Below are 58,593 nucleotides of genomic sequence, written 5' to 3'. Positions count from 1 at the left end.
ATGAGACAACTATCCACAAAAGACCAAAATGACACAGACATTAACAACTATAGGTCACTGTACGGCCTTCAACAATGAGCAAAGCCCATACCGCATAGTCAGCTATAAAAGGTTCCGATAAGACAATGTAAAACAATTCAAACGAAAAAATTAACGGCCTTATTTATGTAAAAAAAATGAATGAAAAACAAATATGTAACACATAAACAAACAACAACCACTGAATTACAGGCTCCTGACTGGGATCAAATCACTGACTTTCACCACATTTACAGTGATTTGATCCTTTCAATCTGGTATAATATGTAATCACACTAGATTTAAAGATCGTATAGAGTTCTGATTTAAAGACATGTCATGAATACAATGATACTTTTTATGACTTGCAGAACGGTTAAAACCGTTTTAATCATCTACTACCAATTTCTTATGCTATGTAATTTGCCCTTAAGATTAAAATAAAATGTTTGTGCAGTAGAATAAAAAGTGTCTAGTTAAAATATGGAAATAAAAATAACCACCCCATATCCATTCCTCTTTGCTGTGATATATATTTCATCAGAAATCAATAAACAATTTTAATATGAGATAACAAATAGTATATCAATTTTTTAATTAGAAATTAAAATACCCCAACAACTTACATTTTGAGATTAATTTTGGGAGACATTCATGCTCATTTTATCTACTGCAAAAAATATCTCTTAACCAAATGCAAAAGTGTTATATTAAGATTTTAAGCTTACCAGACCCAATGGTTGCAGTAAGTATACTCATCAGTTGACGTCTGTAGTTGTTCTACAAAATCTTCCCCTCTGAAACAACTGAGCAAATTGGAATCAAACTTAGCCACACTAAACTTTTGGGTTATCTGGGTTATTGATGATGCAGTAGCAACAAACCGTCTCGCCCAAGAAAAAAGACTCTGTCTCTATATATATGGGAAAAAATAAACAGGAACAATACCAGAAAGTTAATTACTGGGAGTTGATAATGGTACATCCATAAAACAACTCAAAATGTCAAATCAACAATCATTCCTTGGGGCAACTTTGCTCTTGATCTATTAAACTAGATTATCCAACGCACCATTCCTAGCTAATCAGACATTCTACTTCACAAAGAACGTCTTAACATTATTAAAGGACATTCACCTGTGTTGAACACTTTATCCTACAACCATACCAATCATAGTTAACACAGTAGAGACTATATAGCGAATGCAGCCCCACGATGTAGTCCAATGCAGAACGTGCAATATCTCTGAAATGTAGTAAGAAAGTTTACCTATCTTAGAACTAAATGGCAGCATCAGACAAAAACAACCAAAAGAACTTGTTTATTCGCATTAAAAGTATGAAATATTGAAACACAGGCATTGCTGCACGTTGAAAATAAGGAAAACTAACGGACACTACATCCGAAAAAGCTGATATTCTTAGAGTTAGTTTCAGAAAGCCTGCTCTGAAGAAACAACAACCGAATAAAGAGAAAAACATTCAATAAAAATTAAAACCATCGCAGTACGTAGATATTTGTTTTAAAGTAACTGAATAAGATTCTTCATAAAAAAGCCAACTTGTCCAGATCAAATCTGTGGTAAAGTACAGAGAGAGCTTAGTGGTAAGTGACACTCCAACTGCGATGAAATACATATTTTAGAAATCACAAGACACAGGAAAAATCTCAGGCGATTGAAAACATGAGAATGTTTGATCTGTTTTTTTTTATAATGGTGACAAACACAATGCAATGAACTAAAGACATATACAGCCAACCTTAATAATATGTAAAGATCATAGAACATATAGCCAGAAATGTGACGGAGCACTCAGAAAATACATACGTTTATACGACACAATAAAGTCGACATCTTGTGTTCGACAACGAATAGTTTCGTAACTATTCTGTTCCTTTTGTAGGTAAATGACATGTTGGAATACACCAAACACGGCACAATAACGGCATAATGTATTATGTTATTGAATACAACACCTTTAAATTTTTTTTTATGGTGTACAATCAAACACAATAAAGGCGACATCTTGTGTTCCACAACGAATAGTTTTGGTACTATTATGTTCCTTTTGTAGGTTTATGACCGAAAGGAATATCCCTAAGATGCAGATGACATACTTGATAAAACGATTTGAAACAAAGAAGCAAAATGATAGCAGGAGAGCCACATGTTGTTGCAGCCAAACAACACGAACAATGCTCAGTCCTTCAGATAAAAACTAAGAAAACCTCATTTACAAATGAGAGGGTTAGCTAGCTATAAAACCAGGTTCAATACACCATTTTCTACATAAGAAAATGCCTTTACAAAGTCAGGTATATCTGACGAAACGCGCGTCTGGCGTACTAAATTATAATCCTGGTACCTTTGATAACTATTTACATCACCATGCCACTGATGGTGGACGTTTCGTCCCCGAGGGTATCACCAGCACTTCGGTGTTGAGATGAATATCAATTTTAAGGTCATTTTTATGAATTTCTTGTTACCAATTTTTTAATTTTTCGAAAAACTAAGGATTTTCTTATCTCAGGAATATATTACCTTAGCCGTATTTGGCACAACTTTTTTGGAATTTTTGGTCCTCAATGCTCTTCAACTTTGTACTTGTTTGGCCTTATAACTATTTTGATCTGAGCGTCACTGATGAGTCTTATGTAGACGAAAGGCGCGTCTGGTGTACTAAATTATAATCCTGGTAAACTACTAATAAGACAGATTTTGATTATGCCATTTGATTAGGAAATTTCCGTTTCGAATTTTCATCGGAGTTCAGTATTTTTGTGAATTTACTTTTGACGTTTGACTACATTCTCCACCAAAATGTACTGCAAAAAGAAAAGAGATATATTGGCGTAACAATACAAACAGACTTAAAATGGAGCAAACATGGCAATACTTTTACAGCTTTTGACATGCACACTCTAAACTTCATTAATAAAAAAACTAATGGTAAATTCACAAACAATAAAAGAAAAGCTTATACATCACTTGTAAGACCATGTATACAGCAGCTGCGTATGTGACCCACGTATCAAGTCACAAACATTAAATTTACATGGTTCAGCGCATGGTAGCTAGGTACACTGGCAAAAGATACGATAGCACCAAACCAGTAACTAAAATGCTACACACAATCAACCGAGCAACTTTTGAGAACAGGCGGATAAGAGAACGCATCATCATCTACAAAATCATACACCATCTTGTAGCTATATATCCAACAAGAACAATTATTCTTAATATTTAGTAGTGTTGTTTCCTTGACAATTGAGCATCTCAATTGACATTACGATATACAGAGGTATAGTGTTCCAGTCATTAACGGTGTGTCATATAAAATATGACCAACTGTAGTTTGTGTTAAAACAGTAAAAACTGTAAAACCTATACCTGAAAATTTCAGATACAAATTCCTAATTTTAGGTCATAAAAAATCTTACTTTGTAAAGAACCACATGGTCTCCAACAAATCGACACTATATTTGTTGAGGTGATTGTATCAGAAATGTATTGTCTGACGCAAATACAAAATTTTAATCCTGCTATCTATGACGAGTTAGTTATACATCTTTTGGTTAATTGATACATCAGTAAATATTCGATATTACAATTGGTACTAATTGTGCACTACATAACCTTCAGAACCTTCTCAAAGACAAAAAGAAACACCATCTGTCAAACTGCTTTAACTCCCCTTTCAATTTATATATTGAATGATAATATGATGTGTTTGCACCAAAAAACAAAAATTATTAGAATGATCGCTATCATTTTATAGATTAAAATAAACTTGATATTAATGATATTATTTTAAAAAGACGGTCTGCTCCATATCTTTTATGTTTTACTTGTTTTTGATACGTATTGACGAATTAAAACTATGACTAATTTGATGATATTTGAAATTGTCAACTTCCCATTTTTCAAAACAAAAATACCGAACCCCAAAGCCAATTCAAAAAAAGTAAATCCATATAAACTGACAAAATCAGACGATATCAAACAGAACTGATGAAAATCTTCTGCCATATTTCTGACTTGGAACAGCAATTCCCGATGAAAATGGTAGATTCAACCTGGTTTTATAGCTAGCATGCATAACATACGTCTAGCGTTTATATATTTCAATTAATCCTTTACGCTTGTGTTCACAAAATATGGACTTTAATAACAGCGGTAAACTTCTTACACTGTTACTGCTCAAAAAGCGTGACATGTGTGAGACAGAACTACTGACATCGGAACAACATGAAGTTTACCGTCACCATCACGAATTAGTGTGTCTAACTTAATGTCTCAATTAACTCATAATGAATACAAGGATTAATCTCAACTGATATTTTTTACAAAGACAACTTCTCAAGATACTTTTATATATTATCGTTCAACTTAGACAGGATATGAAATGCTCTTGACATCTTGAAAAGTATAAAATCTTCATTTGATCTTGATTTGATGGAAATGGTTTCGAATTTAAAACCGACAAGAAATACAAACTTCGTGTACAATATATACTAGAAGCACGAGTTTGTTTTAGCTTATTTCGGCAAAATTGATTCATACTGGCATTAGCTGTCAAATTCATGTTCACCGATTTTAATCAAATTCTGTGTGTGTTACATTGTAATGTTGTGTCGTTGTTCTCCTCTTATATTTAATGCGTTTCCCTCAGTTTTAGTTTGTTACCCCGATTTTGTTTGTTGTCCATGGATTTATGAGTTTGAACAGCGGTATACTACTGTTGCCTTTATTTATATTGATTTATAACAATGTAAAACATTTATCCAAACTATTAAAAGTTTAAAATAAACAATTAACAGGACACGGGCATGAAAATACGTAACTTTGTTTCGTGTTCATTTTAGTGTAAACGCCATCTAATTAACTACTGATTTGACCTCTAAAGTCATCCGATGACCATATAAGCGATGTAGACATAAATATAGATATAAATTGATTAAGCAAACTCGTGCTGTTGGATTTGTCTAGGTCTATTTAATTTCACATTATAGATGAAAAATAAATGTTTATCATCGTTTTTACCTGTATAAGAACGATTGTTTGTGGATCGAATCAGTCAATCAAACAATCTACCTTTGTTTCACTTTCAATGTTGACATTCTTTATCTTTAAATAACTTAACACATACAATTCACGTGTTATCCATCTTAAGCTAGGGGGTTAAATTGAAGTTCACATGAATACGCATACTTGCAAGTGAATAATTCATAATCAATGTTTTGTTTTAGCTTATTTTAACAAAATTGAACCACACTGACTGCTAAAAGTGAATTATTATTTCACTATTTGCATTTCATTAATGATTGAGCAAAAAAATTAATATATAGATTTCTCGTAGCTTATGCCCCTTTAAAGCGAGTTTTTATTTCACTATTTCCCTTTCTTTATGATTGAACAAAAATCGAAAATCATCAGTTTTATATAACTTGTAGCTAGTGCCTCTTTAAGATAATTACTCAATGTTGACTGCTGTATCCCTATTTTTAACATTTACACGTATTGTGTCTGTTTGTTTTGTTCACACATCGTTATCAATATAATGTAATAGTATGCGACTATCATACAGATGAGAGGTTTAGCTAGCTTGAAAATCCGGCTTAGTCCACCATTTCTACATGAGAAAATGCCTGAAGTCAGGAATATTACTATAAAAAATATGAGAAATCGGTACATTCTCTTTTTAAAGTAATACATTCAGAGTCTTTCCGTTTAGAATTTTCCTCAAGTTTCACTATTTTAGTAATTTTACTTTTCACTGAAAAATATAACCCATAAATTACCGGATTTTAAGTCTAACTACTTAACTTGTTTAAACTTCCCGTTTCCTCAATTTTTACCCATCTTCAGACGTATATTATTTAATTCAAATTTTAGCAAGATAATAAAATTGAGAATGGAAAGGGGGAATGTGTCAAAGAGACAATAACCCGACCATATTACAGACAACAGCAGAAGGCCACCAATAGGTCTTCAATGCAGCGAGAAATTCTCGAACACGGAGTCGTCCTTCAGCTGGCCCCTACATAAATATATATACTAGTTCAGTGACAATGAACGCCATACTAAACTTTAAATTATACATAAGAAACTAAAGTTAAAAATAATACAAGACTAACAAAGACCACAGGCTCCTGACTAGGGACAGGCGCAAATATGCGGCGGGGTTAAACATGTTTATGAGATCTCAACCCTCGCCCGATACCCCTAGCCAATGTAGAAAAGTAAACGCATAACAATACACACATTAAAATTCAGCATAAGTCCGAGTCTGATGTCAGAAGATGTAACAAAAGAAACTAAACAAAATGACAATAATACATAAATAACAACAGACTACTAGCAGTTAACTGACATGCCAGCTCCAGACTTCAATTACACTGATGGAAAGATTATGTCTTCATCATATGCATATCAGGTTTAATCCCTCCCGTTAGGGGTTAAGTATAATACCATCATAACATATATGAGAAGAACACAACCCGTGTCATGCCAACAACTAGTTTTTAAATAAATTTGTTTAGTGTCGATGCATAGACCTTTTAAGTGAATCAATATTAAAGCCAAGATATGCAATATTTAATGACCTGACAACAGTATCGTAACTATATCCCTTCTGTATAAGTCTATTTAAAGATTTTGTTAGCTTCTGAGGTAAATACTGACATTTTTGTGCTGTATAAAGAATATTACCATAAAAGATTGCATAATAGCATGTTATGTTATAAGATTGCATAATAACATGTTATAACATAATAGCATGTTATTAAAAACAAAATAGAAATACGCATAAAACTGTGATTTTAAAAAGAAAACTTTTTATTTATAACGTTGGTTTGAAATAAATTCGGAAAAAAGTAAAATCACAAAAATACTGAACTCCGAGGAAAATTTAACATGAAAGTCCCATATCAAATTGCAAAATCCATAGCTGAAACAAATCAAACGAATGGTTAACAAACAACTGTAATATTCCTCAGTGACTTGGTATAGGCATTTTTTTTCTTATGTGGACAATGGTGGATTAAATCGGGTTATTTAGCTAGCTAAACCTCTCATCTGTATGATAGTCGCATACTATTACATTATATTGATAACGATGTGTGAACAAAACAAACAGACACAATACGTGTAAATGTTAAAAATAGGGATACAGCAGTCAACATTGAGTAATTATCTTAAAGAGGCACTAGCTACAAGTTATATAAGAAATTTGAATTATGATTTCTTTTGTTAAATTATAAAGAAAGTGAAATACTGAAAATTTAGAAATTATTGCGAGGTTTTTATTATTGCGAAAAATGCGACTGAGTTGTAAACGCAATAATTTAAACTCGCATTTCATATTTTATATGAATTAAACAAGATTTTTCTCAGAATCATAAAAATAAAAATCGCATTGAAGTCTTAAATGACAAAATCGCAATAATAAGTGCACGCAATAATTTCTGAATTTACAGTAGTGAAATAAAAATTCGCTTTAAGCAGCCAGTATGGTTCAATTTTGTCAACATAAGCTAAGAAACATTGATGATGATTTACTGACTTGAAAGTCAATAATTCGACCTCATTAAATCGGAACCTATATTTAACCCCTTAGTTAGAGATGGATAACGCATGAATAGTGCGGATAAAATTATTTAAAGGAAAAGAATGTCAACAATAAAAGTGAAACAAAGGTAAATCAATAGAATGACTGATTGGACCCACAATACATCATTCGTACAGGTAGAAACAATAATTAGCATATATTTTTAATCTATAAAATGAAATTAAACAGACCTAGAAAAAATCCAATTGCACGATTTTAATATCTATGTATATCTTATTTTTGTTTATATTTTCTAATGGTCATCAGAGGTCGTCGGGGGTCAACTCAATAGTAAATTAGATGGCGTCTAGATTAAAATACTCACGAAACAAAGCTGCATTTAATTGAGACCATGTCCTGTACATTGTTTACTTTAGTTTTTAGTTTTTATAGTTTGGATAAATGTTTTACATTTTATAAATCAAGTATGAGAATTTGAGTCAAATCGGTGAACACGAATTTGACAGCTAGTGCCACTTTTATCACTACAAAACAAACGAATAAATAAACAAACATGTTTTACACTAGTAATTTTGGGACCCTTTATAGCTTGTTGTTCGGTGTGAGCTAAGGCTCCGTGTTGAAGGCCGTACTTTAACCTATAATGGTTTACTTTTTAAATTGTTATTTGTATGGAGAGTTGTCTCATTGGCACTCACACCACATCTTCCTATATCTATTTGCAATGTCAAAATAACACAATAAGTACAAAACCACGTCACGTCATATATAAAAAAAGAAACATTTAAAGGCATACAAAGCACATCAGCAAAAATGACAACCAAGAGTACAAACATTATTATAGAACAATGATGGGATGCATGAGTACAGTACCATGTCATTGTAACAAGGAAATACCAAAAGGCACATAGACAAAGCACTACAAAAGGCAAAAAGTCTAAAAGACCATGTCTGAATTGGTATGTATTTTTACTCGACATTCTTTTTTTGACATGTGTCTTTACAGTATTAACATTGTCTTAAAATTTCTCGACCCTTTCTGTATCATCTGATAAGAGTCTTGATAAGTCTCGACCAGTTCTTGATTGTCTTAAATTTGTCTCGATCAGTCTTGACATATTCTTGACATTCTAAATAATGTCTGAATAATTTTTGACATATTCGTGACATTCTTCAAAGTGTCTGAATATGTCTTGACACACTCATGACTGTCTTTCGGGCTTTCGCCCTCACCGTTCAACAATTTTCGACACCGTCTACATAACCTTGTTAGTTGGGTCTTAGCACGATAACTTATATTCTTTTGCTGTTATATAAAATTGAGAATGGAAATGGGGAATGTGCCAAAGAGACAACAACCCGACCATAGAAAAAAACAACAGCAGAAGGTCACCAACAGGTCTTCAATGCAGCGAAAAATTCCCGCACCCGGAGGTGTCCTTCAACTGGCCCCTAAACAAATATATACTAGTTCGGTGATAATGAACGCCATACTAATTTCCAAATTGTACACAAGAAACTAAAATTAAAATAATACAAGACTAACAAAGGCCAGAGGCTCCTGACTTGGGACAGGCGTAAAAATATGGCGGGGTTAAACATGTTTGTGAGATCTCAACCCTCCCCCTATACCTCTAGCCAATGTAGAAAAGTAAACGCATAACAATACGCACATTAAAATTCAGCATAAGTCCGAGTCTGATGTCAGAAGATGTAACAAAAGAAACTAAACAAAATGACAATAATACATAAATAACAACAGACTACTAGCAGTTAACTGACATGCCAGCTCCAGACTTCAATTAAACTGACTGAAAGATTATGATTTCATCATATGAACATCAGGCACAAACCTTCCCGTTAGGGGTTTAGTATCATACCATCATAACATATATGAGAAGAACATAACCCGAGTCATGCCAACAACTGGTTTTTGAATAAATGTGTTTAGTTCCGATGCAAAGACCCTATAAGTGAATCAATATTAACGCCAAAATATGCAATCTTTAATGACCTGACAACAGTATCGTAACTATATCCCTTCTTAATAAGTCTATTCAAAGGTTTTGTTAGTTTTATACTCATTTTCATTATCTAAACTTAGAAGATGTAAGAATTTGTATAGTAAGATACCCTTTAGGAGTATACCCCCAAATGACCCCCATATACTATAATTTTTTAGTTTTTTTATTCAACATTTAATTAAATTGTTTTCACTTGGAGTATATGTCGAAGTTACTGACAAACAGCATTTGAGATTTTTTCCGGTCGAAAAAACTGCCTGTCAAATTTGCTTTAAAAAAATAAAACGGGTGACCTGATGCAGTTTTAAAATGTGACCAAGTGTCTCTTCTGAACCCCACCATTCCTCTTGTGTGTGTGTGTAATTTTTGTTAGGGGCAAATAACTTGTTCCCATCTTGATTCAAAAACCTATTATTTTTTTTTTTAAACCACACTTTTTTATTTTAAATTGAGTGTTATATTTCATAGTTTTATATCAAAAATAAATATTTGTTAATATTTCCTCCTGACTTGTTTTCTCAAGAAATCATAGAATAAAAAAATGTTTAAATCATAATTATGCATGTCTGTGTGAGATCAATTTCATAAGACCAATGATTTCTTTATGCATATAGATTTCTATTATTCCCGAAGTAGATAATAATTTTCTTTTAATCTTTGGGAAATTATCTTATTTGTTTTTATGTCAAATTATTTTGCTTCATATCAATCATTTGTAAATTTTGATGAAGAAAATCCATTTTAGTTCTAAAAATGAAGATTTTTTTTTTGATCTAACGAAAAAAAATTAAATTGTAGTGGCATGGTCATTCGAATGATAAGTTGCATGGCTGATTACAGGTAAGTCAGTAATTTTCCATATGACAGTCACATGTATCTATGATGAGTTTATTTGTACCCTGGGGTGTGTATAACTTATTTTGAATACTTAAATGTTATGGGGAACATCCTGTCCACATGTAATACTTATATATATAGATATTGCAACAGATATAAGATTATACAAATCCTTGGAAGAATTAAGATACAATAATACTTTGCTATTTATGAAAACAAAATATTAGTACGATAATTGTTTTTTTTACCATATTTACATTAAATATTCTGCATGTAGAATGAAATATATATTAAACAGTATGATTGGATTTAATTATTTAACAAATATTTATAAGATTAAGAAATCAATATTTGTAATTATTTACATATCATATTTAAATTGGTTCAACATATCCACATTTGTGATATTGCTAATAGTTTAAATTTTTTACACATATTTGTATCAAAACAAATTAAATAAATTTTACATACCGAAATTTTTAATCATATTTTATATTTACATGCCAAACTTTGGGTTTTTGTTGTAATTAGAGTAACTTGATACAACAGTATATTATATGAAGAGAAATAATTAAAGATAAAGTTATGTCCAGTATATTGATCATGATTTGTAAATCTCGGAATTGTCAAATAAATTTAAGACACAATTCAAAAAGTTCTGAAAAGTGAAGCCATACTGTCGAGAATCTGTCGAAAATTTCAAGACAGTATTCAAATGTCAAGAATATGTCAAGAAATTTTAAAACCATATTCAAAATGTCGAGGATTTGTCGAGTTAATTTCACACAAATTTAATATAAATCAGAATTTGTCAAGAAAAATTTAGACACAAGTCATACTTTTGGAGAATGTCGAGTAATTGTTCATGCAGGTTAAGAAAAAAATGTTTTTTTCCAGACTTGTGGACTTTTGTAGTGAAGCATAATAGCAAAAATGAATGTAAATAGTATAAAATTTATTATAGACCAATAACACAATGGCAGGATGTATAAGGACAGAGTCACGTCATACGTAACAAGGAAACACAAAATGTCATATAGACAAAGCACATAGAGACTAACCCACATATTTCTGTAAGTTTCCGGATTTTAAGTGTAACCACTTATCTTGTTTATACTTCCCTTTTTCACATTTGATATGAAGATGGACATCTTGTTGCTGTTGATCTGCATTTTATTAGTCTCGTCTGTCGATTCGGGTAAGATGCTATTTTTAACGTACTTATTCGCTGTAAAACCTCCGAAGCAAAGTTTCTCAAATCAACAAAATTTCACAAGCCCTAATCCACAAGCATACGATAACTATCGAACGAATCAAATGTTCAAGTAAATTATAGTTTAAATTTTCCAAATAGATATATACTACAACTAATTAATTTACCCATAAGAAGTTATCTCGTCTCTAGTTTTGTTTTGCATGACATTTTAGCCAGCAAATAGCTAAGAGCATGAATTATGAACAAGTATTAAAGTTTTAATTCACAGATAAGTTAAAATTCTCAGTTATGCATGATAAAATGTAAAGACACGATAATAATTGCATAAAATCCTCGATCAAACTTGAAATTGCAATACTAGTTTATGAAATCCATTCAATTGAATCAATTCCACTACAAAAGTCTTAGCATGTGTAAAGGCACAACGTACATGTGTACAGCTGACTACAAGCTACTCATGGGGTAGAATATCATTAGTAATTCGAAAAATTCAAATTTGTAATAATGACCACATCAATGATGTAAACACAGTGACGCTGACTACTGTGGTAATCGGGGATGAAACCTCCATCAGAAATAAAATCGACCCAGTTGTTGTAAATAAACTCATTGAAGATACCAGGATGCCAAGTTAAAATGCAAAGGTCATACTATTGTTTTACAGAAGTGTATACAGTTTACGTCAAGTTGGTAATAGTATTAAAAATTGCAAACCAAATACCGAGTCAAGGGACCTAGAAAAGGGCAAATTTCAACTTATGTCAGTTTTGCATGAGGGAGTCTTTAGAAATAATTCCTTTATTTGTCATTTGTCAATAGAAAATTAAGTAGATTGTTCAAAATCATACCAGTACAGAAGCACTTAGTTGATGATACTCTTAGGGACTTCAGCCTGTAATTCAATGGTTACCGTTTGTTTATGTGTTACATATTTGTTTTTCGTTCATTTTTTACTTAAATATGGCCGTTAGTTTTTCTCGTTTGAATTGTTTTACATTGTTTTATCGAGGCCTTTTATAGCTGACTATGCGGTATGGGCTTTGCTCATTGTTGAAGGCCGTACGGTGACCTATAGTTGTTAATGTCTGTGTCATTTTGGTCTTTTGTGGATAGTTGTCTCATTGGCAATCATACCAGATCTTCTTTTTTTTTTATAAAAGTTAATCAGCAGTAGTAGCGACTAAGTGCCAGTAACTCTTTATTCATTTCGGGCGTCCGAAGCGCTTATATACTATTGAAGATTTGAAAATAATATAGATTATCTAGAACCAAATAACAGACAACAGTTGTTTAGCGATGTTTAAATCTCGTTAATATAGTGAAATAATACAAATAAAGGTAAACAAAAAAATTATACTTCAACATGCATCCCAACAAGTTTATCCATACTCATTCAAAATGTCACATCGAGAATATAACACAACAGTTAACTTGTGCGTGATGGTGAATGTAAAACAGATTCTATTGGTAAAGCTTTTGTATCAGCACACCCTTGTCAATGCTGTCCGTATAGTGTGAGCACAAGCGCGTAACGTTTAATATATTTAAAGAATAAAATACTGAAGGTATGTTCCTGCTGAGAAATTGTATATATTGACAATTGGAAAGTTGAAAGTTGATGTTTTTAATATGGGAGGAATGCCAAGATATGAACCAAGCCTTTACGTTTTGGTTGTATCCTTTATGTCATATTTTTCAGTATATAAAAGATGCAGTCACTAACTAAATTGTGTATTATTGAGTGACAACACACCATCATGAAGAAAAAAAATTTATATAACGAGATTAAATTAAATAGTTCAGACAAATATTTTTTCCCCCAAACCCCAACCCCGATTAATGGAGATAAATGTTTTCATAGCAATAGAGATGCAAACTTTTAAGATAAACGAGATATAAAAAAGGTTATAAATAAACATTTACAATAAAATGTTAAGAACTAGTGGATATGATCATATCAGACGAAATATTTTGATTAGTGAAGATTATCTACTATTTAACTAATGGTAAACATGTATCAAATTCAATAATCATCATTTGTTTTTACTTCTAGGTCGTTTGAATGTAGTTTTAGAAGAAAAAAAAGTAAGTGGAAGAGATCTGCATCAAGTTTGTAATCCAGTAGGTTTGAATGAAGATATTTTGCAAGTAAAGAATACAAATGGAAGTGCTAATAGAAAGCTGGCTTGGTTAGGAGCAATAGTTCAATACACACCTTGGGTAGAATATTATGGTATTTATCATCATATTTATTTCTTTATCGTCAATTTGTACATTTCCCCCTTGATCATCATACTGCCTTATGCATGTTTAGATCATTGACAGGACTTGATACTTGAAAATATTATTCATTTATGTCACATATTCGTGCAGCAATGTCATGTCTTCATGTCCATCTGTGTCAAATTCTTAGTGAAATGTCTGCAACCTCATTCATACAACCGAGCAACTATCACAACGTTTTGTTAGCGTAAAGTAAGATATATCGATTAATTCATTTAATATCACATTCTCAAACAAAAATACATTTTGATAAGACAAATTACCATTCAAAAAATAAACGGCATCTTAATTATTGAGACTGACGTGTATGTGTACGTTTAAAAACATTTACCAACTGTTTCATTTTATTTCCTACTCTTAATAACAAAAAAAAACATACAGTTAATAATTTGAGATAATAAGAATAATTGCATTTTAAAAAGTTTTCGATACCGACTACATCAGCTCAAATTTCATTTCGATCTAGAGGACTCGTATGTTTTTTTTGCTGATATAGTCAGTATCAAATTCAAAAATGCCATTATTCTATGTATAGAGATTAATACATGGCAAAATCCGTATCATATGCCATATCATTCCGAGACACAAATATCGGTCCTAGAGCTGATTATATTGGTCGAGGGTGATACTGCATGTGATACGGATTTTGCCATGTTTTATACGTTTTATCATATATTTAAAGAGAAGAGTATATAGGAACTACATACTGATCCAAAGCACCTGGGTTACCTTCAGATTTCTTTTAGCCTTGTTTAAGAGCTTTATCATATATAGGAACTGATTTTATTATTTATCCGAAGCATTAGTTAAATTAAAATTAGCGTCCTGTAGTCCATAGAAATATTTGTTTATTGTATTGTTTTGGTTATTTATTTGTGTTTTATTTTCGTTGAGTTATTCTTGTCGTACTAAGGTGGTACCTAACACTACAGGGAGATAACTCTGTAAAATTAGCCAAACGTTTTAATCTTCTTCTTCTGTGTATAAGCCTCCTTTTAGTAGGAGCACCTCCGAATGGAGTATATACCCTTAATGCCTTAAAATGTGTAAAAACATAATAAATATGTACAGCACATGCATATATAAGAAAGAAAGTTTTTTTTTTACATTGCATATATACAGGCCTAGGACTTGGGTGTTGTTTTTAAAACTATCTCATCTCATGTATATGTTAAAAATCAGTTATTATTGCTTTATATAAGTCTAGAATAAAAGTTATTGTTAAGAGATAAAATTAATTAAAATATGATCAGATGTGATAAAAACGGGATTTAATCCGCTATAGTATATCAAGTAGCAATTTCATAATAATGTAAAATACATAATGGATTTGGTGAATCTTACATTTATATAGAACTTATAAGAGTAAAATAGTACAATTTAAAATAATAAAAGAAAAGTTCTTTTTAAATACGGTGGTTGTGGATGTTACCTGTGAAGATTTTTTTTTATTTCTTTCCTTTTACATATTATTATTTTCTATTCAATTTATTTAATTATTGCATTAATTATAAAATAATTTGGCATCAGTAGTAAGTTTTAAATGAGATTAAAATAGATTTTAAAATCTAAAATATATGTACTTAATTTTGTTTCTTTTCTCTCTTTGCATATTATGTACATTTATATATTTTATGCATTATATACTTTATATTTCATATTTCAGACTCGGTGCCGGGCTTATTGTCTATATGTATTATATTAAGGCACTATATTCTGTTGACTGAATTTCCTAATATTGTCTATGAATACTGTTTGTTATGGAATTATTCATATACATATCATCCTGTTTATTCTTATTCATTATTTTTTTCCAGACTTTTCAATCTGTCCATATGTAGTCGAAAGATCAAGTTTCTTGTTTTGTTCTCATTCATGTTCACTAATTAATTAGAGTTGTTGAGCAATTCTTTATATTTTGTACAGTCTACTATCAGCTGAGAGATTGCTGCCTTGTTTTTAAAGACATTGTTCCACTTTTCTGCAGTAATTTCATAGGTGATGATTTCTTTTATTTCTGAGAAGTACTTTTCTCTTGATGTACTTAGTATTGGACAGGTTGTTAGGAAATGTATCACATCCTCATTACCACTGCAACAAAGCTGACAAGTTGCTTCCACATTGTAATGTGTGAATTTGTGCTTATCCGCTTGCAGTATATATGTCCCAGTCATTACTCTTGCTTTTATGATTGCCTTTCTTAGTTCGAATCGTAGGAGTTGTTTAATATTCCAGACTTGATGTGGTTTGTTTGGTTCTAGATTGCTTGTATTAAGGAATGTTAGGCTTGATTTGTTTTCTGCATCAGCTAGGATCTTTTCATTCCAAAATTTATCAACTTTTATCTTGATAGAGTTTTTCCAATGCTCTTTCTTTGGTATGTTATTTTGTAATTGAGTGATGCTTGGCAGCCCATACATTTCTAGTATATTTCTTATTCTTGTAAAAAAGCTCTTATTGTTGTCAAAAAATGTAGTTACTTGTCTGGTTAGTATTTGATGTATTTTATCATTTCTACAATTTAACAAAGATAAAAGGAGAGATAGACATCTTTTGTGTATTTCTGCCTCTATCGGTAAGGCTCATATTAAGAGTAAGACTGCTGCATTAGATGTTCTTTCTGGTAGGGATTGTATATGCCGATGATTTTTCCTGTGAAAATTTTCAAGTTGCTCAATATTAGCCTTTGTCATGGGTAATACTTCGAGTTCATATATAAGCCTTGGTACAACATGCGTTTTATAGATACTATATGATGTTGGAGGATCTAAACCATTTGTTCCATGGACTCCTGACCCCATTAGAGCATATTTCGTCCTTCTCGCAATTTGTATTCTTTCTTGTATATTGACTTGGCATTCATTCTTTTCAGCTCTTATTATACCTAAATGTACACCTGATTCTGCAATATTTATTTCATTTCCACCTAGATTCCATTTAAAGTTGTTTTTTGTCTTTGAGCAATCAATAATTTGTGTTTTCATTGGATGTATAGTAAGTATAATGATGTTCATTGGCATATCTGCTGAGTACATTTAGCATTATCTGAAGCTCATTTTTATTGTTAGAGATAAATGCTATGTCATCAGCACATGTTGGAGTGCCTACATATACATTTCCTAGGTGATATCCAAGAGCATTTTCTTCTAATTCTACAAGTAAATCCTGGACAAAAACTTTGTAAAAATGAGTGGACAATATTCCTCCTTGTGTTACACCTTGTTTGATGTTGAATGGGGTACTGATACCATCCAGCCATTTCACTTTTGATGTCAAGTCGTTATAGAGTTCTGTAAGTATCTTCCAATATACTGGATGTATATCCTGATCTATCATCTTGTCCATCAGAATATAATGCTGAACTACATCAAATGCAGATTTTACGTCCAAAATATTAATAAAGAAATTTTCGGATCCTTTTTTTTCCTCATACCTGGCTTCTGATATAATTAGACTGGCCATTATTGGTGACAGACCTTTTGTGAAGCCAAACTGGAGGTCTGTTTTTGATTCTAAATTCAGCTTGGTTAGGAATGAGTACTCAAATGTTTTTCCTGTGACTGGTGTAACTGTTATGCCTCTATAATTGCCTAATTCAGTGGAATCTTTATCTTTTTTAAGCACTGGAGTGAGTATACCAGATTTGAATGAGGTTGGAACCTTCCTATATAATAAGATGTTGTTAAATATTGATTTTAAAGCTGTGTTATAGTTTCTTTTGCATTTTTTAAATGTTCTGCTGTGAGTCCATATTCAACCGGACTTTTTTTTGGTGTTCAGACAATCTATCGCTTTCTCTATTTCTCATTCTGTAAACAATTCTGGGATATCTGTACATTCCTGTAAAGCCTCTTGTATGCAGCTCTGTCTAATTTTGCATAAATTCAGATAATTACAGTCGTACTGTTCTTCTTTTGGTATACTCAAGTCTTCATAGTACTGTGCAAAACCTTTTCTTTGCTCTTCTGGTAGAAACATGTATTCACCATTGATTTTGAGGCAATTTGTTGTTGTTCGATTGTTATTTCTACCTCTGTTTATCAGCCTATAAAATAGCTGTGTGTTGGGATTGTCTATTATTTGTTGATATAGCTTTTGTCTGTCCAATGCTTGCTCTGCTCTAAGTTTGCTTCTTAACTTCTTTTTTTCCTTCTTTGACTCAATTGCTAAGACATGATCTTTTGTTTTTCCAACACTCTGCCATTTCTTGTATATTTCTCTACATGCGAGAAGGAGAGGCTTTCCATTTTGGACCCTTTGCTTGCAACAATTTAGTTGGAATTGGTTTTTTTTCCTGCATTAGTCATTGCTTCCATTAATATGTCTATTTGTATGTTTACATCATTTTCATTCTCTATAGAGGTTATACTGTTTTGAATAATACTATTATAACCCTTTTTGTCAATTTGTTCCCATTGCATTTTGTACTTTGCTTTATTGTTCTGTTGGTTTGATTTTCTGATTTTTGTCATTTGAGAGGCTATTTCCATTTTAACAATTGTGTGTGCCGAGGTGTTTGCACAAGATTTTTCTTCTATTCTATAGTCCACTACCAAGTTTTCATCTTGAACCAGTATGTAATCGATTTGGGATGAGGAGTTTCCTGCATGATGAAAGAATGTGTGAGTGTTTACTAATTCTACTCCAGTTGTCAGATTCATGTCCTTGGCAAAATTCCTGAGCATTTTGTCGTGTTTGTTAGTTCTTGATGTTTGTAGTGTTCCATTTAAGTCTCCAGGTAGTTCAGTTTTGTGCGTATTTTCGTATTTCTGTATTATATCATATGTAATGTCCAAGCATTCTGTATATTCTAAGAGAGAGTCAGAATTATGTGTTGGCATATACGTATTGATTAGGCATATATCCTTAGTTGCTGTTATAAGAATTGCTATTATTCTTTCATTTCCGTCCTTCAGTTTCTTGATTCTACTTGACCATTGAGAAGGCCACAGAACAGATACCCCTCCTCTTCCTTTTGACAATTTAAAGCTATCCAATGGGTCGTTTGTATCGTAACACCTTGTATGATCATCCATCTTTGGGAGTAGTATCTTTATTTCCTTCTTTTGAAAGTCCCATAGAAAATGCTCCTGTAGACATAATATTGTTTTCGAAAGATCTAACGTGTGGAGGTATGCAATATTGATCTTTAGTCCTTCAATATTACATGTTATAATGTTGATGTTTTTATCACATGTCCTTTGTCTGTTGTTTTTGGTAGGTTGTTTCCAGGAGCCACCCTTTTAGGCTGTTGAGACGAAAATGGTACTCCTTTGTATTCATGTTTAAATTCTGATCTTCCTGAGTGGTCGTACTGTTTTCATGAATTTCCCTATTCGAAATGGGTTTGCTATTGACTTCTCTTATATTTCCCCCCTGTGTTTGTGTACTAATTTGTTTCTCTTTTCCTTTTTCCTGATCATTTAGTCTTTCATTTCTTATTTGAGATGGTTCCTTGCTCTGATCATATAAAGCGTTATAAGAAGACGTTTCATTATGTGTTTGATGTTGCTGGCAGTTTTCTTTTTTGTCATCAGTTTTTTAAATTTGGCTGGTAGCTGTTTGTTTTATCATCCTTCAGTTGGTCATTAGGATTTTGTATGATTTCTTCTCTCATGGTATAGTTATGGAGGACAGGTTCTTGCTTTCTCAAATGCTGTGGATTTGTCCGTATCTCATTTCTGTTCTGTGACATATGATGAGGGTTTTGTTGTCTGTTGATCGTGACTGGTCTGCTGTATTCAGGCGGATGAGGCAAGGTGGTATGTGTATTCTGCATTGTAGCATTCCTTGCACTAAGAGGATTGCAGGTTCTTGTTGGTATTCCATACATTGTGGGGAGATGATATGCTGCTGGTATATTTATTTGCCTTTGCAATGTCACTGGGTTTGGTGCTGTATGCATAGAACTGTGTGTATAATTTAGATGCACATTCTGCCCTAGATTTGGTGGTATATGCATGAAGTTTTGTGATGGATTGGATGAAATATACATGCCTGTTTGCACTGGATTTGGTGGTAAATGCATGTAGTCCTGCGATGTATTTGGTGTTATTTGATGCACAACTCCCTGTATACCTTGTGGTATATGCATAATCATATTGTATTGTGTAGCAAATATTAAGCTTCTCAATGATTAAAATTAGTGTTTGACAAACTGCTATATATCCAACCATATTTTTTTCCGAGAAAGTGATTGGTTCAATTTTTTTGAAATTTTGATTTTTTTTTTAAAAGAAAATATTTTGTCAAAATTATATGAAAATTAAACGAGCCAAATTATTTTTAGTCAAGGTGCTACCCCCTTAAGTAATGTTGTACTTTATAAAACACATTCTGAATAAGACCTATTAATAAAGAAAAACCCAACAATTTATGAAAATTTTAAAATTGTTTGTACGCACATTGAACGACAAATTTATGTGACGTATAAAAATTTTCTGACGTCAGACACTCAAATCAATAAATGTGTTCGTAGATAGTAGATGTTTTTGTGTTCTGTTAAATTGTTCCTTTTAAAATTGTTAAACGATGATGACTGATGTACCCATATTTTGACTATTTTATTTATTGTGTCTGTTTATTTAACGCATCAATGTAAAAATATCGGAAATTGATGAGACTGTCATTAAAGTAAGAGGGTTAGCGCTATAGAACCAGGTTTAATCCACCATTTTCTACATTTGAAAATGCCTGTACCAAGTCAGGAATATGACAGTTCTTGTCCATTCGTTTTTGATGCGTTTTGTTATTTGATTTTGCCATGTGATTATGGACTTTCCCAATTGATCTTCCTCTAAGTTCAGTATTTTTGTGATTTTACTTTTTAATAACCAGTATACTGTAATAAACAAAACAAAAAACTCATTTTAGACTGAGCAGTAAAATGTGCAATTTTGAAATATCAAAATTAAAATTTTAACCCTCTTGCTACCCGTATTTTTTTTTTAATTATTTCATTTCAGAGTGACATAAAATATGAAAGCTCGACGTCTGTGACGTCACATGCAAAACAATGAGGTCTTTCAAACAACCCATTGAGGAAAAGATTTTTCAAATTTTGTGTTATTTTCATATTTCCGAGTAATAGTGTGACAAAGAGTAGGCATGCGATTATGGAGTGATAAAGGTTAGATATGCAATAAAGGTTGTGATAAAGGTTCTGCATCAAAGTTAAACAACAGGCTACTTATCAAATATTTTAATAAACTACTATATTAACTACTAAATATATTATAAATATATATAACAAATAAGGAGATATGGCATGATTGCCACTATACTCTAAAGTTCAAACGAAGTGGATAAACAATCAATTATAGGCTACCTGGCGACCTTCAAACATGAGAAAAGCATATGAATATAGAAAAAAGATGTGGTATGATCACCAATAAGACAACTCTTCACAAGATACCAAATACTAGTAACACGAATGTTTGCGACCGATTTTAAGTTCTCACATTTATGAGTTGTGTACCGTGTGTTTTATAAAAGTAAATAGGTGATTTGTTTAGAAGCAAGTGCCTGTGGTTTCTAGACAAATTAGCGGCATTAATTCATACACCACGACTTAAAAAGAAATATAAATCTATGATGTATGTGCATAAAAAAAAACTGGTTCCAAAACATAATAATATAAAAAAAATAGTTTGAAGACAGCTTATACTACTTATATGATACAGAACAGTTAGTATAAATGAAAATAATGTGTTCTAAGATATGTGATACAGCTGTAAACGATGTATACTTATCAAATTTAAATAACAAAAATAAAAACAGAAATTACCTTTTTCCTTATCTTATATATTAACTGAATAAAACTCTTCATATTAACATTCACTAAAAAAGTGTCTTTCACATTGTAATCAGTACCGTAGATTATAGAACTACACCTTTTATTTAGTGATGCACATGATCCTTCATTCGTCTGTTCTCCAAATCCGACTGTCCGTTTAATTAAATTTTGGTTTATAGATAGTAATTGATATGATTATTTTATCATCAAACTTATCTTTTGAAACATGTTCAATTTTGACGATTTTCAAATCCAAGACTCAAGAGGGATGACCCATAGTCATTTAAGATTTCACTGAAATTTGAGGAAATTTGATTTCACCGTGGTTTCCGGATAACAATATGAAGCTACAGTTTGACCAAGCATCTAAAAATCGGAAAACAATGTCATGGACCATACAATGCAGTTCATAACCGATTTGGTTGGTGTTTTGACATAATTATCCTGTTCAAAAATATGATTTCTTTATTTTCTACATGCTAACGTTAGTACCGCACGAGCAAGTTTATCAAATTTTAATAACAATGTCATGATCTTGAAATACGGGTCAAGCTCAATTTCGATCGTTTTATCATTTTTATCATTAAAGAATCATTCCTCTGTATTACTCTAGACAAGTCTTTAATTTTGACGTTACTTAGTGATATAATAACATTTAACGTACAAAATCATTTAGATTTTAACTCAATGTTATGGAAAATAAATTTATGTCTTAAAATGCATTAAGTAACAATTGACTGCATCCTTTAGATTTTTACAGCATGACACGTACTATAAACACAAATTACATTTAAAAGTCTAGGCATTTACATTTCTTCTGTGGATGGGGTTACATTTGACCATTAGATCACCAAGTGCTAGATTAAGGGTTATCAAAAGTCAGTGTATAAACCCCAACTTGTACTTTTATACTACACTTCCAGTATCACTGACAAAGTCAGTAGTCTGTGTTTGTAGTCGTTTTTCGCCGAATTGACATTTTAAGGCGTATCACAATTAATTTTAAACTAATTGCACAATTGACCCAGCCCTATATCAATTGACAGTTATAGAATACTGTAGCCTTACAAGTGGGTACATATGACCATCAAGATTGGTTCTGCATGTATAATAGGTTATTTTTATGTTTGAAAGTCCGTATTTTCTGATTTGTACCATCCATATGTCTAAAAATTAATTTAGTGTTTTTCAACTAAGATTTTACCCTGGAATTTTTCAATTAAATCTTATGGAAATATAAGCTAAAATGCATTGGATTCTTTAAACTTCTTGATAGACAATTGTCTATGGTTTCAGAAAAGGTATCGCTCTAATGGATTGAATCTCTCCTTTGATCAAAATTTTAGGGACTTTTGGGAAGTTTTCATCGTTCACCCCTTTTGTAACGTTTTGTATCAAGTAAATGTAGAGTGTTACCATGGTAACACCAAAAAAAAGAAGATTACATTTCAACATTATAACTGTTGGAAATCAAATATATGGAAGATGCTGTTCCAATATATATACACATGCATTGGCTGATAGCATTGGAAAGAGTATGGTTAAAATTATCAGTGTCAATTCTTTCAAGTTTTGTTCATAACTGTGAATTGCTTCCTTAGCTCTATTTTGCAACAGCTTTTGCAATTTGGGTATTCAATACTACTCCCAATCATATTCACTTTGTACGTTTTAACGATTGTTTTTTTTTTATTCTAGTGTCACTGAGGAGTCTTTTATAGACGAAAAGCGCGTCTGGCGTTAACAATGTCATTTTTATGTTAATCTTGGAATCTATAATCACTGGGCTGACACAACTGGTGACCCGAAGGTTTCATCAGCAATATAGCCAGCACTTCCGTTTTGACAATATAATTGATATGGCAATAATCATAAATGAGAAAAATCCCGAAATTCATAGGCAACCATACGGCATACATAATCCACTCTGCGTAGTAGAATTTTATAAGCCCTGACATGGCAGTTGAGAAACAATCAAACGAAATAACTAAGGCCCAATTTATAACATAGCAATTTACGAAAACCAAATATGACAGACATAAACCAACGACAAGAACTGGATTAAATGATTCGTACTAAAGACACACATAAAACGATGTGGCAGGTCTGCAAAAGATTTGAATGCAAATTTCATTTTTTACACATGTTTTCACAAATGAATAAGAGAAATACGATATGTTTTTAGCGATACATTTTTTATTCAGGATGTGGAAGAATAAGAGATATACAAAACAGTGTAAACAAAGCAGACCTGAGCATGTATGAATGCAATCAGCTGTGCAGCCAGATAAATCATACATATGACTACATTGGAATGCAAGAGAATACTTGTTATTGTTTGATTAAAGGACAGTTAATCGAAACTCCTCGATGTAAAGTCAAAGAATGTAACGATTTTCTATGTTATAATGGAAAAGATTCCTCTTTAGTAGTATTATATACTTTAAATAGTAAGTAGCACAAATCAGAAAACATTGACATAGTGCTTTTATTAGTTAGCATAACTCTTTGAGCAAATAAGAAGTGAAAAACATACACGTCAGTCTGTAAATATTACAGTAAAAGTTGTTAAGATTTTTCGTGGACAGGATATTAAAAGAATGAGGTTTAACTTACAAAAACAAAATGCAACACGTCAATGGGGTTTACTTATACATCTAAATTCAGACTTGTATACTATTTTCAAGCTATTATAATTATGGTACACTAAAATTAAAAACTCTCCAAATTTCAAAGTTTTATGTAAGGAAATTGAAAGTTGGCAGACTACTTCAGTATACATGTTACTGATAATCATAACTTTAAACTGAATCGTAACCTATAAAACGACACCGATATTAAAATATTGGAAGATGACAAAGAAATTGTTATTTTATTAAATGCAAAGCAAAAGAATTACAAATTCTTATTTTACTAAATGCAAAACAAAAGAATTACAAATTCTTATCAAACTACATGATAGATATAGTAATAAAAAATTCTTATCAAACTACATGATAAATATAGTAATAACAAATTCTTATCAAACTACATGATAAATAAAGTAATAACAAATTCTTATCAAACTACATGATAAATATAGTAATAACACAATTCTTATCAAACTACATGATAAATAAAGGAATTACAAATTCTTATCAAACTACATGATAAATATAGTAATAACAAATTCTTATCAAACTACATGATAAATAAAGGAATTACAAATTCTTATCAAACTACATGATAAATAAAGTAATAACAAATTCTGATCAAACTACATGATAAATAAAGAAATAACAATTCTTATCAAACTACATGATAAATAAAAAAATAACAAATTCTTATCAAAGTACATGCTAAATAAAGGCATAAAAAATATGATAAATAAAGGAATTACAAATTCTTATCAAACTACATGATCAATAAAAAAATAACAAATTCTTATCAAAGTACATGCTAAATAAAGGCATAAAAAATATGATAAATAAAGGAATAACAAATTCTTATCAAACTACATGAATAATATAGTAATAACAAATTCTTATCAAACTACATGATAAATAAAGTAATAACAAATTCTTATCAAACTACATGATAAATAAAGTAATAACAAATTCTGATCAAACTACATGATAAATAAAGGAATAACAATTCTTATCAAACTACATGATAAATAAAGGAATTACAAATTCTTATCAAAGTACATGATCAATAAAAAAATAACAAATTCTTATCAAACTACATGATAAGTAAAGGAATAACAAATTCTTATCAAACTACATGATCAATAAAAAAATAACAAATTCTTATCAAAGTACATGATAAATAAAGGAATAACAAATTCTTATCAAACTACATGATCAATAAAAAAATAACAAATTCTTATCAAACTACATGATAAGTAAAGGAATTACAAATTCTTATCAAACTACATGCTAAATAAAGGAATAACAAATTCTTATCAAACTACATGATAAATAAAAAAATAACAAATTCTTATCAAAGTAAATGATAAAAAAAAATAACAAATTCTTATCAAACTACATGATAAGTAAAGGAATAACAAATTCTTATCAAACTACATGATAAATAAAGGAATTACAAATTCTGATCAAACTACATGATAAATAAAAAAAAACCATATTCTTATCAAACTACATGATAAGTAAAGGAATAACAAATTCTTATCAAACTACATGATAAAAAAAAATAACAAATTCTTATCAAACTACATGATAAAAAAGGAATAACAAATTCTTATCAAACTACATGATAAATAAAGGAATAACAAATTCTTATCAAAGTACATGATAAATAAAAAAATAACAAATTCTTATCAAAGTACATGATAAAAAAAAATTAACAAATTCTTATCAAACTACATGATAAGTAAAGGAATAACAAATTCTTATCAAAGTACATGATAAAAAAAAAATAACAAATTCTTATCAAACTACATGATAAGTAAAGGAATAACAATTCTTATCAAAGTACATGATAAATAAAAAAATAACAAATTCTTATCAAACTACATGATGAAAAAGGAATAACAAATTCTTATCAAAGTACATGATCAATAAAAAAATAACAAATTCTTATCAAACTACATGATAAAAAAAAACAAACAAATTCTTATCAAACTACATGATAAAAAAGGAATAACAAATTCTAATCAAACTACATGATCAATAAAGTAATAACAAATTCTTATCAAACTACATGATAAGTAAAGGAATAACAAATTCTTATCAAACTACATGATAAATAAAAAAAATAACAAATTCTTATCAAACTACATGATAAGTAAAGGAATTACAAATTCTTATCAAACTACATGATAAGTAAAGGAATTACAAATTCTTATCAAACTACATGATAAATAAAGGAATAACAAAATCAGGATTGCGTTTATTATATTAATTGGTAAATCTCATTCGTATCAGTGGTCAGCCTTTCCCTTAAATCTTTATTATAATGTCTTATATACTATATACATTTTTCAATTTTCATTCGTAGTTCATATCAGCCAGCTCTAATATTCATTCTTGGTTTTGTGAAGGAATATAGGGGGCCAAAACTTCCGAAAGGTTTTCCAAAGGTTATTTATTCCGGAGGTAGAAACATTAGCACTAGTATTTCATCAATTTGTTATGAAAAATCAGTAGACTTTAATAGTCGGAATGCTTGAACAGTTCGTATCTGCCACCTCCCATATTCATTCTTTTGTTTATAAAAAATATGTATTTTAATTAGACATGATACGAGTGCCAGTTGCTAGCCTATATTATGTTATTATTTTTGGGAATCCCAGTTCAATGTACTGCTTTATATTTCGTACAAATATTAATGATAATGAACTCAATCATTTTTTTGAAAATTTACAAATAATGCACGATATACTAGAAAAGTAATAAAGCTTATAAATCTTTCAGGAATTTTGAAAACCAAAATTGAATTTCAGTTTTTATTCAGATATTATATAAATAAAGGCAACAGTAGTATATCGCTGTTCAAAACTCATAAATCCATGGACAAAAAATAAAATCCGGGTAACAAACTAAAACTGAGGGAAACGCATTAAATATAAGAGGAGAACAGCGACACAACATTAAAATGTAACACACAGAGAAACGGACTAAGCATTAGACAAAATCCTGAGAATAATAAATATAACATCAAAACCAAATAAATGAATTTGGGATAGATAAGTACCGTGACACGTCTTATAGTAATTCACACTCAAAAATAAGAGAAAACAAACGACACAAAGGAAACATAACGTTAAAATGTAACACACACAGAAACGAACTATAATATAACAATGGCCATATTTCTGACTTAGTACAGAACATTTTTAAAGGAAAAAATGGTGGGTTGAACCTGGTTTTGTGGCATGCCAAACCTCCCTCTTTTATGGCCATGTGAAATATAACATTAAAATGACAACACAACATTACAGGACTACAATATAGATAAATAGGAGAACACAATTAACAAAGAAACACACGAATAATAGCTAACAAAAGGCAACAAGTTTAAAATTTTAATAAGCCAAAAGTGCATTTTGTCCACACAAGACTTACTAGTGACGTCCAGATACAAAAGTTTGAAAGCCGAAACAAGTACAAAGTTGAACAGCATCGAGGACCAAAAGTTCAAAAAAGTTGTGCCAAAAACGACCAGGGTTTTCTGTTAGGTACCATAACATTCCTATTTTTTAGAATAATTTATACTTTTGCAAACAGTAAATTTTATAAAATGACTATACAAAAGATATACATGATAAAACTGAAGTATTAACTAATTACAGGAAACAACCGAAATACATTACATAACCCGACAAAATGCAACACAAAGAATAGACACATCCGAATAAGTCAAAACCTCAACGCCAAGTGACGTCATATTTGAAATTGTAAAACAGACCATCAAAAAATGAAAAAATGACGTCACATTTGAATGAATAAGATATAATTAGGATTGATTTAAGATTATATTTGAACTAAATACTGATATTACATTTAATAACAATGCACATTTCAATACTTATTAATAGCAAACTAAGGTAGCAATTACCTATATTATATAGCTATGTCCGGTTTGTTTTGAATCTAACTTCAAACGTAAAACATCGTACAGATTACGTTGAACAAAATCAAATCTAATAAACGAAGGCGGTGATTAATTTTCTTTACCATAACAAATGAGTATAATAGAAAAGACGTTAACACATTTGACAAAATCCGATGAGAACTACAAATATAACATTAATCATTTAAACTAAAATTACTGATGTTTGATATGCAATGACTTCCAATTAGATTTGGATTTCGAAGTCTCAAACTCATTGTTTGATGAACCTTTTATTCTAAAATACTCCATTTAAAATTGAATATGCCTTATTTCAAAATAATGCCAGCAACGCTATGTCTCAATGTTATCAATTTATTTTTTTACAACAGTTTGGTCCTGATTGACATGTTGCTATCTTTTTTTTATATTTTCAAGGCAATTTTTCTGGAAATGACAGTCAAGTTGGACGGTGTGGTGTTTTGAATTATACACTAAACAAAACTTCCGTTGGCAGTAAAAGATGTTCTGATACTTGTCATCCAGTTTGCTGTATGTATGACACATTTTATTAATATATGTACTTTTTGCTTCTAAAAACGGACAATGTCATTGAAGTATGCCACACATTTGGGAAGGTGGGATTGTCAACTAAAAGTTACTTTCGATTACCGCTAAATTTATTTCGACCAAGGATGAGAAAAAAAGCGTTTTTCAGGCTTTTTAAAATTCAAAGTATCACAGCATTATGAACACATGTACTATGGTCACTTACCACATTATAATTTAAAAAAAGAACATACTTGATTACTTGTAAGATTGCTGTCAGCTGCAAATTTGATTTTTATTTGGCAAATTGAAAAAAAAGTCATGAATAAAGACATTCCTTATAAAAACGAAATATCCAAAAATTTCAGCCAGAAGAAAAATGTATTGAAATAAATTTGATTTATTTTTAGAATTTTGGATCCTGAATGCTCTTCAAATTTGGACATATTTTGATATGAGCGTCACTGATGAGTCTTATGTAGACGAAACGCTCGTCTGGCGTACTAAATTATAATCCTTGTACCTTTGATTACTATTTACACCACTGGGTCGATGCCACTGTTTGTGGACGTTTCGCACCCGAGGGTATCACCAGCACAATAGTTAACACTTCGTTTCTGACATAAATGTCAATTATGTGGTCATTTTTACAATTTTCCGATTTATTAAACTTTGAATTTTTCGATACACAAAGCATTTTCTTATTCCAGGCATAGATTACCGTAGCCGTATTTGGCACATCATTTTGGAATTTTGGATCCTCAATACTTTTCACATTGTTCTTGTTTGGCTTAATTACTATTTTAATATGAGCGTCACTGATGAGTCTGATGTAGACGAAACGAGCGTCTGGCGTACTAAATTATAATCCTTGATAACTAATTACCACATTCTAAAATCCTCACAAACTTCACTGTTCATTTCAATGTAGTATGAACGGACCAAAAATAACAATTGAAATGGTGAAGATTCAACCACCTTTCTCGCATAAAATAAACGTAAACTAAACCTAACGAGGAAATACTGTGATTTGTTAATTCTTTAAAATTTGTATCCAAGATGATATAATTTGTAAAGGTCCTTATATAATTTCAATGTGTATTCTATTTTATTCAAAATCAATAGGCTGCAGTGACTCCAATTTAATTTAACATCCTAAACAAATTTAATAGTTTAGTCATATCATTGCATTTTATTTAAATTATTTTTATTTAAAAACATAACACAACGTGTTTTAAATTGATTACGTCGAAGCTCTATTCTAATTTTACCTTCACCAGTAGCGCTAAATGAAAAGTTTTAAAAAGTAAGATGTATAGAAACCATAACAGATGAAGAGATATATGACATGTGACACTTGTGTTTTTAAGGTACATGCGTGACCAATGCGTGGCTTTTTTGCCCTAGTAAATATAGCAAAATCCACCCAAGGTCATCTTCACCTGAGGAAGTTGAAAACTAAGTTTCTTGATGATTTCAAAATTTTTAAACGAACAACTCTTGTTTATAAAAAAAAACATTTAATAGTTGGGTACGTAGGTACTGAAATTGAAAAATAACAAAAATACCAAACTCCGAGGAAAATGATTTTGCTTTGCTTATTTGTTTTAATTTTTAATTTTACATTTCAATTCTCTCCTTAGTTCATGTTTTTCTTTTCTTTCGGTTCCTTTTTTTGTTCTGACTATGTTTTGTTTGTGGATTGCATTTTTTTATTGTTGTTATTGTTAGTCGAGGGAGGAGAAGAAGCGATAGCCGATATTAAAAAAGTTAATAAAGGTGAAATACTTATTTTACCTAATTCATTACTGTCACTGGACTTTTGTTCAACGGTATAAACATTACGGGTTCAAATCGTCGCTGGGTTGGTTTATTAATATTTTGATTTATTATTACGTACAATAGTTTAAAAATATTATTTATATTCATTTAGAAAATAAGACTTACAACTTACATGAAAAATGACAGTGAAAAAAAACCCCAAACTCGTATTTATCCAAATGACGCTTCTACTGCTTTTTTACTCTGCCAACATGGTAAACATGAATACAACAGGAGTTCACCGATGTTCAAATCTCATTAATCCAAAAAGGAAATGCACATCGGAGAAAACCATTAACTTGGGGAATAGAATTTACTCGAAAAAGAGATAGACTCCACACTCATATCTCTTATCATTATGCGAGTTGAAGTTTATTATCAGCTCTAATTTTGAATCCCATAAGGAACAGATATACGTGAGAATTATTTTTTTGGATACACTTCTATGAAAAGAACTCATAAACGGCTGATAAAACAATCAGTTTTCAAACGATAAGTATCGAATTGCAGCATTTTAAACAACATCATCCTAAAATATTGAAACGCCGACACAAAATCTTTCACCGTTTTCCATAGTATTCAGGAAATCTATACGCAAAATAACTTGGAAAACCGATGAATTAGAAAACTCAGATAATGTAAAAATCTGATTTTTCTTTTAAATTCACTTATGTCTATGTGCACAAATGTAAAATTGCATTCCTTTTAAGGAGTATTAGCTGTCAAATTCATGTTCACCGACTCAAATTCTCATGTTAGATTCAAAAGAATGTAAAACATTTAACCAAATTATCAAAAGTCTAAAATAAACAATTTATAGGACATTGGCTCGATAATATGTATCTTCGTATCGTGTGTACTTTAGTCTAGACACCATCTAAATAACTATCGAGATTACCCTGAAAACAACTAATGGTCTCATGACACGATATAAACATAATCATAAATATGAATAGATATATGGACCTCATGGAAAAGGATTTTTATATGTTAGTTTGATTTCAATTTTATGGTTAAAAAAAGTTAACTTTCAATTTTACCTGTATAAAAAGGATTTTTTGTGAATCGAATCAGTCAATCAAATGATTTACCTAAGGTTATCTTTTTTTTAATAACTTAACACGCATCAATCATGCATAATCCATCTCTATGCACAGCAGAGCATAAATTGTTCTAAATAATAAGGACGTTCTTATCCCAAGCATAAAAACATAGCCGTATTTGACACAACCTTTTTCAACTTTTGATCTTCAGTGCTGTACAGCTTTGTACTTTTTTCACTTTCGATCTTTTATATCTGGGCGTCACTGATGAGTCTTGTGTGGACGAGGCGCGTTTTTGGCGTATTGAATTTTAAACCTGATGCCTTTTGTTATCTATTAATCGTGTGTTTCTTTGTCTAATACGTTATCCTATTTATTTGTATTGTAGTCCTGCAATATTATGTTGTCATTTCAATGGTATATTTAACATTGCCATTAAAATGCGAGGTTTGGCATGCCAGAAAAAACCAGGTTCAACCCACAATTTTCATCTTTAAAAAATGTCCTGTACCAAGTCAGGAAAATGGCCATTGTTATATTATAGTTCGTTTCTATGTGTGTAACATTTTGTGTTTCCGTTGTGTCGTTTGTTTTCTCTTATATTTGAGTGAGAATTCACATTACTATAAGACGTGTCACGGTACTTTTCTATCCCAAATTCATGTATTTGGTTTTGATGTTATATTTGTTATTCTCATCGGTTTTGTCTAATGCTTAGTCCGTTTCTGTGTATGTTACATTTTAATGTTGTGTCGTTGTTCTCCTCTTATATTTAATGCGTTTCCCTCAGTTTTAGTTTGTTACCCCAATTTTGTTTTTTTGTCCATAGATTTACGAGTTTTGAACAGCGGTATACTACTGTTGCCTTTATCTTGCTAAATGGTTAAACGTATTTCAAAAGTTCAAATGATTACGAATCCAATATGTCGAATTAATCACTTGCAAGTGAATAATTAATAATTAATCATCGATCTTTCTTAGCTTATTTTTACAAAATTAAACCAGATTGGCTGTTAAACAAAAGCGAATTATTTTTTTTAACTTTTTCAATTTCATTAATTATTGAACCAAAAAGAAAAGTCCTAATTCATTTTTTTGTTTTTGTATCTTGTAGTGAGTGTCACTTTGAGCATTATATTTCCTGTAATATTAATAGTATTTTTAAATTTGAAAACAATAAAAATAAAGGACGGCTGAGTTAATAATATTTATTTTTATATATCTAACCGTCTATCCTACCCTTGAATAGTAGAACAATGGTAAAATAATTCAAGACAAGCTTTTGTTAATTTCATTAGGAAATAAATGTGATGATATAATCGATATCTAGACACTTGAATACAGAAATGTCTATTGTAATGACTAGGATGTCTTTATGAGTTAATATTGAACACGTCGCTTTGGTCAAATCCATAGAAGATATGGTATGAGCGCCAATGAAATTTCTCTCCATCCAAGTCACAATTTATAAAAGTCAACTATTATTACGTCAAAGTACGGCCTTCAAACTTACATATGAATTGTTTTAACATGTGTTGTCTACTTTCGTTATAAAATGGTTTCGGTGTTTGAATATGCAGATAAGAACACAACGAGAACGAACAAAGGACATGAACAAAAATTGAGTTGGAGCGAAAGTATGAGACACTGTAAGGAATCATCGCATAGCTCTGTCAAAAATTTGAATTCAGCTAATAACTATTTTGATCATGGAAGTTACTGGACCACTTCAGTCAGAGCAGCTAAGTTCTTTCCGGTGCAAGATAAGTACAATTTACTTTACTTTCATGTAAAACTTATCAGCATTGGAAAAGATCTCAATTATAAAAGAATTAAAAATGCCCCAGACTTTAAAACATACAGTCTAAAAAACTTGCTATAACCATTCCCTTTCTTCTAAAATGCCTTATTTTGAGGAAGGTGCAGATTTCATTTTTTTTAAATTTCAAAAAGGAGATATTCTCAGAAAATGAAAGTAAACCTAGAAATGAACATTTCAAAAGTAAAATTTTGCAAGCATTACGTGCAATTGTTTTAAAAAAAACCAATAATAACTACGTGTTTATTTAGTTAAATTCTATAACAATAGGCACACAAGAAAGTCCCATATTTCACTGTGTGGCGGCTTGGATTTCAGAGGACAATACTATAGAAGAGCATGTAATAGAACTATGCGAAAAGAGTTTGCCAGTATTATGTTTGGAATCCACTACGAGGACCGAACTTACAAACAGTAGTGATGTAACCATAGAAAGAGCTACAACTCCAAACCATATAGAAAATAAAGGTTACAGTTATAGATTCAACGCATTTTCATTAAAAGGAAAATATAGGTGTTGTCTTTATATAGGATGGTTGCGACTTATATAAATAAAAACAAAAAAAATGCAATCAAGTTTCTTTACAAGATGTATGATATTTTCAGCCCATTAAAATAACAAAATGATAGATGATACTCTTCATACTAGTATTTAATATTATAAACACTTTACAATTTTTTATCAACTTTTGGTTGGGAAATATATTTTCAAAATAAATGTCGTACCATTTCCATGAACGGAATATTTAATGTTGAAATGAAAAATAATGCAAGTAAAGTGAAGTTCTTTGTAGGGTTGTTGTCTCTTTTACACACTCACAGCTGTTTTTATTCTCAATCCTATATTACATTGTCATGGACAAAACACAAGTTAAATAATTATTTTGATTTTATTAAAATGTTCATCATTATGTTTTATTCATTGTCTTCTACAATAAATGTATAAAACTGTCCAAAATCTTTATCTTAGAGGACGAGGAACACAAATCACAGATGCCATGGGCGATTATTGCTGGTATAACTGGTGGTATAGGAATAATCTTCATCATTGTTCTTGTAATAGTGTAAGCTACAATTACATTTGTCGTATCACACAAGTATGCTAAGATTTCAACTTAAATGAAAAAGTCAAAAAGGAAATTCCCTAATCAAATTGCAAAATCAAAGGCTAAAACACATCAAACGAAATGGATATCAACTGTCATATTCCTGACTTTTTTGTATTATATATTATTATTATTTTCATATCATTCTCAAATCGCATCTACAAATAAAGATGTACAAATAAAATAGTTTTGTAATTTGAACCCATAATTGTTACTTATTATACATTACTAGGTTAATAATACAATATAGAATACATCTTCATCGAGCTCTATTTTTCTTTTATTTGTTTTGCTTTCTTGGTCGAGTACAAACTCATAGAGACCATGTCATATTCCTGACTTGGTACAAGCGTATCCTTATGTAGAAAATGGTGAATTAAATCTTATCTCTACATTTTGTATTTCATTTGTTTTTAGAAATTTACCTATGACGTCACTTTAGTGGTTTGTGACGTCGATCAATTCGTGTGATAGACAATGCGTGGTTCTGTTGTCCTGTTTTTATGTACTGCCTTATGTTGTTTCCCGTGTTCGTTTTTATTCTGTGGATAATCAGCACTTCGGTGTTGACATGAATATCAACTATATTGTCATTTTTTATATATATATATTGACTGTTTGCAAAAGTATGACACAACATTTTTATATTTTGGGTCATCAATGCTCTTTAACTTTATCTGATTTGTATTCTGACTTTTTTTTTATCTGCGCGTCACTGGTGAGTCTTTTGCCGGCGTCACACATTGGCGTATAGACCGGCGTGCACCAGACGTACAGTCCGTACACGTTAATTACACGCCAGGGGAACTCTAAGCAATCGTTAAACGCGCGTTGTATAGGTTAGAAGTACGTCAAAATGCAAAGGTATTCGCTTGGTGAACGCTATAACTCCAGGGAAATTTTTATGCAGCATGAAAATTTTCATCTACCTCAAGCGTTTGTCAAGCGTATATCTATATGTTACACGCACATAATACACACGCTGCAAGCGCGTATAAAACGATATAGATAAGTTTGAGACACGTTTAAGGCACGTTGTATACGATACAAGATAGTTTAAATTTAACTAAAACGTTTGTAGGTGTGTTTGTAACAAACACCCCATATTTAAACGTCCCTGACACGCCGAAAGCACGCATTATCGTCCCAGATACGACCGGGACATGTTTCAAATACGTTCAGGAGATTGTTTTACTTCTCAGCGTGCATACCATTTACGTTAGACACATGCTAGACATACGCCAACATACGTTACTTGAACGCCCGATAAATGCTTATGCCGGCGTCACACATTGGCGTTTAGACCGACGTGCACCAGGCGTACAGAGAAAATTGACAAAGTCGGTATACGTTAGTTGCACGCCAGAGGAACACTAAGCAATCATTAAACGGGCGTTGCATAAGTTTGAAGTACGTTGAAATATAAAGGTATACGCTTGGTGAACACTAAAACTCGGTAAATTTTAATGCAACTTAAAAAAGGCAAATTTGAGACACGTTTAGGGCACATTGTATACGCTTCAAGATCGTTCAACTTTCACTAAACGTATGCGGGTGTGTTTGTAACAAGCATCCCATAATAGAACGTGCAAGATACGCCCGGGACGTGTCTCAAATACGTTCAAGATACGTTTTTCCTTTCGTAGCGTGTATTCCATCTACGTAAGTTAAACGCAAAACATACGCCAACATACGTTACTTGAACGCCCGATAAACGCTTAGGTACGCCTCTCGTACACCCAGTACACGCTTAAAGCCCGTCGTGCACACGATACAGATATGATTGACAGGTTGAATGCATCCAAAATTACTAGCGTATTGGCAGCATACATGATTTTATACCACGACCGGCGTACGTCGGAGCTATACCCTGATGTGTGACGCCGGTATAATGTACGATTCTCGTTCGCCCAATACACGCTTAAAGCTCGTTGTGCACACGATACAGATATGATTGACAGGTTATATGCATCAATAATTTCTAACGTATAGACAGCGAACATGATTTTTTACCACGCGCAGCGCACGTCGGAGCTATAGGTGATGTGTGACGCCGGTATTATGTAGATGAAACGTGCGTCTGGCATTTGAAATTATAAACCTGGAAACTTTGATGTCTATAAGCATGTCGAAATGTATTATTGTATTGTTTATTTGTGTATTTCTGTGTCCTGAATGTTTTTACATTTATTTGTACTGTAGTCCTGTAATGCAATGTTGTCCTTAAAGTGTTATATTTAAAATTGCTATAAAAGATCGAGGTTTGGCTTGCCACAAAACATGTTCAATCCACCATTTTTTTCTTAAAATGATCCGTTCTAAGTCAGGAAAATAGCAGTTGTTAGCATATAGTTCTTTTATGCATGTGTAACATTATCGTTTTGGTTTTTTGTTGCTCTTGTGTGTTTCTGTTGTTTCGTTATTTCCTTTTATAATTGATGTGTTTTCCTCGGTTTTATTTTGTAACCCAGATTTGTTTTCTCCCAATCGATTTATGACTTTCGAACAGCGTTATACTACTGTTGCCATCAAGTATAGCTAGTTATTACTTGATTTATTTCACTTGGCTTGGCGGGACTCAACCGGTTCGCTCATCATAGACCAGTCCATCTATAGACAGGTCTTTTGGGATGAATTCATCAATGAAGTGTCCAGTTATTAGTCTCATATCATCCCCTCAGTTCTTTTGTATATCCGTTTGGTGACACGGATAGGCGATTCTAAATCAATAATAATTATAACGGCAATCATCCTTATCACACACATTTTCAAAAAAACAGTCCTTATCTAGATTAAAACGTAAGCTCCGCCCGATAAGTTGAAATAACATTGGTAATAAACTGCTCACTTTTTGATAGTCGCATCAAATGCCATCATATTGACAACGATGCATGAACAAAATAAATAGACACAATAGTTAGAGACAAGGACAAGTAGTAGTAAAAAACATTATGACAGAATAATAAACGATAAAATTCAGAATGAGAATATTTCAAAGAGACAACAACCCGACCATAGAGCAGACAACAGCAGAAGGTCACCAACAGGTCTTCAAAGCAGCGAAACATTCCCGCACCCGGAGGCGTCCTTCAGCAGGCCCCTTAAGAAATATATATACTAGTTCAGTGATAATGAACGCCATACTAAACTCCAAATTGTACACAAGAAACTAAAATTAAAAATAATACAAGACTAACAAAGGCCAGAGGATATATTTGCTAGAATGTAACGGAAGACATCAATTAGATTGAAGGTTCATAAATAATGCGGTCGAGTTAAAAATGTTAACGTTATTTTGGGCGAAATTTTCCAGATATCCAACAGTAGTGTAAGAGTACAGCAAGATAATTACATTTGAAGATCACTTGAAAGAGGTAGCCACAACAGATCGGTATTATGTCGCAGACCTAAGAGCTAGTTCGACTGCCAAATAACAAACAATCAATAAAACATTAATATTTCCACTGACTCCTAACTTATTATATGTTGGTCTTGATGCACATATTTATGATAGTAAGTGTATATTGTGGGAAAATCTACGGCATGTTGAAATTATAACAACACTAGAAACGAAGAATGGAAATGGCGTTTCTATCGCCTACTGCATATTTCAAGACATGCATCAAGTCTTTTTTTTTTTTTTTTTACTGTTATAACTTGAGCATATGAGTAAACATATGGTTTCTTTAAATCTCTTTTATTCATATAATGAACGGCCGTGTCAAGGTCCTGTTTATTATTTACATTACAGAATTAATAGAAAAAGATCTCAAATACAGATTGCAAAATCTGTTGCGGTTACAAATCTGAATGATCATAGCACAAATGCAAGTAATGAAGAAACACTGGAATCTGGTAAGTCTTAGACAACGGAATAAATATAATAAGGACTTTGTTATGTCAAAGAACGTTCAAATGTATTTGTAGTAATGATGTACAGATCTGTCATAATTCGAAATGTTTCGCCTAGTTGATCAAGTAAGACAAAGAATTTAATAATTACAGTTCTCTTTTTATTTTTTTATAATGCACTTTTTACACCATCAAACCATGATATGTAACCTTGAGAAGGAAAATGAAAGGCATCATGATTATCTGTAACTTGTGTGTCTCAAAGAGATTAATTATATTTCAGATAATGGAAATATTTACAATGCCAGTAAATCTGAAGAGAAATGTGTAATGCTTAACGATAGTAATTACGATAGTATGTCTGCTATTAGGCAGGACACGGAAGGGGTTTATGACCACACAAGTTCCACTCAAAATGCTCATAGAAAAAATGAAGATGTAGATGTTTACGACCATGCAGACCCAGTCATTATCAAACAAAGCTTACAAATTGAGAACGATGGCGTCTACAACCAATGTGAATTAAATATAAATTCAGTTATCGCCAAGGCACACGTGAATAGTGATTCAACAACTATTTACGATCATGCATGATTTCAGCCTGGATTTTTGTAACTTATATTTATGAACCGAGCGGGCTTGCATTATGTATTTTGTGGTGTTAAAAATGAAACAGCGGTCACCTAATTTTTTTTAGTTGAAGCAGCAGATGTTTTGTAGACAAATGTATTTGGTTTCATGTAGCGCCTAATACATATTGTTGGTTGCACGTTAGTGAACTACAACATTTTCTTTTTTTGAGAAATGAAGAATCTGCTTACGTCGTCGATTTTTGAATGCACATTAGCCAATGCTTGGCCATTATTTTGATTAAAAAATATCGTTTGATTAATTTTCAGTTTCAAAATTAAAATTAAGTTTAATCAACCACATGCAAACATTAACCTTTACGCTTATACCTAATCGACTTTGGTTTTGTTTTTGGTGTTGATGCCAAACGATGTTTTTTATTATTTTTTTCCCATCGTTTGCTCATTTGTTTACCCGAAGCACGTGCTGTGTGCATTAAGATTTGTTAACCTAGAACCCTTTGGTGTGCTACCGATTGAAACAGTTTATGTATTGTCTTTTCATACATTTAGATCCTCAACTATTAATACGGAAGACACAATATGATTTGTTATGAAAACTAATGGATTTTCAAATAGTGTACAGTATATTTAATCTTATTTTCTTAGCTTGTTTTCATTATATGATTTTTTTTATATAATGTGTATTATAAAATTGAGAATGGAAATGGGGAATGTGTCAAAGAGACAACAACCCGACCATAGAGAAGACAACAGCAGAAGGTCACCAAAAGGTCTTCAATGCAGCGAGAAATTCCCGTACCCGGAGGCGTCCTTCAGCTGGCCCCTAAACAAATATATATACTAATTCAGTGATAATGAACGCCATACCAAACTCCAAATTGTACACAAGAAACTAAAATAAAAAAATAATACAAGACTAACAAAGGCAAGAGGCTCCTGACTTGGGACAGGTGCTAAAAAGCGGCACGGTTAAACATGTTTATGAAATCTCAACCCTCCCCCTTTAACTCTAGCCAATGCAGAAAAGTAAACGCATAAGAATACCAACATTAAAATTCAGTTCAAGAGAAGTCCGAGTCTGATGTCAGAAGATGTAGCCAAAGAAAATAAACAAAATGACAATAATACATAAATAACATCAGACTACTAGCAGTTAACTGACATGCCAGCTCCAGGCTTCAATTAAACTGATTGAAAGATTATGTCTTCATCATATGAATATCAGGCACAATCCTTCCCGTAAGGGGTTTAGTATCATACCATCATAACATATATGAGAAGAACATAACCCGTGTCATGCATTGTTTATATGTGATAACGGTACGTTATTAATTTATCGTTCACATTAGTATGATTAGTAGATTGTAAACAACATATAATTGACTCAATATTTAAATTAATAAATATCAAATTCTAGTTATTGTTACAACATAAGAAGAAGTTTTTATTTATATTGTAGATTCTGTAAAGGTTTCTTAAAACAGTACCAACATATTTAATGAATTCGATTTTAAAGACATTTGTTAAATCCATTGTTTTGTTTTCTGATCGGACATATAATAGACTTCACACAAAATCAAAAGTGAAAACTCAAAAAATCATTAATACAGTTATTATGTTTATCATATATCTTGATTCCATTCAAAAGTAAAGTGAAGGGACTGATATTATATGATGCCCAATTCTATTTTTTTTCAAGTAGTTTAGTTTTATTCTATCCCAAAATAATTTCAGATATGTGAATGTTACACAGCACTGTTGATAATAGACAACAACATTGCATATATGTTTATTTCTCACGAAGTCTGTTGAAAAGGGGACGATACATGTTGGTTAGTTCCTTTTCTATGGGAATTAAAATTTAACTCATTATCGGGAGCAACAAGTCTATTGCTTACTCGTTCCACCACAGACTGTTTTTGTACTAATTTAAACAAATAAAATTATTCAGAAATCAAATTAGCTTGTAAATATTTTTTTTTTTTATCTAATATCCCCGTTTGAATAATATCTCCTTATCACCAATTGTATATTTAACAGGTAGAACCTTATCTTTTATTGATTTATTGTACATAAGACCTTTTTTTATTTATTTTGATGTATTTATTTCCCATAAGGAGTAACTGTTGACGTTGAATATGCTTTTGTAAGACTTTATTTAGGTCATTTGTAGATTTTAATACTTTTTATATAAAATTTAGAAACAACCTCTTTTAGTTAATTTATAAAATTGATATTCTCAAAACTCATTCTTAATACAAGAAATCTTGACCATCTTTCTAAAAAATAAAAAAATGGTGTCGCTTTCCAATAAAAAATGGGTCATCATTATCAATGGGTCTTCGTATCCAGTATATTTCCTATCATTGTTAAGCTGTTTTCAGTCGTTAATAATATTTTATTTTTATTTACCATAACAATCTCTTTTCACAACTAATATTTAAACCTGATCTTCTTTTCATCACATAGACTATCTCTTGGATCAGTTATACATTTCTTTGTCTGTCTGGATTTCTCCAAAACAAAACAAAATATTGTGTATGTTTTCACCCTCTTCTCTTTACTGTACTCTTTATTTCATTGTGCACCTTTTATTAAATCGTAATAAAGATTATGAATTATAAAAAAGAAGATGTGGTATGATTGTCAATTCGACAACTCACCACAAGAAACCAAATAACACAGAAATTAAACCTATAGGTCAATTGACAATTTTTTTTATCAAAGCATATCTTCTAATCTTGTATAAATCAACGTCAATGAATGTTATATTTGACCGTAGATAAACATGGTGATATCTTTTGAATCCTGTTTGGTCATAAAGCTCCTAACGTTTCTATGTATATATATATAACTCGTCTAAACATCAACCCAACAATGTTAGATCTGTAAATTTGCTTTCGCAAATGTTTGGTTCTTCCCTCGCCGGGATTCGAACCCATGCTACTGTGATATCGTGACACCAAATCGCCTGCACTGCAGCCGTCCCGCTAGACCACATGACCACCTAGGCTCTCAAAAACAGAGCTTTCGCTGGCCGTGTGTTACCTTTCCTCGTCAGTTTTAATCTAGCGGCGTACGATATATAAGGCATAAAGATGTTATTGTTACAGATCAGCTAAATTATCTAAAAAAAGAGCTTTCGGTGGGCATGTGTTACCTTTCCACGTCAGTTTTAATCTAGCGGCGTACTACAGTACATGATATATACTTATAAATATAATTATGTTCTGTGACTGTATCCTACATTTATTTGTAGGATCCTTTACTATAGATAATTTAGCTGATCTGTAAAAATAACATCTCCATGCCTTATATATCATGTACTGTAGTACGATGCTGGATTAAAACTGACGTGGAAAGGTAACACATGGCCACCGAAAGCTTCATTTTTATGAAGCCCAGGTGGTCGTGTGGTCTAGCGGAACGGCTACAGTGCAGGCGATTTAGTGTCACGATATCTCAGGAGCATGGGTTCGAATCCCGGCGAGGGAAGAACAAATAATTTGCGAAAGCAAATTTACAGGTCTAACATTGTTGGGTTGATGTTTCGACGAGTTGTATATCATGTACTGTAGTACGCCGCTAGATTAAAACTGACGAGGAAAGGTAACACACGGCCAGCGAAAGCTCTTTTTTTGAGAGCCCAGGTGGTGTGTGGTCTTGAGGGACGGCTGCAGTGCAGGCGATTTGGTGTCACGATATCACAGTAGCATGGGTTCGAATCCCGGCGAGGGAAGAACCAAAAATTTGCGAAAGCAAATTTACAGATCTAACATTGTTGGGTTGATGTTTAGACGAGTTGTATATATATATATATATATATATATATATCAGTCTAAAGATTTGCACAACGGTACTGATATAAGATGTTATAATACGAAAATGTTGTTATTAAATCGTGCTGACAAATATTTCGGCTCAACAAATGGCCTTCTTCAAGTGTCACAAGTTTTAACAATACTGATACATAATGTATAAGGTGTAAAAATAGATCAGTAATAATACAGGTAAGTTTTGGTCGATTGATTTTAATCCAAAAGCCTGAATATCATAATATAAACAAAACACTATAAATCAATATACGTGACTGTGTATATTAACAATAAAAATGAGTGAAAAAACAAAAACGCTAGTATTTCTTATTGATGCCGTTTGGATGATGTACATTAAGTTCCTTTATCAAAAAGCTTTCCCGAACCTGTCGCTGGGCATCACTCCAGTGAATATTCTGTTCAATCACTAGAATTTTCATGCGGTTAAAGTCATCAGGTTTGTGATCCGACTGTCTGAAGTGCTGAGAAACTGGGAGAAGTGGCTTCTTAGTGATATCACTTCTATGGCCATTGAGGCGTTTGTGGAAAGGCTGCTTTGACTCACCAACATATTGGAGGCCACAAACCGAACATTCTAGTATGTAAATAACATTCATACTTTTGCAGGTAACATTGCAAAATATCTTATAGTTGTTTTCGGTTGCCTTACTGTGAAATGTTGATGAATGCTGCATCTGTAGGCAGCATTTGCAGAGTTTTTCTTCACACGAACGACATTCTCCAGAAGTACTTCTATTATCAGACACTTCAGCCCGCACCAGCAGGTTCCGCAGACTACTAGGTTGCCTAAAAGCTATCATTGGAGGCTCGGGAAAAATCTTGGATAGTTTGGAATTCTTTTCAACTGATTTCCAAAGCTCACGAATGACACCAAAGCTGTTTTTGAGAGATGGGTGGTAAGTAAGAACACATGGAGTCCTTTTATTTTTCTTTTTAACTTTGTATTCCAATAGTTCACTCCTGGGAATTGATTCCGCTTTCTGAAAGCTGTTTTTGATATTTCTGTGTTTGTAGCCTCTTTTCTTCAAGCGAGTTTCAAGTTGACGTAGTTGTCTTTTAGTTGTTTCTGTGTTGGAACATATTCGCTTGACTCTAAGTGCCTGACTGTATGGAATGCTCTTGGTAAGATGAGCAGGATGGCAACTTTTAGGGGACAAATATTGATGAGTGTCAGTGGGTTTAGAATATAAATCTGTAGATATGATGCCCTCTGTGAGCGAACTTGAAGTATCGAGGAAGGCGATTTTGGATTTAGACTTCTCATGAGTAAATTTGATACTAGGATGTATGTTGTTGGCATGAGTGATAAAAGTATCTAAATCCTCGTCGCTTTTATTCCATTTCATATCCACATCATCTATAAATCTAAACCAGGAAAGCGGTTTTTCGATGGAAGTTTCAAGGAGTTGTTTCTCTAATTTGCCCATAAATATGTTGGCATATGACGGAGCCATTTTGGTGCCCATGGCAGTTCCATTTACTTGCAAATAATGATCTCCATCAAAAGTGAAGTTGTTTTTCTTAAGTACCAGCGTGAGCATTTTGACCAGGCATTCGGTAGGTGGATATTTCACTGGTCTGGAATTCCAAACTTCTTTACATGCATCGATGCCATCTGCATGTGGAATATTAGTGTAGAGGGAGGTGACATCCATGGAAACAAGAGTCGTGTCGGAGGGGAGTGGATTTAAGGCCTGCATTTTTCTTAGATAATCGGTTGTATCTTTGATGTGAGATGGTAAAAGATAAAATCTGCCCGGTTTTGGATTTTCTGGTTTCAAATATTCAAGAGTTTTGTCATCGATGAAACCATCGTCATGCATTTCTACCAAACTATCAGTAATTTCTCTGCTAAAAGATGTTGTAGGATCAGAGTCTAGTTTTTGGTAGAACCTTGCATCGCCAAGTTGTCGTTCAGCCTCTTGAATATAGGCAGATTTATCCATGACAACCACTGCACTGCCTTTGTCTGCAGGTTTAATGACGATACTGTTGTTAGATCGTAAGTTTTTTTAGTGCAGTCCGTTCTTCATTGGTAAGATTGTCAAAAGGTTTATTGTTATTTTTAGTATTTCTAATAATGTCCGACTTAAAGTTATCAATTAATGATTCCAGGGTAGCATTTTTGCTCGGTTTTTTCACTCATTTTTATTGTTAATATACACAGTCACGTATATTGATTTATAGTGTTTTGTTTATATTATGATATTCAGGCTTTTGGATTAAAATCAATCGACCAAAACTTACCTGTATTATTACTGATCTATTTTTACACCTTATACATTATGTATCAGTATTGTTAAAATTGTGACACTTGAAGAAGGCCATTTGTTGAGCCGAAATATTTGTCAGCACGATTTAATAACAACATTTTCGTATTATAACATCTTATATCAGTACCGTTGTGCAAATCTTTAGACTGATATAATTTTTTCCTTATCTGCATAGTATCGCCTATTCTAGACGATCCGGTACATAGTAAATTTGCTGGTTGGTCGTTTTTATAGACTTTTATATATATATATATATATATATATATATATATATATATATATATATATATATATATATATATATATATATATATATATATATATGAGTCTGAAAGATTGTGTAACAATACCGATAAATAGATGGAAAACAAAACACTAAAAAGTGTTGAATATCATTGCACAAAGATGGAAAAACTGAACAGATGATATAAATTATACAATAATTGCAAATATTTCGGCTCAACAAATGGCCTTCTTCGGTGACAAAAGTTTTAACAATAATGAGATATAATGTATAAGGTGTAAACATAGATCACTAATAATACAGGTAAGTTTTGGTCGATATATATATACGTCTGAGTCAGTGACAACTCTACAACAGATGTATCCATCGGATCGCCATCAATGATGGTGATACTTGGCTGTGTACATAATGTATATACAACTCGTCTAAACATCAACCCAACAATGTTAGATCTGTAAATTTGCTTTCGCAAATTTTTGGTTCTTCCCTCGCCGGGATTCGAACCCATGCTACTGTGATATCGTGACACCAAATCGCCTGCACTGCAGCCGTCCCGCTAGACCACACGACCACCTGGGCTCTCGTTTATATATATATATATAAACGAGTCTAAATTGAAAACTACGTTCAAACTTATGATTGCGTTGGATAAAAACCGCAATTTTTATACGTGTGCATGTAAAACAAATTTCGTTGTAGAAGGGTATAAAAACTGCACAAACAACATTTTCCAAAAGACCAAAAAAGTGAAAAAGTATATTTAAACAAAACGCATTTGACTTACAGGTCGAACAACTGATGTGCTTTAACCCTGCTGACTGCCATTGGCGTTTGTTAAATAAAATTGATCACAAGATGTAATAAAATGGATCTTAATATAAATTTAATACTAAATAGAAAAAAAACCAAAAAAACTTGTGGCCACGATGTTATGCCACAAACATACGGTGTCAATATTTTTTTAGTACACCAGATCGGGATTTCGACAATAAATGTCTCTTCAGTGATAATAGGGATCGAAACTGTATTTGGAAGACCATATAAAAAGTACCCTAATTTTTAGAAAAAAGTACCCTCATTTTTAGATAGACTCTTGAATTTTAAGAGTCAATATAGGATGAACGAATCATATAAACCGGAGGTAAAATATGATACAAGCCCAAACGAATAAATATAAACGAGTCTAAATTGAAAACTACGTTCAAACCTATGATTGCGGTGGATAAAAACCGCAATTTGTATACGTGTGCATGTAAAACAAATTTCGTTGTAGAAGAGTCTAAAAACAGCACAAACAACATTTTCCAAAAGACCAAAAAAGTGAAAAGTATATTTAAACAAAACGCATTTGACTTACAGGTCGAACAACTGATGTTCTTTAACCCTTTATATATATGTTGTGTTTCCGAGTATATCTAATTACCGATAGATACCTTTGATGGTTGTTCCTGCAGTCAGTAACGGCCGATTGCTCTTCAAGTATGATAAGGTCGTCTGTTATCCATTAGTTCAGTACCGGAAGAGGATAATTTCTAGATGGTCGGTCTGATGATCTAAAACAAACCCTCCGGATACTACATATACATCCTGTACATGTAGCGCTTCGGACGAGAGGTATAGTTTCTTTTATCTAGTGATGCTCACAGTCCAAATAAGAGACCACTTTCGAGTTCATCCGTCACCGGAAAAAATTAAGCACACCTTTATGACGTCTTTTACCAGATAGAGGGGATCGCCTGTATCCCTGCACTAGTAACGTTCATCAATCGTCTTAGTGATCATCATTGTGCAAGACAAAATAAAAATAATGTTCGTTTTGTAAGTACTTAATCACAATTCCTTAATGACAGCAGTGCTGATTGTCAATTATGAGAATTTAGTTTGGCGAATAATTCGTGCAATATAGTATTATAGTTTTCCAACCACTCGCCTAACATTGGAATGGAAGTGACAATGACCCTAAACGCACGAATTATGTTCACTTAAACCAGAGTTTTTGACGGAAATGCATCGAACTCGAAAGTTGTCTATTAAAAAATGTAAATTGAGACAATGAAAACATGCAGCATTTCATGTTGACGACTGCAGTGATTTAAGTTCTTCTTCCCTTCTGTTGGGTATATCTATACGATTCCTCTGTCATTGCTGCGGAACCGTCGGGCTAAAGGTCCTGATTATATTGTTTTTTTTTACAATTTTGGACTATATAGGTACAGAGTTTTTCTATTTCAAAAAGTTCGAAATTACAACCGAGGTTTAGGTTGCTCTTATTTCCCCGAAAATATTGTTTATTGTCTTTGCGTAGCTTGCTAATTTATATAGTTCGTTTCATTAGATCTTTTTCTAAGATATTACGTACCTGTTTATGTTAGAATATTCAATTATCTAATTATTTTCTTTTGTATACTTTCTTTGTTTATTTTGTCCTTTTGTTTTTATACATAAGTTTTGACCTTTTGCACTCATGGTTAACATGCACTTTTACTTTTAAAATGAAATGCTTTGTTAATTTCTGTTTGTACCAATGTGAATGTAAGAACATGTTACTGTTTTCAAACTTGTACTACACAGATATCAAGTTTACCATATTTTTTTTCAGAAGATGCAGTGAATTACAATTGCGCGGTTTTTTTTTTAGAATTAATAGTCTTGCATTTTTCCTCATGATTTTTGTATCATTTATATTCATTTGCCTATCTGGTTCGAGTATTTGTAGTTTTTACAAAATAAAACAATTAATGTAATACACATGAGAGGCTTAGAGAACTCTATAACCAGGTTCAATTTACCATTTTTCTACAAAAGAAAATGCATGTACTAGTCAGGAATATGACAGTTATCATCCATTCGTTTGATGTGTTTCAGCTTTTAATTTGCCATTTGATTAGGGTCTTTCCTTTTTTGAATTTTCCTCAGAGTTCAGAAATTTTTATGATTTTACTTTTTAAATGCTACCAAGTAGTACACTATTGTGTTAATGTATACTTTTTATTACATCATATTGCAATAACTTGTCTCTTTTTTTTTCTAGCTCAAATAAATAAGTCACGTAGACATAGAAATGACACAGAGGAAATTAAAATTCCGCGATATAACTGTAACTCTAATAATCGTCCGTATTGCTATTTGATATCTTTTTTTTTGTATTTGCACTTTAAGAACCTAGCAGCTGAAACAACATAGTTAAAATAAGTATACTTCTCAAACAAAGTTTAGCAACACCAATTTTAACTTAAGATAAAGCAAAGAACAAAATCCTGATTTACCTTTCAAAGGAGTAGGTCCGGTAAGGGCCGATTTCGGCCTCAATTTTCAAGTTCATCTAACGAAAGATTTTAGACACTTTCTAAACACTTGAGTGTCTATTTCAATTGATTCAATTCGTTAATGTGGAAGATTTTAACTTCATAAGTCATTTAAAACGCCCCGATTCAAGCTTAAATATGAAAAATCTATCAAATATGCCAAAAATCGTCACTTTTCAGATGGTTTTTGTCAAAAATGAAAGTGGCCGCATCTTTATATATATTATGTATTATCATAAAATACAACTTACATTTCAATATAATGAATAAACACGAATGCAGCCACTTTCATTTCAGACGGAAACCGTCTAAAATTTAACTAAAATGCTACAATTGTGAAGATTTCAGTAATTTAGCATGACTTAATGATGCTAGTACCCGATATATGTGCATTGTGTTGTCAAAAACAGCCCATATTTATGTAACAGAGGCATTCTACTTTGCAATGAATATCTAAACGATTACATTTTCACAATTTTCTAAAACTGCTATATTTTGAGGCCAAAAAGGGGTCTTACTGAACCTACTCCTTTGTGTCTTCGTAATTGAATTGATTGTCCAATCAAATATACTTCAGTTATGCTGGTCAAATTTTAGAAAGCTATACTATTCGAAACGGAAGTGGTCAAAATTAAAAGTCACAATTTGAAGCTAATTATGTATATAGTCACGGTAAAAGATGAACAACGAAGTTAGGATATAGTTGATCGCATGCGCATCTAACAATTCTCTAGCAAAAAATGAAAATGACACTCTTTGTCACTTCAAATTTTTATATATTTTTTTTAGCTTTATCTTCATTCAATTCAATATCTATTTCAGCAGAAATGCTGTTTTTTTTATCCTTTTTTTTGTAACAAAAATATGTATCCTAAGATTTTGACTATCATAAATCTTAATGGAAGTGTTGCAAAACTTCTTCTGAGTAGTATATATGATCGCAATAACAAAATGTTTTTCTATCATAACTTAGATTACGAAGTGTGAAATGGGTTTATTCCAGACAAGTACTTTAAACAACTTCGCATTAATCTATAGAATTCAAATAAATCAGAAATCTCAGTAGTAATATGTCAATACACTAAATAGTAATAAACGTGTATGAAATGACTGGGGATTTTCCCCCTTAATAATTCCTAATGTAAAAATATTTTAATGTTGCAAGTTTTACGATTTATATTAAAAAAAAATATCATATCAAGTATTGCAAAAAATAAACATCAAGCATTTATCGTATTAATCAAGACAAATATCAATTTAATGCTCAATTACCAGTTCTATGATCCGAAAGTTAATTTATCTAAGTGATAAATGTATGATTTTTACAGTATTTGGAAAAAAAGACACAAGTTAATGATAAAGATTCATTGATAAATCTGTGAAATATTTATCAAAGGTATCAGGATTATGATTTAGTACGCCAGACACGCGTTACGTCTACATAAGACTCACCAGTGACGCTCATAATTGCTTAAAAATAATACACTTTGATATTGTATCAATTAAACTCATCATAGATACCAGGACTAAATTTTGAATATACGCCAGACGCGCGTTTCGTCTACAAAAGACTCATCATTGACGCTCGAATCCAAAAAAAAATCAAAAAAAAGCCAAATAAGGTTTGAAGTTGAAGAGCATTGAGATCCAAAATTCCTAAAAGTGTTGCCTTATACAGCTAAGGTAATCTATGCCTGTGGTAGAAAAGTCTTAGTATTTCAAAAAATTCAAAATTTTGCAAACAGTTAATTTATAAATATAACAATATCAATGATAATTCATATCAGCACAAAAAGTGCTGACTACTGGGCTTGTGATACCCTCGGGGAAATAAATCTCCACCAGCAGTGTCATCGACCCAGTGGTTGTAAATAAACTCATCATAGATACCAGGACTAAATTGTGTATATACGCTAGACGCGAGTTTCGTCTACAAAAGACTCATCAGTGACGCTCGAATCCAAAAAAGTTATAAAAAACAGCCAAATTAAGTACGAAGTTTAAGAGCATTGAGATCCAAAATTCCTAAAAGTGTTGCCAAATACAGCTAAAGTAATCTATGCCTGAGGTAGAAAAGCCTTAGTATTTCAAAAAATTCAAAATTTGTAAACAGTTAATTTATAAATATAACAATATCAATGATAATTCATGTCAGCACAAAAAGTGCAATTTCTAAAATGAAGTTACACGATTAGAAAGTGAAAGACTTTGATAGCTATGTTACCAACGCTAAACAAAGTCCAAAGCTATACCAGCTTTATCAAAGATACAATTTATGAAACCCGAAAATTATATAATACTATTAGCAAATTGTTCATTATCAAAACGTGTACAATATGACTATTGATATTGTTAAGTTGTCAAATTTACCTACAATATATATAACAAGTATCGTGATTATTGTCGCGAAACATATGATCCAACTGTAGTCATAATCCCCTACTCTTGTTCCCGTATGCAACATTTACTGAAGTTGTACTTTTAGAAACAAAGCACTGGGTGCCACGATTTGATTAGGATCTGCGTACCCATGCAGAACACTTGAGGTCAATTGATTTATAACAACTGTAGGTCAAGTTGCAAATTATAAGGGCAACTGATTGTACATAGGGAGTTTTGATAAACCTCCAAATTAAACTGGGGATGACTATTGAACACACTTAGGAAAAAAACTATATACAAAATAAGACGTAATTGAAATTATCAACTTTGGTTGATAGGGATTTAAATCTCTGTAGAATAGATTGGAATAATCACTCAATATTAAAACAAATGGCATACAACTCAAAACAATGCAAAGATATATAGTTAGAACAAGTTGAAACAACATCAAATCATTACACAGAAACAATCCAGTTCATTCTTGATCTTTTTTTGTGAGAATAACAGCTCCCTTGTTTAACAAGTCTGACGTTATTCTTTGATTATCGAACCACAGAATTGTATATTTCGAATACCACTTAAAACAATAAAATAAAGGACATACACACAAGAAAAGTAGTCATGTACAATACGCTAATATGCAATAAAGAAAAGCTAATTGAAGAACTTACAATGGATCACCTTTAGGATAATTATAAACAACAGTGGTATTTAAAACCATGGAAGAGTAAATTCCAACCATAATGATAAATAAAACAAAATTGAGACTATCATGGTTTGTTAAAGAGATAACATTACTTCTTAGAAAAAATGAGTAAATTGTTCAAAGCATGAAAACAGACTCAACAAACAGTACAGAGACACAAAGAAACTACTTCAGAAAGAGACAGATTAGCCTGCTGGGCATATTAAAAGATTCATAAGTTACGACGAAAGTTTCGAACTTGACAGACAGAATTTTTTATTTTTTTTACATCAGGTCACCTAAAATAGAAGACAGCTAGTGAGTCGCACCGTCAAGATCTGAGGGCATTCTGATAGTTGATACAAACTTTTTTTTATAAGACGAAAATACCTAGCCAGTTATTAAAGACCTATCTCATTAACCGGTACAAACTGCAAACAGTTAGAACCTGTTGTAGTAATAAGTGTTGCTCTGCATGGTAAGTTTTTTTTGTACGTTTTGCCATTCCATTGATCAAAATTAAATGATAGTGATGGTTGTGATTGTATAAAAAAGCTTAGGGTATAAACCTCGTATTTCATTTGGCCTACAAATTGTGTTAATTTCAACGCCACTGAGATTTACGAAGATGAAAGCGCGTATGACGTACCGAAATATTAATCCTCGGTCACACCTTACCGGATAGCTCGAACGGACGCCTAACGGATAACTTTTTGTCAATCCGTTCATGTCCGTTAGACGTCCGTTCTTATCCGTTAGACGTCCGTCCATATCCGTTGCATGTCCGTTAAGCGTACGTTTTATCCGTCGACGTCCGTTCTGTCCGGTGGAAAATTTTGAGCATGTTCAAAACTTTGAACGGACGTCCAACGGATAAAATGTCCGTTGAACGTCCGTTAAGCGTCCGTTTTGTACGGTACTCGTCCGTTTCATTTCCGTTTTGTATCCGTTACGTGTCCGTTATACATCCGTTGGAGGTCTGGAAGATAAATTCACCAACGGACTTCTACTTGACGTTTAACAGATGAACGGATCTACAACGGATTAATGCCAATTGAAAATTTCGCGTCAGAAATGCCAATTATTGGTATGTCAGATTTCTTAAAGGTTCATGAATTCTTATTATTCATAATCGATCTTAGAGTATAGGTACGTCTTCACAATCAAGCAGTTCTTATTCAGGCCAGACACTGTCCTTTGACGGAATTTTGAAGAACAAACCAAAACCAGTTACACAGAAACATTTTGAATATTTATGCGATTTACATGTATTATTATTGTCGCCTTTGATTTTTCCGTATATATCTTGTTCATCCCTTTTATCCGGTACGCTTCCGTTAGGTGTCCGTTTTATGCGTTACTTGTCCGTTGGATGTACGTTCGACATCCGTTCTGTCCGGTACGTGTCCGTTTCTCGTACGTTGCATATCAGGCGTGTGTCCGTTATGCATCCGTTACACGTCCGTTTTATTCGGTCAGTACATCAACGGACTCCCAACGGATAACAATTTTGTCAACGGACAACTTTTATTTTCATCCATTGTATAATCCGAATCTGAAACATACTGATAATATAGAAAAACAAACGATATCGGTTATCTATCCATGACATAAAATCAATACATGCACAGCAACAACAACAAGAAACAAAACCAAACAAACCACACACACATAAGCAAAGAAATAGCGCTTTTATTGCTGTTCTCCATATCGAAATCACAGTGAGGCCGCCCACTTAAACTCTCACCTAGCACCATTTATCTCTTTCGTTAAAGTAAATCATCCGTTTTTCCGTATGAATTAACCTTATCCATAACACATCCTAAGGAATTTGGAAATCATACAACGCACGTTCGAGGGATATACTACTGATGGAAAAAGTAAACAATGCGAAGGATGGGGCTAGTATAAACAGATTATGAACAGAAAATATTTAATACGCCACATTTGTAACAAAGGATATGACTAAGTTAGATTTACAAGTAACAAATTGATCCACATGGAAAATTAGGCTAAACATCATGTAATAAACATTGTTCTATCATCTTACTTATCCCATACGTGATTCTTGATTAATTGTTAATTGTTTATCTAGGTCAGGATAAGCAACCATCGAAACCATAACATTAGATTAACTACAATTTCGTATTATATGACTCTAGGAAGGACAACTTTATGCAGATTTATGGATAGAGAGGACTCTAAATATGAATTTCTCTCAACAAATATAACGACTGTATGTCCTTTGGAAAAAAATCTCACGGTAATGGATTAGTAACATATTTCACCCGGACACATCTTTTATGATCATTTGCAAAACAAGTAGCCTGTAATACAGTGGTTATCATTGGTTCTCATAAATGTATTTCGTTTATTGTTAAGGTACTTATCGTATTGTTTTTTTTTCTAATTTTCGTTGTAACATTTTGTTTGCCAGTACCCTTTCATAGCCTACGTTACTAGCACTGTTTTTGTTTTGTCTCAAAGGCTGTACGATAACGGATAACCATATCGTCCTGATAAATAGAAGTCCAATTGATAATATAATTTTCTGACTCTTTTATTTCTGTAGATGCAGCTGAAGATTCTGTTCTAAAATTCACCTGCTTTTTAAGGTAATAGGTTACCTTGCATAAAACATCGATGGTTGAAAATCAACTGGTAATCACATAACCTTATTCATAAGTTATATTAAATTAGTTTTATAAAGAAGAAAAATATTAACCAATGGAAAAAATATGCAGTCTCATTAAACTCAGCATCAAAGCTACCTGCTTTTCGTTTATCATCTAAAATAAGAGTTCAGATGTTAAATTTACTGTAAACCCATATTAAATCTACAGGAGGTACTGCTCTGGACAAAATCCTCACACTTCAATGTCTATTTCACATTATCACATTATCATAGTCTCAGTACGGAACAGGATTCGAAGTAATTAATAATTTCAACTAATATGATGAGATTCTATTTAACCGTTTTAAACATTTTGTACTTAATCATAATCATATTTGACAGTTATAAGTGATTTGAATAATTTAATTTCCAAGCAATCAACTATGTATCGCCAACTTAACTATATTCCAACTCTGTAAGGAAATTATCTCTATTTCCCTGATCCTTGCTCACGTTCGTATGTAATCCCGTGGAAGGGTCATACTCGAGTTCAATTAAACCATCATAGTTTGGAAATGAATACTTAAACAGAAAACGCGTCATGTTTTATGTCTCTAACTGTGTCAATAATTAAGCTAAGCAAAAGATAAGCCAAATAACCAGCAGACGTGTCGTCTCATAATTGGTATAAGTGAGAAAATCTTAATCCCAATTGTTAAAAGTAAAGCCACCATCAATGAATTTTTATAATGTGCACAATTAAGCAAAACTCGACTTTTTCTATCGCATTTGGTGTATTGTAAATAATTTTTTTTGTTATACTAAATCTGTTTTTAAAAGTTACTTGAAATAACTTACAATTCCCTTGATTTAGATTATAGAGAAAGGCTAATAAAAGAACTTACAATGGATCAATTTTTAAGATGATTACATACAACAATGGTATTGAAAACCATGAAAGAGTCAATTCCAACCAAAATGATAAATAAAAAAAAATAGAGACTATCATGGTTTGATAAAGAGATAGAATGAATTATTAGAAAAAAAATAACAAATTCTTCAAAAACATGAAAACAGACTTCACAAACAGTACAGAGACAAAAGGAAACAACTCAAGAAAGAGACAAGATTAGCCTGCTGATCATATTAAAAAAAACATATGTTACGACGAAAGTTTCGAACTTGACAGAAACAGAATTATTTATTTATTTTTTACATCAGGTCCCCTAAAATAGAAGACAGCTAGTGAGTCGCACCGTTAAGATATGAGGGCATTCTGATAGTTGATACACACTTCTTTTAAAGACGAAAATACCTAGCCAGTAATACAGACCTGCCTTATTAACCGGTAGAAACTGCAAACAGTTAGAACAAGTTGGAGTAATAAGTGGTGCTATGCATGGTAAGTTGTTTGTACGTTTTGCAATTCCATTGATCAAAATTAAAATGACAGTGAGGGTTGATATTGTACAAAAAAGCTTAGTGTATACAAGAGGGACGAAAGATACCAGAGGGACAGTCAAACTCATGAATCGAAAATAAACTGACAACGTCATTGCTAAAAATAAAAAAAGACAAACAGACAAACAATAGTACAAATGATACAACATAGAAAACTAAAGATTAAGCAACACGAACTCCACCAAAAACTAGAGGTGATCTCAGGTGCTCCGGAAGGGTAAGCAGATCCTGCTCCACATGTGGCACTTGTCGTGTTGATTATGTGATACCAAATCCGGTAAATAGTCTAGTTCGGTAGGTCACATTTATGAAAGAGAAGGGGATTGTAGTTACGACGTAAGGAACATATCCGAAATCATTTGTGAAACAGTTATTTAAAAAATAATGAGTTTCGTTAAAACTCCGGAAGGGTATGCAGATCCAGCTCCACATGTGGCACCCGATAGCTAATTCGGTAGGTCACTGCAACTTGCAGTGATGTGGTGGTTTTTGTAGTCCGTGTCGAAGGCCTCGCTGTGAATTTCAGCTGACGATACCAGAGGGACAATCAAACGGTTTATTAAAACTCCCTATGTACAATCAGGCAAGTTGCAGTCACTACCGGATTAGACTATTTACCGGATTTGTTATCATTATTATTATCATTTGAGAAACGGTCATTTTGTTTATTTTCTTTGGTTACATTTTCTGACATCAGACTCGGACCTCTCTTGAACTGAACTTTAATGTGCGTATTGTTATACGTTTACTTTTCTACATTGGTATAGGTGGAAGGTTGAGATCTCACAAACATGTTTAACCCCGCCGCAATTTTGCGCCTGTCCCAAGTCAGGAGCCTCTGGCCTTTGTTAGTCTTGTATTATTTTAATTTTAGTTTCTTGTGTACAATTTGGAAATTAGTATGGCGTTCATTATCACTGAACTAGTATATATTTGTTTAGGGGCCAGTTGAAGGACGCCTCCGGGTGCGTGAATTTCTCGCTACATTGAAGACCTGTTGGTGACCTTCTGCTGTTGTTTTTTTCTATGGTCGGGTTGTTGTCTCTTTGGCACATTCCCCATTTCCATTCTCAATTTTATTTCATATTTTATTTGGCCTACAAATTGTGTTAATTTCAACGCCTCTGAGATTTACGAAGATGAAAGCGCGTATGACGTACCGAAATATTAGCTGGTTATATTTTATGATTTTGTACTGATACCGAACAGTATTTTGTAGATCTTTGTGTACAAGCTTCTTAACAATTTATCCAAATGCATCTGTTACCGAATTTAAAAGTCATAACATTGTATTGTATACCATTAAGGTCAATCGATCCTTCAAATTGAACACGTAAGGATGAGTTTTCTGAAACAGAAGTAAAAGGAGAATAACTGAAATCTTTACTTTATAATTTTTAAGGTCTCTAACACGAATTGGTTATAACCGATATGGCATGTCTAAATTTTAATTGACCAGCGACGTATTTGACAATCTTAGATATTTAGATACCAGAGTATTTATTTAATCTGTATCTTTACCTATTAATGCTATTTTATTGTGCAAAGATTCATAACGATGTTGATACAGGTATAGCATGACACCCTTTCTTTGTCGACGTCCATGCGATTTCTTCTCCTTCTTAGATAAAGAAAGATGTGATATGAGTGCCAATGAGACAACTCTCCATCCAAATAACAATTCATAAAAGTGAAACATGATAGGTCAATGTACGGCCTTCAACACGGAGCCTTGGCTCACAACGAACAACAAATATAAAGGGCCCATAAATTACAAGTGTAAAACCATTCAAACGGGAAACGAGGAACACGTATAAATTACATAAACAAACGACAACTACTGTACATCAAATTCCTAACTTAGGACTAGTGAAAATATTTGCAGCGGGATTAAACGTTTAAATGGTACCAAACCTTCTCCCTTTTTCTGAAACAATAGTATAAAATCACAACATAGAAAAACACATGATAAAATATCATATGGAAGGCTTTACTAAATCAAAAATCTTAAATTCACACTATTGTTTGCTACCTTGGTTTGTCTTTCAATCGTGTTATGAGATTGGTAAAAAGGTCAACGACTATTGCCTTATTTTAGTCACTTCCATTGCAAAGTTTTACTACACAGTTCCTGTCTATGTACATGATTTTTAAAGAAACTCGTTATCTAATCCGAATCGTCTGAATTAAACTGATAATATTAATATAGAAAAGCATACGATATGGGGTATAAATCCATGACACAAAATATAACGAACAGCAATATTAACAAATAAAAAAAAATCACACACATAAATCAAAGCAACAGAGTTACCCTTATCCATAACACATCCTTAGTAAGGGAATTCTGCTGATGAAAGAGGTAAACAAATGCAAAAGCAAGATGCTAGTATAAACAGATTCTGAGAGAAAATATTTAATACGCCACATTTTGAACAAAGATTATGATTAAGTTAAATTTATAAGTAATAAATAGACTTAGATCCAAATGGAACAGAAAGCAAAACCACATATATTAAACATTGTTCTACCATCTACTTATCCTTTACGTGTTTCTTGATTCTGTGGTTTCAAATGTAGTGAGAAACTCCCGCACCTGGAGGCGTCCTTCAGCTGGCCCCTTAAATATATATATACTAGTACAGTGATAATGGACGTCATGTTAAACTCCGAATTATACACAAGAAACTTAAATTAAAAATTATACAAGA

At 32.1% G+C, this 58,593-nt stretch overlaps 2 protein-coding genes across 3 annotated transcripts; one reads left to right on the top strand and one right to left on the bottom strand.

Moving 5' to 3' along the window:
* The first annotated feature begins 11,477 nt into the window (after positions 1 to 11,477).
* On the top strand, positions 11,478 to 39,381 carry LOC139500578 (uncharacterized). Of its 2 annotated transcripts, XM_071289338.1 has the most exons (9): positions 11,478 to 11,651; positions 13,723 to 13,902; positions 23,952 to 24,197; positions 28,738 to 28,851; positions 33,293 to 33,479; positions 33,802 to 33,999; positions 34,502 to 34,595; positions 38,389 to 38,492; positions 38,773 to 39,381. In XM_071289338.1, exons 5-9 carry the CDS (start codon positions 33,422 to 33,424, stop codon positions 39,081 to 39,083), a joined length of 765 nt encoding a protein of 254 aa, XP_071145439.1. In that variant the 5' UTR covers positions 11,478 to 11,651; positions 13,723 to 13,902; positions 23,952 to 24,197; positions 28,738 to 28,851; positions 33,293 to 33,421; the 3' UTR covers positions 39,084 to 39,381. The 2 variants fall into 2 exon arrangements, 1 of the variants encoding a protein (XP_071145439.1); XR_011658310.1 differs by having other exon boundaries at positions 11,573 to 11,651; positions 33,293 to 33,999.
* Positions 39,382 to 42,350: 2,969 nt separating this feature from the next.
* Positions 42,351 to 44,864, bottom strand: LOC139500392 (uncharacterized). The gene is made up of 2 exons (XM_071289161.1): positions 43,568 to 44,864; positions 42,351 to 42,370 (listed from the first exon to the last, which is right to left on the bottom strand). The coding sequence occupies exons 1-2, from the start codon at positions 44,862 to 44,864 to the stop codon at positions 42,351 to 42,353; spliced, it is 1,317 nt and encodes a 438-aa protein (XP_071145262.1).
* Positions 44,865 to 58,593: the final 13,729 nt, after the last annotated feature.

The sequence above is a fragment of the Mytilus edulis genome, chromosome 1 (genome assembly GCF_963676685.1).
Source record: "Mytilus edulis chromosome 1, xbMytEdul2.2, whole genome shotgun sequence".
Classification (NCBI taxonomy): domain Eukaryota; kingdom Metazoa; phylum Mollusca; class Bivalvia; order Mytilida; family Mytilidae; genus Mytilus; species Mytilus edulis.
This window is presented reverse-complemented; position numbering and strand designations above follow the sequence as displayed.

Excerpts from the sequence above, each read along its gene's own strand:
- LOC139500392 (XM_071289161.1), bottom strand. The coding sequence starts at position 44,864 with ATGGATAAATCTGCCTATATTCAAGAGGCTGAACGACAACTTGGCGAT. Across the intron at positions 42,371-43,567 it reads GCATTCATCAACATTTCACA|ATCAGCTAAATTATCTATAG; the intron begins GTAAGGCAACCG and ends TTATTTTTACAG.
- LOC139500578 (XM_071289338.1), top strand. The coding sequence starts at position 33,422 with ATGGAAGTTACTGGACCACTTCAGTCAGAGCAGCTAAGTTCTTTCCGG. Across the intron at positions 33,480-33,801 it reads TTCTTTCCGGTGCAAGATAA|GCACACAAGAAAGTCCCATA; the intron begins GTACAATTTACT and ends CTATAACAATAG. Across the intron at positions 34,596-38,388 it reads ATCATTGTTCTTGTAATAGT|AATTAATAGAAAAAGATCTC; the intron begins GTAAGCTACAAT and ends TTTACATTACAG.